This window comes from Miscanthus floridulus, chromosome 4, assembly GCF_019320115.1.
Source record: "Miscanthus floridulus cultivar M001 chromosome 4, ASM1932011v1, whole genome shotgun sequence".
Classification (NCBI taxonomy): Eukaryota; Viridiplantae; Streptophyta; class Magnoliopsida; order Poales; family Poaceae; genus Miscanthus; species Miscanthus floridulus.
In genome coordinates, this window is record NC_089583.1 from 6,295,190 (window position 1) to 6,366,043 (window position 70,854).

The 70,854-nt window shown below is 46.3% G+C and overlaps 6 protein-coding genes and 1 non-coding gene across 7 annotated transcripts; 5 read left to right on the forward strand and 2 right to left on the reverse strand.

The window, feature by feature from the left end:
• Window positions 1-15,035: 15,035 nt before the first annotated feature.
• On the forward strand, window positions 15,036-16,571 carry LOC136547969 (BTB/POZ and MATH domain-containing protein 2-like). The gene is made up of 3 exons (XM_066539641.1): window positions 15,036-15,150; window positions 15,853-15,920; window positions 16,140-16,571. Exons 1-3 carry the CDS (start codon window positions 15,036-15,038, stop codon window positions 16,569-16,571), a joined length of 615 nt encoding a protein of 204 aa, XP_066395738.1.
• A 5,345-nt stretch (window positions 16,572-21,916) lies between these two features.
• Window positions 21,917-22,330, reverse strand: LOC136547970 (BTB/POZ and MATH domain-containing protein 1-like). The gene has a single exon (XM_066539642.1). The coding sequence runs from the start codon at window positions 22,328-22,330 to the stop codon at window positions 21,917-21,919; it is 414 nt and encodes a 137-aa protein (XP_066395739.1).
• A 1,738-nt stretch (window positions 22,331-24,068) lies between these two features.
• On the reverse strand, window positions 24,069-26,488 carry LOC136547971 (BTB/POZ and MATH domain-containing protein 1-like). The gene is made up of 3 exons (XM_066539643.1): window positions 25,973-26,488; window positions 25,517-25,871; window positions 24,069-24,208 (listed from the first exon to the last, which is right to left on the reverse strand). Exons 1-3 carry the CDS (start codon window positions 26,486-26,488, stop codon window positions 24,069-24,071), a joined length of 1,011 nt encoding a protein of 336 aa, XP_066395740.1.
• A 7,962-nt stretch (window positions 26,489-34,450) lies between these two features.
• LOC136553161 (small nucleolar RNA R71) lies at window positions 34,451-34,559 on the forward strand. The gene has a single exon (XR_010783067.1). It is a non-coding gene; the product is annotated as a small nucleolar RNA R71 (small nucleolar RNA).
• Window positions 34,560-38,649: 4,090 nt separating this feature from the next.
• LOC136547972 (BTB/POZ and MATH domain-containing protein 6-like) lies at window positions 38,650-39,360 on the forward strand. Its single transcript, XM_066539644.1, has one exon. The coding sequence runs from the start codon at window positions 38,650-38,652 to the stop codon at window positions 39,358-39,360; it is 711 nt and encodes a 236-aa protein (XP_066395741.1).
• A 2,600-nt stretch (window positions 39,361-41,960) lies between these two features.
• Window positions 41,961-42,665, forward strand: LOC136547973 (BTB/POZ and MATH domain-containing protein 3-like). The gene is made up of 2 exons (XM_066539645.1): window positions 41,961-42,287; window positions 42,384-42,665. Exons 1-2 carry the CDS (start codon window positions 41,961-41,963, stop codon window positions 42,663-42,665), a joined length of 609 nt encoding a protein of 202 aa, XP_066395742.1.
• Window positions 42,666-52,728: 10,063 nt separating this feature from the next.
• LOC136547974 (BTB/POZ and MATH domain-containing protein 3-like) lies at window positions 52,729-53,425 on the forward strand. Its single transcript, XM_066539646.1, has 2 exons — window positions 52,729-52,914; window positions 52,961-53,425. Exons 1-2 carry the CDS (start codon window positions 52,729-52,731, stop codon window positions 53,423-53,425), a joined length of 651 nt encoding a protein of 216 aa, XP_066395743.1.
• The last annotated feature ends 17,429 nt before the right edge of the window (window positions 53,426-70,854 follow it).

The following is a 70,854-nucleotide window of genomic DNA, read 5'->3' on the forward strand; positions in this document are numbered from 1 at the left end:
ACCCTATAGCAGTTTTCCTTCTCCCTTTTGTAGATCCAATCATCCCTCATGGCCGGCGAAGACAACCGAGGCAAGCGCGTGGTGGAGGAAATCCCAGAGGAGAACATGCCGATGAACCAACGTCTCCGACGCATGAGGTGAGATTGACATTTCTTGTTTATGATGATGAACATTTCTGACTCGCCTATAGGTTTGTTGTGAATGATAGTCTCCATCCTCTTCCTAGGGTCGGCGAGCCTTTTGACACCGCATCTTCTATGCCGGCCTCGTCTTCGGATTCTTCCGACTCCTACAATGGCGACAACGCTCGGCGCTACCTTCATGAGTGGAGGATGGCTCAGAATTGTTATTCCGAGGTGACTTGGGAGAATGACCAACTAGAGATTCACCTCAGGGTCTCTCAGGCCACCCTTCATGTGACTGAGGAGGAGGCTAGCGCCGTTCGAGCGTGGCTGGCCGAGTCTAACGCCATGGTGGTGGGTAAGATAAATTCCAAGAACGCCTCATTCTAATTTCCATTATCTTTATCTTGATAATCTTTTGTTCCTGTGACTGTCAGCCCTGACGGTGCAGTTGGAGTCTCTGCAACTGGCGATGAACGTGGCCGCGGACGCCATTAATGTGTGGGGTTCCCACATCACCGCTCGTCTCCAAGACATCCCGGGCCGCGTTCAGGAGATTGCCCTCCACGACGTTCGTCATGGTGCGGCGATGGCGCTGACCGCAGCACAAGTCCAAACTGGGTATGAGCTCCACGCCATGGAGACTGGTTTTCCAATGGGCGACGACCCTGAGGAACATGAGGACTTGCTCAAAGAATTTGTTATGGCAGCGGAGGCCATAGTAGACATCACATCTATCCAGGATGTGGTGAACAAGGTTCTTGATTAGATTGTATCTAGGGTAATCCAATGGACAAAGACCCCTGTTTTTTCGTGAATGCGCCTCAGTGTAATGCCCTTGTGTATGACTATTTTTTGCTTTTTGTTTTTGCTCTATAGGCGATACATATCGTATTGTCTTTTATTGTCTTTGAAGATTTTTTTTATTTTTTGAACTAGAGGCGATACCCTCCTAGTACCAGCTATTAGAGCCAAGAACAAATCGGCTATCAAGTGTTGATCAAAGGTTAGGATAACATCCCACAGAACTTTTCATATCAAAGGTCAGACGAGTAATCTACCCAGGTCACGCATCCTATTAAGCGAAACAGAACTTCTTTAAGAAATCCACTAACTCTTAATCACGCTTACACTTTGATTCAACATTCACATACGTTGGCCTAAACCTATCTCTAAGACTCAACGCTTATTTTTCCTTTAATCCAATGGCCGATGTGAAGGTGTGATTTTTCTACCAAAAAAAACTCTTAGAGCCGATCGCTTGCATCGGCTGTTGGCTTTCATTGCTGATTTTAATGAAGCCTCCTTCCCATGACTTGCTAGAAAAACATTCGAAGTCTCCTAGTTCTCAAAATACTAGATTGGCTATTACGATGCTTACGGACTCATCGACATGAACCAGTTCGATATCATCTCCATGCCATTGAATCAAACATTAATGCATGGTCGATGGTACACAGCAGTTCGCATGAATCCAATCACGACCAAGGAGCAAACTGTATGACCCTTTTCCATCGATGATGAAGAACGTGGTGAGCAGAGTCTTGCTTCTGATTGTTAGTTTGATGTTTATTGTCCCCCTAGGTTTTAGATGTATTACCTCTGAAGTCCTTAAGCATCATGTCAGTCTCCATCAGATCTTCTGGTCCTTTGCCAAGTTTACAAAAAGTAGTGTAAGGCATAAGATTGACAGAAGCACCTCCATCCACTAAGATCTTATTCATCGGCTTCCCATCAACAAGACCTTTCATATATAAAGCTTTTAAGTGCCAATGTTTGACTGGTTTGTCAAATATTGCTTGCTGTATAACTGTTAACTTGGTAACTATCTCCTCATACTCTGATTCATCGAAATCTGAATAAACTTCTTGATCTGCTGGAGTACTGAATTCTGATGGTAATAGAAAAGCTATTTGGATATTAGCCAATGGTTGCTTTCTATCGGCTGTCTACTTGGTACGCCATACTTGAGGTTTACCGGATGCCTGAGCCTGTTCCATCTCTTTATTCCTTAGGTGTTGCACCCTTCTCTTCTGGCTTCTTGTAAACCTCCTGGGCACCACTGGCCTTCCTGTCAAACATATTTTCTTTCGTTGCCTTCCTCTTCATGATCAGCCCAGTCCTAGTCAATAACTCTTTTTCCAAGCCGATCATGAACACTTTTATTTTTTAAGCACCGATCCATGTTATTATGATGATATGCATCTTGAGCATGGATAGACCGATGGCTGGTTTGAGACTGCCTATATTCCCGATATTGATTGCTACATTCTAGACAGTCATGTCTGGTAGGCAACTTCAAATCTTTATTCCAGCAATGTCTGAGGAAAGAACAATTCTAATGTAATTCGGCTTGATTCCTTTCATACCTCTCTTCTTTCAGTTGATGCTGGTATGCTTGATCCTTTAACCAACGCTGATAATCCTTTTCCTTCAACCGCTGCCACTTATTCAACAGAATCTGAGATGTAACCCGCGGCTTTGTCGTCCCTGTTTTCGATGTCTGCCCCTGCTCGTATCGGCACTTTTGCTTGGCGTGACGTTTTCTAATCTCTCTGTACTCGTCAGCTGATATTTGCATCTTAGAATCGACTATTCCAGCTTCTTTTGATTTGGTTGACATTAGGACCTTAGTCTTTCCTTTGAGTAGCCCAACATCAACCATGTTTTGTTCTCCTAGGAAAGGATTATCATCAACTTTCATTTTCCGAGGTGTATCAAATTTGAGCCTCCCCTGCTGAATAGCTCTCTGTATATGCTGCCTGAAGATTCTGCATTCATTAGTGGAATGAGAAGTAGCATTATGGAACTTGCAGAACTTCTTATTCTTCAACTGATTAGGGGGCAACATGACATGACCATCGGACAACTTGATCTACCCTTTCTCAAGCAAGAAATCGAAGAGCTTATTTGATTTGGTGACATCAAAGTCATAGCTTTCCTTGATTCCTCTTCTCTAAGGATTTGGCACTATCACTATCTTCTTGCCCTAATTCCATTCAGCCACAGCAATCTCTTCTTCATCTTCATAGCCATCATCGACTAAGTATGGATCATAAGCTTTGGCTACTATGGTACTCTTTTAGAAACGGGTATCTCTACGCATACTCTAGAATTAGCTATTGAGCGCTGCTACTCGTTGAGCCAATATCCCAAGTTGTCAAATTCTTGTCCCAATAGCTTTTCTTTCCACATCGGCAGCATTCCTTGAATAGCTAAAGCAGCTAGTTGATCATCGGCTAAGTTTAAGGAGAAGCACAAGTTCCTGGTCTCTCGGAACCTCTGAAGAAATTCAGTGCCTAATTCATTAGTCCTCTGTCTTATAGTTGTCGGATCGGTAATCTTCTTTCCTCCAGTCCTAGTGTAAAAATATGTATAAAACTTCTTTTCCAGGTCAACCCAATTGGCAATGGAATTGACTAGCAATGATGAAAACCAAGTGAAGGCTGGCCCTGATAAGGACAAGGAGAAGAAACAAACTCGATGGGCATCCTCAACTGATGCTTCGCCCAATTATGTAAGATACCGACTGGCATGTTCTATCGTGCTTGTACTGTCTTGGCCAGTGAACTTAGCAAACTATGGGAGCCTGTAATTTATGGGAAGGGCGACAAAATCATACCATTCTGGATATGGGTGTTTGTATGAAAAGGTCAGCCCTTTTGGCTTCAGACCGAACTGATTCTTCATCATCTCGGTCACCCTCAGCAATAATTCATCAGCTTGTGGATTTAGATTTCTCTGTACCTACTGAGCCATCTGTGGATTGAAATCTCATGTGCCTTGATATCCTGGATTTGGTATCATATGAAGGGCGTTATAATCCATGTCATAGTGATACCCTCATGGAATCTCAATCTACTGGGTCCTTTGTTGGCTTGCTGCTTGAAGTCTCTAATTATAGACATAAGGATCTATATCTCTACGGATCCTTTGAATTGACGGTACTATTTTTTGAGCCGACAATGGTATGTGGCCTGATGTGCCAAAATTGATCACCTGGTTCTGACTTTGCCCCGCCGACTGTTGCACATGCTGTATTGATGATCTAGGATTGTACTATGTCTGATTTGCAGTAGTTCCTTGAGTTTTTTTAGATGAACCCTGAACTGTCTGGACATCACCACTACCAGCTGGTGCTGCTTCTTGATGGCTGGTACCGACTTGATTAGTCCCTTAGGTCGATGGATCTGGAATGTTGTAATAAGCCGGCCCACCTTGACCAACTGGAAACCCATGAATCGCTTCTCTCATGGAGTTGTGGAATATGTCCATGAAAGCTTCGTTATGGCTTGATATGGCATCACGAACAGATTTGTCTACAACTTCCTTAAAGAAACGTCTGTCTTCATCTTCAGTTGTATCTGTCTGCCCGTGTAGTAGAACTCTTGGTAGTGGAAATTTTTGAACAATTGTGTTGTCACGTGTTTTGGTGTAGGACAACAAACATTTGTTCTGAAACTCTTTTGTAGCTTTGCTGATGATACCCTTATCCCCATCAGGTAGATCTTCATAACACAACATAAGGATATCGTTGTTGTTGTGAACCGCCATAACGATTGTGGGGTCCCACCGAGCGTGCTAGAAATGTGTGTCGACATAGAATTTTCATCCCATGCCGAGGACACACGTAGCAAGTCGGAAGGGTCTGCTCGATGGAGCTATAGTTCCGCCTAGCTTCAGCATAGGGGTGGGTGATCCTACACACTCCTCCCGAGACGTACTAGTCAATTTGACCCTGTAATTAACAAGGAGAGAAAGTTTATCAGTAATTAAGGGCGGAACTTGTCGGTGTTGCTAGACAGTCCCGAATGTGTGGCTCTGAGAGCCGATATGAAAGGAGATCGACTAAATAGTCGATTCCAACATATTCATGAGAATAAATTGGATAAAGCTCGTTGGATTGTATAAGAAGAATCGGTTATCATTCAAGATAAATGTCGTTATTTGAGTAAATATTAATCAATGGCAATAAGATGTCAATAATGATTGGTTTATGCTAAGTCAATGATTACAAGTAACCAAACCCCTTTTTATATAAAGAAACAATTTAACACCATTTAACCGTTTGATAAAGATAAATCTAATGGACATATTAGATCTCATCTATCGCTATGACCAGTGGGGCATGAGGCAGAATCATACAGGCCGTAGAAATAACAATAGACTTGATGACCCTAACTTATTACTAATATCAGTGGGGCATGAGGCAGAATCATGCAGGCCGTAATATAATAATAAGATCATAGGTCTAACACATCTTTCAACCTATCTTTACTTCAACGGTCTCATGATGCGAACTGTTCATGAAAGCACTCGATATAGGCTAAAACAGCCGATTCAGGCATAGCGCACAGTTAAAGTCATGCTTTATCAGGAATAGACCTACCAAATAACGATCCCTACTCCACGGTGCTAACAGTGGGGTGTGAGGCAGAATCACACAGACCATGATAACGGGCCATGGAACGGTTTTCGCTAGCCAATAAATCTACTGAAGACGCAACATGCTTTAACTGCATGCTATGCACGATCAAGATTGACATAAAATAGCCGATAGAACGTAACTCATCGTTTAACGTGTAGATTAGATCAGTTTCAGATTAACAAACGATGGGTCAAACAAGATATAAGGCCGATCTAGATCAATCCCAATCGGGCAGAGTGATATTGCTGTAATTTAGATAAATAATGAAAGCAATAAGTAATATCGGTAACTTAATGAATCTACTAAAGACTACCATTCTAAGGTAGTGCTGATAACTTGACCTTGATCTAGTTCATGCAGTGGGGGTCGACTGGATTGATGCAGCCATAATTGAACTAGGCAAGAATCAATAACTAACTTATACCAGAGTCGCAGTGGAGGTCGATCGGATCGATGTAGCCGTACGAACAGAGGTATAAGCCATGACGGTACTTACAACAAGCAGTGGAGCTCGACCGGATTGATGCAACCGTACTTGCTGAAGAACTCACCGAGATCTACTTTGCTCCTACTCCTAAGGGGTGGCCAGAGCCAAAAAAGTAAATAACTTTTATATTGGATTGATTGTGTCTCTTACAATAGCCAGGGTTCGGTATTTATACCCAGAGTCTAAACATGAATCCTACTTGATCACGATTCGTTACAATCTTTGGTATAAAGAAAAATATTCCTAATTTAAGATACCTTGGACTCTAATCTTTCCCTTTTTGTAGAGTCCAACATGCTTTGTCCCAGCGCCGTTCGTAGCCTTTGTCGTCATCTGCTGGCATTACCTAAAGAAAGTCGATTCCGATGTTGTATTTGAATCAGCTAATTTTGATCTGCACGTAATTGCTTCCTTGATGACATGATCTTGGGAGCTTTTAAGTCCCTGCAAGACTCCTTCCAAATTTTGGTGTAAACAGTTAGTAGATGCTTCAGGAACACCGATGACAAGGACCTCCTCCTCATACTCCTCGTTCACCTCTACGTATTTCGGGTCTACCTCTAGCACGTTCTCGGTGATCGCCGAACCTATATGTATGCAAAATATTTAAGGATGATTTAACACACCTATAGACAAAGCATAACCTAACAAGATTCATAACATCTATGAATAGATCACATTTTTACGAAGCTAACAAAATTGGTTTGATATTTTTTATTTTTCTAATTTTTGGCAAATTTTACAAGATCTCTGCTTTTATAGAAAGACAAAAGCGAAAGAAAAGGGAAAATGCTTGAATGGGCTTCGTCCAGCCCACAATGAAGCTGGCCCAACTGCAAAAGATTTAGCCCAGGTCAAAAAAAGCCCACCAAGAGAGGCATACTCAGATCTAGACATTTTGCACCAAGAACCCTGATTTATTTAAAAAACTATTATGGCCCTTCCACCTTTTCTTTCTCTATAGAATTTTTACATTTGGAACCTGTATTTCTTCCTATTCTCTTCCCCACTCATCCGGTGATTACTATTCTCTTCCCACTCATTCGATGATTAAGTGAGACCGAACCACTTTAGGATTAGGTTGGACAAAAAATATTAGTGACAGAAATTTTGCCCCTTTAGTATTAGGTATAAATTATAAAAATATTTTCATAGTATATAATCTGTAGGTTGTAATTCTATAAGGATTTGTTTTGAAATAGATAGTCAAAGATAGTAATATTTGACTCCAGACAAACCTAATGTAGCATGAGAAAAAAGAAAGGAGAGAGTATACGTGTTTTAGAAGGGAAGGAGTGAGCGCGCGACCTGTCTTCAACCTCCCGACATGCTCTTCCTCCCCTACCCCTTCCTCTTCACCCACTGCTCTGGCCAACAGCAGTCGCGCCGCCGCCCACGCCGCCCACCCCTCACCCCCACCGTTCTACCCCGCCCTCCGCTAACCCTAGGGCGCTGGCAAGCTCTGTCGTCCTCGTCTCGCCCCCTCCTCTGCCCTGACCACAGCGACCGGTGGCGAGCGACCTCGCCACGCCACCATCAACCCACCCCGCCTCTCGACCCCACCCACCGTAATCCCAGGGCAGGGCGTCGATGAGCTCTACCACGCCGCCCCTGCTATCGCCCTGCCCAACTTGTTGTCCTCCACCACCTGCTCGGCGGCACCCCTACCGCCTTGCTCGCCGCCCTTCAACCCGCTAGCACCGCTTTGTCATGACTACCTCTCCCTGAACCCTCTTCTAACATCGGAGATGGGAACCCTCTTCTAATGTCGGAGATGGAAACCCTAACCGCCGCCGGCTTCTTCCTCTCTAGCATAGACGTGGGGCATGGGCATGGGCGTGGGTGTGGTCTTGGGCACGTCGGAGAAGGAGAGGGAGAGGGGGAGGGAGATACGGGGTCGTGCCATCGCGTAGAAACTTTTGCATATTAGAAGGTGTTCACCATGCATTGATGCATATATTTCTTAGAACTTACATTTTCTCAGATCATACGGTTTATAGATTAGCTAAGAATAACTGATGCTCCACGCACGTCGTGGTACGACCGTACGAGGGTGTAGTGAAATTTTTGTATTTTGGTCCCTTTTGAAAACAATTTTTACAAAAAGACCTACGTCAAAACGTTTACTGAAAATAGACCATTTTTAGGCGTCTTAGAACATGACGCCGAGGTATGGGGTCGGCGTCGACTAACACTACGCCAAGGTATTGCCACGTCACGGATGACCAGGGTCGTCGGCGACACAGTGGTGCATGGGGTCCGAGACGTCGGCATCGTGTCAGCCAACGCCAAGGGCCCAACCTCGGCGTGGCTGGACTGCGCTCCGAGCTATTGGCACCATCCGGCGCGCGGCCCAGGCGGCCCAACAACGCACGGTGGCCCAGTAGCTCGGCGCGGGGTCACTTAATGCCAAGCCACAGACCTCGGCGCGGCCCGACTCAACGCCGAGGTCTGGTCCCTTAAGGCCGCGCCGAGGCCCCCTTCTTCTTCCTCCCTCCATTCTGAAGACGGCTGGCCTCCCCTCTTTCTCTTCTCCCCCACGCTGCCACCAAACCCTAGCCTCCAAAATCGACCCTAGGTGCCACGATCTCGGCTCCTGAAGCTTCCTCGGGGTAATGGTCCCTCCCCTCCTCTATTCTATCCGCGTAGATGTGCTTACATTGTCCCTAATCATGTGGAATCATGGGTGTATGGTGTTTTGGTATATTTGTGTTTGCATTTGCAAAATATATGGCTTAGGATGATTGAGTGTATTATTGTTTAACTGTTTTATGTGCTAAACATGTTAGGTTAGTTTGGTTTCTAGTTATTTTGGTCATTAGGGTTCTTTGTTTATTGTAGGTGTCATTAGGGTTAGTTATTTGTTGGTCATTAGGGTTAGTATGTATTTTATTTATTTGTTGGTCATTACATTTCAATTTTTTATGACTAGAAATGATTATGTTGTTGGGGTTGAAAAAGATGAAAGGATATATTTTAGTTTCTACTTATTGGATTGAAACTCGCATGATATATTGATATGTGACACAACTTGTTGTGTGATGGCTGTAGATGGATAAATTAGTGAGGTTGCATCATGGAGGCCGTATTGTTAGGACAAGAGATGATAGTTTGGAATTTCTGGACATGTGTGAGGAGTTGTTGATTTTTTCTGAAACACCATCTTTGACCCAGTTAGTGGAGCGAGTGAAGGTTAAGTTAGGCTAGAATGAAGGAGACGTGCATGTTCAGTTTGAAGGTGTCATAGATGTTGGGTCATCGAAGGGTCCTCGGATCAAGCGGTTGCTCAAAATTACAAGCGAGACTGAATGGAATGATTACAAGGCAGTTGTATTGGCCTCAGAAGTGCGATCTTTGGATTTAGTAGTAAGTAAGGAGCCCGGCTTAGGAAATGATAACTTCAAAGCATGGCCATCTTCCCCCGCTCACATAGGTTATGGTCCTTTGTCTGAAGAAGAAATACTTGTCACACAACTAGGCTACAGTGGAGATGAGGAAGAGAATCCGGTTGCCGATGGTGAGGGCAATCATGATAGTGATGAAGAGGATGATGATTATGTAATTGGTGATGCAGAAGAAGGTTTGGACGACGCTAGCGAAGACTTTTCTATTGAGGATGAGCTTAGCGACGAAGATGATCTTAGTGGTGAAGAAGACTTTGGTGGTCAAGGACATGGTCATTATGATGATGAAGATGATGAAGGACAGGGAGAGTACTATGATCATGAGTATGATGAGATTGGCATGTCCCAGCTTAGAGATGCACCCCAAGGAACTCAAGGCCCCTCCGGTTCTGGACATCCACAGAGGACGCTCAGACCAGTGGACAGGTACACTCTAGGTACCTATCCGTTTGGGAGGGGAAAGCATTACGCTCGCCGTCCATGTTAAGGTACAAGGAGCGATAAAAGATCCAAAGACTTCATATGCTATATTTTGTGCATGGACTATGTATGCATTGGACCTTATGTAATGCACTATGTATGGACCTTGTACTATGTTTGGACTATGTTGGTTGATTGATGAAGCATATGTATGGACTATGTTGGATGTTGAATGTGTTGGACTATGTTGGATGTTGAATGTGTTGGACCTTATGTATGTATGGATGTTGAATGAATGTGTATGTCGGTGTGGTCATTTGTTATGTGAAATTCTGTGTATTATGTTTTTTGGTGAACCCCAAGCTCGGCGTATCCACCACGATATTTAATTTAAGATAAGCTATACTTTATTTCTGAAATGAAAATGTGATTGTCCTCATAATGATATTCCCCAAATGTGGAACGTCGCCATGTTTCATGTTTCCAGCTATCAAGAGAGGGCCTCCGTCGCAACTCACAAGAAAGAAGGGGTGTCATCATCCCCATCCTCCATGTTACGATCAACCTCTATTGGATCCATGGTGACATGGCAAGAACGCAAAGGGGACGAAGCGGCTTAGGAGAGTCGGGGAGCTAGCGAGCTCAGGTCCGTTGTTGGCACAAGGTCATCGTCGGCAGATTAGAGTAGTGGGCAATAGTGAAGCAAATCAAAGAAGAGATGATATATTTTGGTGAACCTAGGAGCTCGGCGTCAATTGAACACACGCCGAGTGTGGGCACCTCGGCATTTAGTCATTTGACGCCGACCACTGGTGCATACTGGAATCCTTTGCCTCGAAGCGCCGAGGTGCCCAACCTCGGCGTGCCGTAAATTGACGCTGAGCCATTAACCTCGGCGTGGGCGGACTAAGCGTCGAGGTTCAGCCCAAACCTGGTGCCGGCCGTTGTGATCCCTAGGGTTGGCGTGGGCCGACTCGACGCCGAGCCTCAGCCCAACTCGCAAACGGCCGAGCCAAATCCTAGGGTTGGCGTGGGCCGACTCAACGCCGAGCCTCAGCCCAACACGTAAACGGCCGGGCCAAACCCTAGGGTCGGCGTGGTACGAATCAATGCCTTGGTCATCTATCTCGGCATCGTCCGACTTGACGCCGAGCCTATGAATCATAAAATAGAAAGAATAAAGTATTAAAGACAGAGGTCTTGTAAACCTTTGGTATAGGATGCAATCCTATTTGCATGATTCAAATGAAAAATCTTTCTCAACGATTCCTCTTCTACTAACACGAGTTATACTAATAAGAGTAGACATGCTATATTTATGTTTGTTCCTGTAGGAAAAACCAAATGTTGGTTCGATTTCAATCCCCTATTTTTAGAGAGTCAAATCTTTTTTTTCAGTTTGGGAATCAACCATAGTACATGAAACTTAGAGGTAGGTAAACTGCAATTTATGAAATAGCGAATGCACAATGATTACACTCACATCAAAACTAACAATGGCATGTCGCAAACTAAACCTAGCATGCCTTAGGGGATTGAAAGAAACAAGTGATACAGACATTGCAAAGGGTACACACTCACATGAAAACTAACAATGGCATGTTGCAAACTAAACCTAGCATGCCTTAGAAGATTGAAAAGAACAACTCATACAAGCATTCCACATTCGGATTGACTAACAAAGGTTGGTCCTAATAATGCTCCCACATATTGAACTGAGTTGCGCCTTCCCCATAGTATCCTCCATTTGACGGAGGCGGTGGCGGTGGCGGTGGAGAAGGAGGCCCATCCTTCTTATGGTACGGGCACTCGCAGTACGGATTATTGCATAGTGCCTCCTCTACATCATTGCTATTGTCATCGTCCGACTTGTCCCTGTTACCACTTCCAGGGCCATACTCTAGGTCAAAGATGCGTCCCTGTAGATATGTGATGTACTGTTGATGGGGATAGATAGGAGGAGGGTCGACCCATCTAGTGAAGCCACAGTTATCTGGACAGCTTGAATCCTGAAAACCCATCTACCAATAAGTACTACTAGAAACCAAATGCAAATCTAAAAAAGGAGAGAGTTCAAAGGAAATACAAATCCTCATGGGCATCTGAAGAAACGACGGCCTCCACCGTCACAGTCATTGTACATCTGCACAACACAATCCAAACCGTGATGGCATTTTGACCAATCTTCAATGCGCTTGTCGTATGATCTAAGAGGTCTCTCACGGGTGAAGTCACTCTTCCTCTCCAAAGGAAATTCCTCTATTGGTTCTTCAAAAGAATCAGGACCCAGAGAACCCTCCCACACAATCGGAGGTCCCTTCCTCACCCCCTTTCCTCTCCCTCCGCCGAAACCCTTTCCACTCGAGGAACCTCCGCTCGACATTTCCTAAAACTAAACCAGAAAACAAGTTGTGTGGATGTGGAGCAAGACATGGACCACTATATATAGAGATGAAGGCAGGTTCACCATGAATGCTACTTGTCAAAAAACTTGTGTGCGTACTCATTTATTGAATCTGCAAAGGCTAGATGCTTTATCTGAAAAGCCTACAACCATGACCGGTCATTTCATCTAAAAAGGCTACACCTATGTTTTGTCACTTCATCTAAATGCAGTACATCACTCTGATATTAATTCACTGCGTATACGGATACAACAGTAAACGAATCTAGGCTTTTCAGTGAGTTTTCAAATAGACTTTTCATTGACAGCAACAGTACTTGTAGCCCTTTTAGTGACTGCAACAGCACAAGTAGCCTTTTCAGTGATACAAACAGTAGCACTACAGTCTTAGGATAGTTAACGAAGTACAGGGCATAAGACCATCTGAAATAAAAGCATAGTGCATTACAACATAATAAAAAAAGTCCAGGGAATAAGTTCATCTAAAATAAAAGCAGAGTGCATTACAACATAGTAAAAAAAGTCTAGGGCTACACGATATCGCTCGTGAATAAACCAAATACCTACTGAGTGCAACGAGGCCACTTTCCCTTCCTCTAGGCATCAGGATTCTCCTCCATCGCTGCCTTCGCTCGACGCACATGCTCAAGCTTCTTCTCCCTCTCCGCCCTGTACACAGCAACATGCCTCCTTTCCTCCTCTTCCTTATGCTCCTTTTCTATAGCCTCCTGTCTACGTCTCTGCTCAAACCTCTCCTTAACCTCCGCATCCCACTCCTTCAGGCCTTCTAGATGCTGCTTGTCCGACTCCTTGATCTCAGTGTCAATCCACTGCTCAAAGTCACACAGTGGTGGAATGGTCTGCAAGAAAAACAAATTGTTACAAAACAAATAAATAAGCAATACTTAATATCACAAGAAAATTAATTAACACACAATAAAAATTCCTCACAAACGATGCACGGTGCTGTTGCTTTGTAGGTTCCCATGCATAATTGGGACACATCCAGTACCTCTGTCTATATGTTTTCTCATCTTCAGAGATGTCTACCTTGCAAGGATCACCACAAAAGCACATTGGTCGAGGAACACCTTCAGGGACAGGCTTTAGGTCGTAGGGATTTGCCCTCTGGCGACCATAGCTACAATTGAAAGAATTTAGTCATATTAACGGAGAACCAAACCTAAACCTAGGGTTTTCTATTTGTTGCACAAATAATGAATAAATATTGGGATTACCTTGGAATACGAGCTTTACCACGCCTTGGCATCCTAACATTACGTAGAAAAAAATCAATCCAAAGTACCTTGCAACGAATGTAAAGCTACCAACACTAAATCACCATACCTCCCAAATAAGCTTTTCATTACAAACCCTAAGCAAATTTGAATCCCAACAAACACAAAATTTAACTCAATGATTATAAACCAGAACATATACAACAACAACAACAACAACAACTATACATTTAGGTCATTCAATCATTTGAACCACCATACATTGCACGAATGACATGAACATGAACCAAACCTATAATGCCAAGTTCAAAAACAACCGAATCTAAATGGATGAAATGAAAGAGGGGAAAGAGGAGTACCTTGGCAAAACGCCTTAGTCATAAAAAATTGAAATGTAATGACCAACAAATAAATAAAATACATACTAACCCTAATGACCAACAAATAACTAACCCTAATGACACCTACAATAAACAAAGAACCCTAATGACCAAAATAACTAGAAACCAAACTAACCTAACATGTTCAGCACATAAAACAGTTAAACAACAATGCACTCAATCATCCTAAGCCATACATTTTGCAAATGCAAACACAAATATACCAAAACACCATACACCCATGATTCCACATGATTAGAGACAATGCAAGCACATCTACATGGATAGATTGGAGGAGGGGAGGGACCATTACCTCGAGAAAGCTTCGGGAGACAAGATCCGGGCACCTAGAGTCGCATTTGGGGGTTAGAGTTTCGTGGGGGCCGTGGGGGATTTGGGAGCCGGCGGTCTTCAGAATGGAGGGAGGAAGAAGAAGGGGGCCTCGGCGCGGCCTCAAGGGACCAGACCTCGGCGTTGAGTCAGGCCGCACCGAGGTCTGTGGCTCGGCGTTAAGTGACCCTGCGCCGAGCTACTGGGCCACCGTGCGTTGTTGGGCCGCCTGGGCCGCGCGCCGGATGGTGCCAATATCTCGGCGCGCAGTCCAGCCGCGTCGAGGTTGGGCCCTTGGCGTTGGCTGACACGACGCCGATGTCTTGGACCCCACGTGCCACCGTGTCGCCGACGACCCCGGTCGTCCGTGACGTGGCAATACCTCGGCGTCGTGTCAGTCGACGCCGACCACCATACCTCGGCGTCATGTTCTAAGACGCCTAAAAATGGTCTATTTTCAGAAAAAGTTTTGACGTAGGTCTTTTTATAAAAATTGTTTTCAAAAGGGACCAAAATACAAAAATTTCACCGAGGGTGTACCATATCATTGCCTTTGGGGGGGGGGGCAGATTTGTAAAATTTTAACGGGACTTGAAACAGATTTATTTTATTTATAGTACCATATTTCTAGGGAAATTGTTTTATGATATTTCCTCCGGTTATTTATGTTCCTCGATTTCCTTGAACCTCTGTGAATCTGGAGGCGCCTGGATAGGCACCGGCAAAAGACTTGCGTGGCACCCCCTCCACTTCTATCGCTTCGGTCGCCTGCTCTGCCCCAAAATTCTTCCCTCTGCCTCTCCTGCGATAGATCGAACGGCCATGTCACCGCCGCCGCCACCGCCGCCGCCGGAGCCATCTACCGTGAGGGCAACATCGCCGCCTGTGGCAACACCGCTGCCGTCTGCCTCGCCGGCGCCATCTGTCGCAATGTCAAGTGCGCCGCCACCGTGTGTCCGACCAGAACCACCCGCCGAAGGGGCGAGTGGACAGCCGGCGTCTGTCCCGGCAGGACAGCGCGTCGTGACGGCCAGGGCGCCGCCGCCGCCATTGGCGTAGCCAGGATTTGTAGCTATGGTGGTCCATTATCGAAAATTTTGTTGACTAAATTTAACATGTCGGTACATAAGTATATGAATTATACAAAACACAATTAAAGAAAAAAGGCATACAGAGTTTTTCAACTTATTCTTGATAAAGGTCATTGCAGAATATATTCTTTGATGCATATTTTTGAAAAAGAGACGCAGTATCACCACTCCTTTTCATATTTCTATAAGTCTGCAAGAGAATAAAAAATATTGTTTTAATTTACCATTCCAATAATCAATTTTACACAAAAAAATCTTATCCTACAATTAAAATTAAATAGTCCAATGCGACCGTGCAATAATATAATCTAATGACACAAAATAAAATAAAGTTTTGTGTATCTTGTGGCTTGCAACTTCTGAACGTCTGATGCCTGATGGTGGATGGATCGGTGTCGCTAGCCACCGGCCATTGCTGATGCGTTCTGCTCGAGTTAGGGCTAATTTACTTATTCTCTAGCTCTAAGGAGAGATTGGAAGAGAAAAAAAGGAAACATGACTAAACGAGCAGGCTAATTGGATGAAGATGTTGAGACGTATACCTGCAGATGACTCACGTGTGTGGCTGCTCGTCGTCCGGCGCCTGCCGCCGACCCGCCGCCGCCGCTATCGTTTGGTATATCGAATTCTATGAAGCACAACTCATCAAGGGGATACGAAGGGGCGCATAGCGGCCGCACGGAGAAATACGAAGGAGCGCCGAACGGCCGCAGGGCATATTCGCGGAGGCCGCGGACGCTCGGACGTACGTATCCGATCTGACTGAATTTTCCTATATCTATGGGCCTGGTACGCACCGGCCGGTGGTCCGCGGACCACCTGGACCACCATGTAGCTCCGCCCCTGGCCGCCGCTCTCTGGGCTGAACGCCGACCTTGGCCGCCTCCTGGTAACAAAGGAAGGGGCAGACGTGGAGTTCGAGGTGCTCGGCAGGGTGTTCGCCGCGCACAAGTGCGTGCTCGCCGCCCGGTCGCCGGTTTTCAAGGACAAATTCTTCGGGTTGGCGAAGGAGGAGGAAACCATCTTTGTGCTCATCCCCGACATGCGCCCGGAGGCGTTCGAGGCTCTGCTGCAATACGTGTACACCGACATGTTGCCGTCGGAGATGTCCATGAACTCGTCGGAAGCAGGCGCTGTGCTAGCCGAGGATTTGCTTGCCGCTGCGGATCGATATGAGCTCAAACATCTGAAGCTGCTGACTGAGAAGAAGATGTGCATGCAATCATGTCGGCGTGAGCACAGTCTTGCCGATGTTGGCGCTAGCTGAGCGCTACCAGTGCTGCAAGCTTAAGAAGACGTGCCTAGGGTTCGTTGGTTCTTGTGGGAACACAAGGGCGGTCATGGCGACCAATGACCTCGAGACTCTAGCGAGAAGCAGCCCATGTGTTGTCAAGGATGTAATCGACGAGATTCTGGATGCAATGAGAAGGCGTCTCATTACAGTTTGATAGACTAGACTAGTGAAACTATGGGAGGCTTATGGCTGGCCTAGACATTTGGTGTTAATAAGAATAGTGCTACCTTGTAATTTTGTGATTGCTTGGCTGGTCATTTTTCAACAAAGGTAAGTGTTTATATTTCCTATGCGGCTATGCGTGCCTTGGTGCACCATTCCAACATCGTCGCCCATTCACTCTTTGGTAAATTCTGCACGCATTGTCTCAATCAGCCTGTTTCTTCAATGTTATAATGTGATACTCTTGGTCATTTTCAATAAAGTTTACATAGTCCATATTGTAAACGGCCAATTCCCTCGGATACTCTAGCATAGATAAGGATCAGCTGTTTAGTTGTTGTATACGAACTGGTCAGTGCATGCCTATTCTTCAGCTGATCCTAGTCTTCAGGGTAGTGGTTAGGAGTATACGGCCACTGTTGTTCTGGCCTTTGTATTTATACCGGCACACTGTTATGAACACGCGAGCTGAGTATTCTCTCCCATCTCTGTCTCTTACATGGTATCAGCTTACTCTTGATCCAACATCCTTCCGCTGCTCTCCTCTCCATTTTTCAGCCATGGCCAGTCCTGTTTCCGCTGCGTCCGGTGCCTCCAACCCATTCGCTGGCCCTAATGACCCTGCTCCGCCCCCAGCCGCCACTCTTGTGCTGCTGAACATCCGCAACCACGTTCCTGTCATCCTCTCCACGGACGATGGGAACTTCCGCCAGTCCAACTCCGGTATTCTACACTCTTCCCCTTCCCCTCCTGTCCATCGTCACATTGTTGTCGGCAATGGACAACTCCTTCCTGCTCAGCATACTGGCCATGCCTCAATTCCCACTTCCTCAACCCCCCTTCATCTTCGCAATGTTTTAATAGCTCCACAACTCATCAAGAATCTCATCTCTGTACGTGCTTTAACCCGTGATAATTCAGTTTCTGTTGAATTTGACCCCTGGGGTTTTTCCATTAAGGATCTTCGTACCAAGATGGCGCTCCTCCGATGTGACTCTTCCGGTGACCTCTACCCTCTACCTGGCTCGCCGGCACCCACCTCAGCTTCCTCGGCTCGCCCTGCAGCGGCCCTTCTCGCCTCCAACGACAGCACGCTGTGGCATGCTCGCCTCGGTCATCCAGGCCAGGGCACGCTCCAGCGGATGTCACGCTCCATTGGCTTTTCCTGCACCAAATCCAGTCGCCATACTTGCCACGCCTGCCGCCTCGGCAAGCATGTTCGACTGCCATTTAGTGTTTCCAATAATGTTTCTAGCTTTCCCTTTCAATTGTTGCATTGTGATGTTTGGACATCTCCCATTTTCAGCAACTCCGGTTATAAATACTACCTTGTCATGTTGGATGATTACTCTCACTATGCTTGGACATTCCCACTGCGCCACAAATCAGATGTCCTCCCAACCATTATTTCCTTCCATGCTTTTGTGCGCACACAGTTTCAAGTTCCTATTATGTGCCTCCAAACTGACAATGGTAGAGAGTTTGATAACTCAGCCACTCGCGCATTCTTTGCACAGAATGGGATTGTTCTTCGCCTGACATGCCCCTATACTTCACAGCAAAATGGCCGCGCCGAACGTGCTCTGCGTACCATCAATGATGGACTTCGTGCTCTCCTCTTCCAGGCCTCAGCTCCCCTCACTTTCTGGCCAGATGCCCTTGCAGCCTCCACATACCTACTCAACCGCCGCCCGTGCCGTCCAAGGGCGCACGCCACGCCGTATGAACTGCTGTTCGGCACAGCGCCAGAATACCAACACCTCCGCGTCTTTGGTTGCTTGTGCTACCCCAACACAGCAGCTACCGCACCCCATAAGCTCGCGCCACGCTCTGCACGCTGCATCTTTCTTGGCTACCCGCACGATCAGCGTGGCTACAAATGCTATAACCCAGTCACCAAACGCGTGCTAATCTCTCGTCACGTGTATTTCGACGAGACATGCTTTCCTTTTGCGCAGGAACAGACGACACCACTGCTCGAACACCCTCCATGCCAACCATGTTCGGATGATGTGGTACATGCTCATGCGGCGCCCCGACAACCACGACAGCGTGCGCGGTCACCACCTCGCGACGCTTCAGTCCGCGGTCACCAGGCGCATGGGTCCCCGGCGCGTGACGCATCACCTGCTGCGGCATCAGCACCTCCGCAGCACCAGTCGCCATCGACGGTCGAGCCTCCTCCACCGCAGCCGGGCCCGTCTTCGTCAACACCGGAACCAGCGCCGCGGCACCCGATGGTCACACGCGCGCGGGATGGCATTCACCTGCCTAACCCGAAGTACGCGCACGTGGCCACCACCGCCGACATCACCCCGGCGCCGTCCTCCGTCCGCGCTGCCCTTCGCGATCCCGAGTGGCTAGCAGCGATGCAGGCGGAGTATGATGCTCTGCAGGCCAACGGCACTTGGACGCTGGTGCCTCGGCCAGCACATGCCAATGTCATCACCGGGAAGTGGTTGTTCAAGAACAAGCTCAACGCCGACGGAACGCTCGAGCGGCGCAAAGCCAGATGGGTTGTCCGAGGGTTCTCTCAACGACCTGGAGTAGATTTCCATCAGACTTTCTCTCCGGTGGTGAAACCAGCAACCATACGTACAGTACTTCACCTTGCAGCGACCCGTCAGTGGCCGGTTCACCAACTCGATGTCAAGAATGCGTTCCTGCACGGTGATCTTGCCGAGCGAGTCTATTGCCATCAACCTGCTGGGTTCAAAGATGCTTCCCGACCAGACCATGTGTGCCTCCTGATCAAGTCCTTATACGGCCTCAAGCAAGCACCCAGAGCGTGGTTTCAGCGCCTCGACAGCCACCTGCGCAGCATGGGCTTCACAGCGGCTGGTTCCGACTGCTCCTTGTTTATCTTCAGTCACGGTGGGCAGGCGGCATACCTCCTCGTCTATGTGGATGACATAATCCTCACTGCCTCGACAACATCCTTGCTGCGCGAGGTCGTCCACAAGCTCAGTCAGGCCTTCGCAATCAAAGACCTCGGTGCCCTCCACTTCTTTCTGGGCGTCCAGGTTCGCCGCGACAGCAATGGCTTCACACTCAGTCAAGCTCAGTACACGGAGGACATACTTGAGCGAGCCGGAATGGCAAACTGCAAGCCTGCTTCCACACCAATTGAGGCTACACCAAAATTGTCAGCCGCTGATGGTCATCCTGTCGATGATGGATCCTTCTACCGCAGCATCACCGGCGCCCTCCAATACCTGACGCTGACGAGGCCGGACATTGCGTATGCAGTCAATCAAGCCTGCCTGCATATGCACGCTCCACATGATGTGCACTGGACCATTGTCAAGAGGATCCTACGCTACTTGAGGGGCACAATCCAGCACGGGCTGAAGATCTCTGCGTCACCATCGACCGACCTGAAGGTGTACTCGGATGCCGATTGGGCAGGCTGTCCCGATACACGGCGGTCAACTTCGGGATACTGTGTGTTCCTCGGGGACTCTCTCGTCTCATGGTCGTCCAAGCGACAGACGACGGTATCCAGGTCTAGCGCTGAAGCTGAATATCGCGCCGTGGCGAACGCCGCCGCGGAATGCTGTTGGCTCCGGAATTTGCTTCGCGAACTGCATGTGCGCATCGACAAGGCCACGGTAATCTATTGTGACAATGTCTCTGCAGTTTACTTGGCTGAAAATCCAGTGCATCATCGCCGAACGAAGCATGTGGAGCTTGACATTCATTTTGTAAGAGAGAAGGTCGCCCTTGGTCAGTTCCAAGTTCTGCAAATCCCTACTCGCCACCAATTTGCAGATATCATGACGAAGGGTTTGCCAACTTCATTGTTCAATGATTTCAGAGACAGTTTGTGCATACGGATAACCGAAGCTCCAACTGCGGGGGGGTGTAAACGGCCAATTCCCTCGGATACTCTAGCATAGATAAGGATCAGCTGTTTAGTTGTTGTATACGAACTGGTCAGTGCATGCCTATTCTTCAGCTGATCCTAGTCTTCAGGGTAGTGGTTAGGAGTATACGGCCACTGTTGTTCTGGCCTTTGTATTTATACCGGCACACTGTTATGAACACGCGAGCTGAGTATTCTCTCCCATCTCTGTCTCTTACACATATATCTTAGTTCCCGGCAGTGGCCCAAATTAAAAGTTTCAAAGTTGCTTGGTCACAATGCAGATGTGTCAATTCCTATGCAAGGAAGGACATACTCAAGAGGTCAAAGTCCAAAATGTGGAGATATGTCGATAATATTTGAGCGTTCATCAATGGATTGGTCTTCGAGCCAGTTTAATGTTTATGGAAATCCTGTCCTGGACACCACCAAAGTGCAAGCTATTCCTGTTAGCAATCCGAAACAGGTGCTGGACGATAGATAGATTAGTTAAGAGAGGTTTGCCTCACCCAAGCCATTGTCCCTTGTGTAATTAGGAAGATGAGACGGTCCAACACTAGCTTACTACGTGTGTTCTTGCTCGAGAATTCTGGTCATGGATCCTCACGCCTTTGGAATTGTGACTGAACTCCCACAAGACAAGAGAAGTCACTGACAATTTGGTGGCGGAAAGCAATCAAGAGAATTCTGAAAGAGAAGAAAGGCCTGAACACAATTATCATTCTAGGCACCTAGACCCTTTGGAGGCACCGAAATGCCTACATTTTTGAGGGGTCTCGCTCCTGCATCACCAGGCTGCTCGAGGAGTTCAGAGAAGAGCATCATTTTTGGAGCCTGGCGGGAGCGCCTAGCTTGCGCACGCTGGGGCTTGGTCACAGTGGTGGGCTTGGTTAGCTTATCTTGGTTTGGTCGGTTGGAGGTTTGTGGTCAGGTCTCACCCCTCTCAGTTGTCCAGAGTTTTAGTTTTTCTGATGTAAATAAAACCCCTAACAGCTCGGCCAGGATCGAGGTGGTGTTTGTAAGGGGGCGATCCTTTTTCTCTCATTAATAAAATGATATGCAGATCTCCTACGTATTCGAGAAAAAATTGTATTGTGGTGGCCTAATGTTTTACTCCCAATGCAATGCAATAGCATGAACCTAGTACTCTAAAAAAGGTATGGTTTATCTTTCAGAGCCACGAAGGACACCAAAATACAGAATTATCTTCTTAACCTTGATTTGTTGATGAAAAATGACCAACCAAGCATCACAAAATTAAGCGTAGTATGCTTTAACACAAATGTTCAGGTCAGTCGTAATAAGCCTCGATAGTTTTTTCAAGAAAAAATGGCAAGATGAAACAGAAAGCAAAAATACAAAAATTGATGAGACGCCTCCTCCTTGCCTCGGTTCCATCCAAAATCTTGGTGATTACATCCTTGATGACAGATGGGTTGCTTCTCGCTAGAGTCTCGAGGCCATTTGTCGCCATGACTGCGCTTGTGTTCCCGCAAGAACCGATGAACTCTAGGCACATCTTCTTAAGCTTGCAGCACTGGTAGCGCTCCGCTAGCCCCAACATTGGCAAGACCGTGCTCACGCCGACATGATAGCACAGCCTGTTCTCGGTCAGCAGCTTCAGATCTTTCAGGTCATATCGATCCGCAGCGGCAAGCAAATCCTCAGCTAGCACCACGCCTTCTTCCAGCGAGTTAATGGCCATCTCCGGCGGCAACGTGTCGGTGCAGCGGTGGATCTAGGATTTTAATTAGGGTATGCCATAAAAATACCTTATATACAAATCGGTAAAATCATTTGACAACAATTATAAAATTTGCAATGTAATTCAGCATATATACAGTAAATAACACGATAAGTTTTAAATTTTGAAGATTAAGTTGAAAAACATCCACATATGGTCAAGCATCTCACTGATAGTTCCAAATATATGCATAAAAGAGAGTAAAAGACTTACAATACTATTTATCTAACTTTTTTAACTGATGCTTATGTATTGATTATATCACGTTCATCCAACCAATTGTTAAAAGCAATGCAATATCTCCATCTCTTTTTTTTTAGAATTACACCGTACGACGTAGACGTACGCAATAATTATTAACAACACAATACCAAACAATTAAAAAAATTGTAAGTGCACGGATTGAATCCTCAATCCTCATATGCCATGACACAAACACTCACATGATACTAAATTGTTGATCAATCTTGCTAATCTGTGGACGATGAACACCAGGTAAGGATTTTTGAGAAAGAATCAAAGATTATTGATGCAGGTGCAATATGCAAACGACAAATCTATTCATAGTATAATCTGACCTGGACCCCATGGCCACATGCATCCCCCTCCAGGCTCAGCGGTGCGCCACAGCTGCAACCGCTAATCGACCTGCTACGCTTGGCCTTGGGGGCCGAGGCTGAGCACTACAGGAAACTGGCTCTTTGCCGACTGCAATTTTCTTTGCCAACTGTTTTTTTTCGACACTCGGCAAAGAGGTCCCTTTGCCAACTGGAATTTCCTGCAGTCGGCAAAGCAGGATTTGCCGACTGCCTGGCTTTGCCGACTGCCAGGCAGTTGGCAAAGAATTGCAGTCGGCAAAGGCAGGCCATGGTTGACGCCATCCACACCGTCACCTTTGCCGACTGCCACTCCGTCAGCAGTCGGCAAAGGCGCAGGCTTTGCCAACTGCCATCCTCCCTGGCAGTCGGCAAAGAATTTTTATTTTTTTTGATTTTCGATCCCAGTTTTTTGTGTTGCCTTGATACAGTAAGTACATGATATATTCCAAGTTTGGGATCATTTTGATTTATTTTGCTATATTCCGTAGATTTTTTCTGTTTCTTTGATTTTTTCCGGCAGCTCCAGATTTGAACTGCAGGTACATGAAATAATGGAATCCGGCCATTCAGAAAATGATATTCATGATGTTTGGAGCATGTTGAGGCCGTGTGCGGGGCCTCGCGTGAAATTTCGACCGTGTTGGTGTCGGAACACGCCGAGCCACGCGCGTGAAAAGTGTTTTTAAATTTTATAAAATCGAAACGGAGTCCGAAAATGACGAAACTTGACGACGTGTCTTGTCATCGCATGCGGAGGCTGTGGTAAAAATTTGAGAAAGTTTCGAGCAAGTGGCGACGTCGGGTGGCTAAAACCTGGACATCTCCAGCGACATCCCCGTAGCGCCCCGGCGGCAGTCAGCGTCACAGGTAAGTGCCGTTTCGTTCGTCGTTTACTCGTTTCGCACCTGTACATACAATCAACACTGCGGATGTAATATTGCAGGCCCAGATGGAGGCCAAGATGGAGGAGAGGATCGCCACGTTGCACGCGCAGATGATGGCGCAACAGATGGCTTACCAGCAAAGCCTGCAGCAGCACTACAACACTCAGATGCAGAACATGGCCAGCTTCTTCCAGTCCATGCAGACGCCCGGGGCGTCTACACCGCCTCCTCTTCCAATGTTCGCTCCACCACCTCCTCCTCCAGAGTTTTTTCCTGTGCCTGCTCCTGTCGCTCCTGGAGGGACCCCGATGAGTATATTAACTCTTGCTTTAACTTGCGCGTCCATGCTGCAGATACTAATGACATCACTTGGCGTTTAACTTGTGCAGGTACAGTCGGCGGGTTCGAACCCGTCTCCTGGAGGTCCCGGCCATCAGATGATGTCGTATCCACCACCTGCACCCTATCCACCGTATCCACCTCCGCGTGGCCCTCCTCCGACGTACTCGTGGCCGCCGGTGCGCGGAGGGTGGCAGTACGCGCAGGCGCCTCAGTTTGGTCCAAGGGGGTTTCCGTGGGCAAACCCTGGGGGCTCTGGGGGCGGAGCGGACGACGAGACCGGGGACGGCGCGACGAGCTAGGTACTTGTCGATTCTGTTATCATGTATCCACCGTATCGTCGAAGTTGTTGTCATGTATTTCTTTTCTTCGTTATGGACCTAGACTTGTTATGTTGAACTTCGTGTGATGGACGTCGACTTGTGGTGTTCGACGTGTTGGACTTCATGTGATGGTTGTAATGCACTTGTGTGGTTGTTATTGTGACATATATGTGAGATATATGTGATGTTGTGCGTTATTGTGATATATGTGGTGATGTTGGCGATAAATGTGATGAAATTGTGATATAAATGGTGCTACCGGTGCTTCTAGTGAAATTGGATTATAATTTGTGATTTTGCAGGGTTTTGATGCGAGAAAACAGAAAACAAAAGCAAAAAAAAAAAAAATTCCAGCTTTGCCGACTGTTTAAAAAAACCCAGGACAGAGTCTTTGCCGACTGCAATGGGAGGCAGTCGGCAAAGAGGTCAAATCTTTGCCGACTGCAACTCCGAAAGCAGTCGGCAAAGAACATTTCAAAAAAAAAATATTTTCTTTCTTTGCCGACTGCCGAGCTGGCGGCCAGTCGGCAAACAATTTTTGAAAAAAAAATTCTTTGCCGACTGCCGAGGAACCAGCAGTCGGCAAAGCCTGCCGTCAGGGCTGACGGCGCCACGTGGCTATGCCGACTGCTGACGTGGCAGTTGGCAAAGGATTTGCCGACTGTGTGCCACGTGGCAGTCGACAAATCCGCCTTTGCCGACCCAGGCTTTGCCGACTGCTCTTTGCCGACTGCCATGTGGCTTTGCGGTCGGCAAAGCCTTTGCCGACTGGGTTTATGCCTTTGCCGACCGGGGCAAGCAGTCGGCAAAGAGGCGTTTTCCTGTAGTGGAGGCTTGGCGTATGGGTTTTGCCCCTTGCGTCGTTCCATCTATCTATCGAGGCGTGGGTGACCGTGTGCGAGGCAGGCAGGTGAATTTCACTCGTGCGGGCGGCAGCGCCGTAGCAGTTCCATGCCTGCGTACACTTCCTATTACGACGCACGACAGGATCGCAGGGCATACCCTGTGGATCCGCCACTATGTACAGGTAGTGCGACAGAACCTCGAACGCCTCCGGACGCATGTTGAGGATGATGCTCACGTAGCTGGTGTCCTCCTCCTTCGCTGGCCCGAAGAGTTGCTCCATGAAAACCGGTGACCGGGCAGCGAGCACGGACTTGTGGGCGGCAAACACCTTGCCGCGCACCTCCAAGTCCACGTCTGCACCTTCCTTTGTCGCCAGGAGGCACCCAAGGTCGGCGGGCAGCCCAGAGAGCGGCGCCGTGTCCCTCTGTCCTGCCGCCGAGACAGATGGCTTCGGCGGCGGCGCTGCTGTCACCACCGATGGTTCCGGTGAGGCGGCCGGCGGCACCCTCGCCTTCACGACAGATAGCATCGGCGTCGGCGGTGGCGGAGGTGGGGCAGACGGTGGCACTTGCACCACGGATGGTTTCGGCAAGGCAGGTGGCGCGGCGTTGCCTGGACGACGGTCGGATCCGGCCGGCTTGAGCGCGACATCTGCACGGTGGTCCGTTTACTGCCCGCCGGGAAGACGGTGAGGCGGCACTCGATCGCGAAGCGATCGCTCTTGAAAAGCGCCGTCTTCTCGAAGTCCTCGCGGGAGACGAAGCGCTCGAAGCCGTGCGCGTTGCTCCGCCTGCTGAAGGCCGCGGCGACCGTGCTAGACAAGAAAACTGGCGACCTATCGTGGTACACCTCGTGCATCATGAACCTGAACTTCACATGGACGACGTATTCGTCGGCGGCTGCGGCGGTAGTTCTGCCGCCTTCGGAGTTGTCGTCGTCCAGCAGGAGGAAGAGGGACATGGATGCGGTGGTGCCGACGAGCCTGCCGTTCGGGTAGAAGGCGATGCGCCAGGAGTGGCCTCCGGCGTTGATCCGGTCGGACTTGACGTACCTGCCGTTGCCCAGCTTGTTGGCCTCCGAGGAGCCGACGGTCATCGTCGTGTAATTGTCAAACCACGGCGACGACATGGCCGTTCGATTCGCAGGAGAGGCGGACGAAGATTTTCTAGGGCTGGCGACCGAACGATAAGAAATATATATGCAACCAACCGAGGCAGATTTTTTCGTGCGTGATCAGAATCAGATTCCTAAAAAAATATGGTTATTTTGTTTTTTTCAGGAAAGGTACCAAATTTTCCTGGGATGCCGCGTAAGTCTTGGGCAGGCGGCTGGATACACACATATATGCATGCCTTTTGTCTGGACGTAGTCAGATTCGCATTCATCCACGTGAGCAATTCTAATAGCTCGGCGGATATTTTTGTTTTGGAGGCTATTTTAGAATTTGTATTGCAAAAAGTAGATTTCAACAGATGTGTTATCTGGCTTTGTAAAATAGTAAGCTGGCTATCCCATATAAAGCCAACTAGTCTGAAGATAATAGCAAGGCTGTCATATACCTCTTATTTTTTAAGAAGTTTTCTATTTTATAAAACTATGGAATTTGGCTGTTGGAGTTGTGGAAGAACTAAATTTTACCTCAATTCACCCCAACACATGTGGATTGATGTGAAAGTCCTTTGAAAAAAAAGAAAATCCCGCTTCCTATGTGTCGGCCATGCAGCCGCACTTGATCTCTCTCTCTCTCTCTTCTTGAACTCTCTCTTTACTCCTTTATCTCTACAATTCTACAGTACTAGCCCCTCCCTCCAATGGCGGATCTAGAATTTTAATGTTAGGTAGCCAATGGTCATCATCGTGGAATTCTCGAACTCGTAGCGTGGCAACGGCATTTTACTTAGACAGTCATTTTATTTATGGATGTGTTTACAGTTGTCTAACAAAATTGATTTACGGAGATATTCATTTTATTTATGGTGGCATTTGCAATTATCTATTGTTGATATTTCTTAGCATCCCTACTATCGACAGAGTTTTAACTCTACTTCAAACAACGCCGCCAGAAATGCGTGTAGGTATTTTATTGTGACTCAGAATTAATGCAATTATATAAATGAAGAGTTCTGCAAGCACACAGATAATATACCATTGTAACACTTCAACCGATAGTATTCCAGATATCATTATTTATATATTTACCACAGGAAAGGACGGACAAAAGGGAATATATTGATAAATTATACTTATGATGGAGAAATAAATCATAACCAATCTTCTACTCACAACAGGGGTAATGAATATATTGATAAATGCAATATGAATGATAAATGATAATTGATAATTGAACACTCCAAGTACTCCTTTAGATGGCACTAGCATGGCTAAGTAGATACAATAGAGAAACTAATTCCTAAGTCATTCTTAATTATGAGTCAAAGCATACTATGATTGGTGCATACTTAATAATCATGGTTAAGATCAAGTTCATATCTACACTTAAGGGATATTACTAAGGAAGATCAGGAACCGAGCCTGACTTCCTTCGTAACTAGATCCTACTTGTCCTACATTCAGAGAGTGGACTACAAAGGACTCAACGAGAGTGTCACACTCGCGATCTACCACATGGTCCGGAATATAGGGTGCATCCGTAGGTAAACAACGTATAAGCACCATGCTTACACAATGTCGACCACTCACCCCTTGTACTTTAGAGCGAACACTATACGAATTTATGCTCGAACATAAAGATAATCTTGCTATACTACACATATAATCAAAGTAGACGATGCTAGTGTATTGAGTTGGGCCAAACAAGTTCATGTGCAATAACTTAAATGCTTTACGAGTGCTCATCATGCTTTTCTTAGGATGGGTGTTTCCAATTTGTTTGCCAGCTTGACAAGAGCTACAAAGCTTATCCTTCTCAAACACAATATCTTTCAAGCCTCTAACCAAGTCATGCTTAACCAATCTATTCAATTGTTTCATTCCAACATGACCAAGTCTTCTATGCCATAACCAACCCATGCTAGACTTAGTGAATAAGCATGTTGACAATTGAGCTTCACTATCATTGAAATCAACCAAGTATAGATTCTCATATCTAAAACCTTTGAAGATCATGTTAGAGCCATCTACACTTATGTTTTCTACATCATCTACCCCAAATATGCATTTGAATCCAGGATCACACAATTGAGTCACGGATAGCAAATTGTAGTTCAAGCTCTCAACAAGCAACATATTGGAAATGCTAATATCATTGGATATTGTAATCTTACCAAGCCCCTTGACCTTGCCTTTGCCATTGTCACCAAATGTAATACATCAAATGTAATACTATCATAACCATCATTGCCATTGGTGTTGATTGAGTTGAACATTCTTGCATCACCGGTCATGTGTTGAGTGCACCCACTATCAAGAACCCAATGCCTTTCTCCGGCTTTGTAATTGACCTACAAAAGAAGTCTAATTCTTTTTAGGTACCCAAACTTGCTTGGGTCCTTGAAGGTTAGTGACCAAGCTCTTTGGCACCCAAATGGCTTTCTTCTTTGAGCCCATCCATGGTTTACCAATAAACTTAGCTTTCACACAATTTGTACCCTTAGTAAGCACATATAAAGAATTAATCTTAATTGAGGATACATTAGCTTGTGACTTCTTGTTCATTCACTTTTGCTCTATATGACCAACTTGCTTATAACTAGTGCAAAACCGATCATTGTTCTTCACAAAGCTAGTCTCGTGAGGAGCAAAGGCCGCCTTACCTTTTTGGGGTATAGCCCAATCCCTCTTTGTAGAGAGAAGCTCTTTGGCTACCCATGCACATAAGTAAGCGGTCCTCACCACCATAGGCTTTGCCTAAGGCGCAAGTGAGCTCATTGACCTCTTTCTTGAGGGTCTCATTCTCAACCATTAGTGAGGCATCACAAGTGAAACCATCACTACTAGATGAGGTAGAAGTATATGTACTACAAGAAGGGTTAGTGGGAGAAACAATGATAGGCTTATAGAATGATTCATCAATTATATCACAAGTTAAGCATTTGTCACATGTTACAACATGCTCCTTCTCATTTTACTCATTAAGTAAAGAGGAATGTGCTTTTTCAAGCTTCTTGTGAGCCTTGCCAAGTTTCTCATGGGCTTCCTTTAGTCTCTCATGAGATGCATTGAGCTCACCAAAGGCTTGCTTAAGGGCTTTTAGTTCCTTACGTAAGCTTTTGTATTCCCTTCTCTTAATGTCAAAGTGTTCTTTAACATCATCTAGCATGTCAAGTAGTTCATTCTTAGTTGGTTCATCATCATCACTATCACTTTCATTTTTATTTTCATTATCATGTTTCTCATTACTTTCATCATCATAAGTTTGTACCTTAGTGGCCTTAGCCATGAAGCATGATGGAGTGTCGAAGAGAGAAGGCTTCTCATTGATAGCAATGCTTGTAAGAGCCTTCTTCTTGGTGGTCTTGTCATTATCACTATCATCATCATCACTTGAGGAAGCATCACTATCCCAAGTGACCACATATGAACCACCCTCCTTCTTCTTCTTCTTGGTGGTCATTTTGTCCTTCTTCTCTTTCTTTTTATTCTTGTCCTTCTTGCTCTTCTTGTTGTCATCATCATTGACGCTATTATATGGGCATTGACAACAAGATGATCCTTGCTTCCACAATTGAAACACCTTCTTGACTCTTCCTTGTTCTTGGATGAAGACTTCTTTCTTCTAGCACGGTAGCCCTTCTTCATTATGAACATGCCAAATCTCTTGACAAAGAGAGCCATCTTCTCATCATCCATCTCATCAAAGCTCAAGTCTTCATCTTCACTTGATGATTCTTGCTTTGCCTTGCCCCTGGATGATGTGGCCTTGAACGCCACACTCTTCTTCTTGTCATCCTTATTGTAATCTTTCTTCTCCCTCTTTTCTTTCTTTTCATCATCATCTCTATAAGCATCATCGGTCATGATATCTCTCAAGGTTTGGTTTGGTGTCATTGTGTCCAAACCGGTCCTCACTAGCAAGGTGTCCAACATGACAAATCTTATGGGTAAGCATCTCAAGAACTTATGAGAGAAGTCCTTATCCTCCACCTTCTCATGAAGTGCTTTGAGATCATTGACAAGCACTTCTATCCAATGGAACATGTCCAGTACACTCTCATCTCCCTTTATCTTGAAGCTAGCAAATTTCTCCTTGAGAATGTATGCCTTTGCACCCTTTATTGCCTTGGTGCCCTCGAGTGATTCTTCCAACTTCTTCCAAGCCTCATGAGCCATCTTAATGTTCTTAATTTGCTCAAATGTTCTCTCATCAATTGCATCATTAATGGTACTTAGAGCAATGTTATTATTTTGGAGAAGCACTTCTACGGCCGCAGTGGGATTCTCCAGATCAACAATCTCAATTTTGGTTCTACCACCTTCCACACCCTTCTATTGATTGACTCGATATGTGTGGTCATCTTTGACTTCCAATATGGATAATTTGTGCCATCAAATTAGGGTGGCTTTTTATTGTTGTTGATTTGAGCTATTTTAACACCAAAGGTTGTTAAGCCTCAAATCATGGTGACCTCAGCTCCAATACCACTTGAAAGGTCCTAATGGCTAGAGGAGGGTGAATAGCATATTAAAAATTTCTAAAACAACACTTAGCAAACCGGCTAGACAAATATGAGGTGAAGCGAATGTTGCGCTAGCCTACTAAAAATGCAAGCCACCTACCACAATTCTAGTTTCTATAGTCTCTATCCACACAATGGCTATGTCACTACACTAAGTTAGTGTGCTCTCAAAGGCTAACTAAAGAGCCACACTAACCAAACTAACAAGCTCTCACGACTAGCTACACTAAAGAGCTTGACAACTAGTTTACGGTAATGTAAAGAGAGAGAGCAAGATGGTTATACTGCCGAGTTGAGGAAAGAACCAATCAATCACAAGAATGAATACCAATGAAGACCAATCACCTTGGAATCAAATGATGACACAATGATTTTTTACCAAGGTTCACTTGTTTGCCGGCAAGCTAGTCCTCATTGTGGCGATTCACTCACTTGGAGGTTCATGCGCTAATTGGCATCACACGCCAAACCCTCAATAGGGTGTCACATGACCAGCACAAGATGAGGATCACATAAGCCACGAGCAATCCACTAGAGTACCTTTTGGCTCTCCACCGGGGAAAGGTCAAGAACCCGTCACAATCACCACGATCGGAGCTGGAGACAATCACCAACCTCCGCTCGATGATCCTCGCTGCTCCAAGCCGTCTAGGTGGTGGCAACCACCAAGAGTAACAAGTGAATCCCGCAGTGAAACACGAACACCAAGTGCCTCTAGATGCAAACACTCAAGCAATGCACTTGGATTCACTTCCAATCTCACAAAGATGATGAATCAATAATGGAGATGAGTGGGAGGGCTTTGGCTAAGCTCACAAGGTTGCTATGTTAATGCAAATGGCCAAGAGAGTGAGCTTGAGCCAGCCATGGGGCTTAAATAGAGAGCCCCCATGAATAGAGCCATTGGCTCCTTTGTCCAGTGAAACATGGGCTGACCGGACACGTCGATCAGGTTGATCGGACGTAGGACCCCAACGTCCGATCACTCGATGCTCGCCACATGTCATCAGCCTCAAATGCTGAGCGCCCGATCTTAACAGCTAGTCTGCTTCGCACCAAGTGTTAAGTTGCCACAGGATGCACTGTTCAAAGTGACCGAACGCTCCATCACTGGAGTCCAGTTGTTTCCAGTAAGGCACTAGAGCTGGTTTTTTTGACCAGACACGTCCGGTCCACCATGACCGGACGCGTTAGGGCGTCCGCTCCTCCTCTTCTCTGCATGTCGCCACATCAGTAGGACTGGACGCTAAACAATGTTCAGCCAGAGTCCGATCTCCTATGTCCGGTCTCAGGCCGAGAGTAGCCCGAGCACACCACTAATTTTATAAATGACCAGACGCTGCTCCCCCGAGTCCGGTCACCACGTGACCAGCGTCCGGTCACTATTTTTAGTGACTATCACCTCCTTCACTTCACCAACTTCTCCACCCTTGCTCAAATATGCCAACCACCAAGTGTATCACCTTCTGCACATGTGTTAGCATATTTTCACAAATGTTTTCAAGGGTGTTAGCGCTCCACTAGATCCTAAATGCATATGCAATGAGTTAGAGCATCTAGTGGCACTTTGATAACCGCATTTCGATATGAGTTTCACCCCTCTTAATAGTACGCCTATTGATCCTAAATGTGATCACACTCGCTAAGTGTCTCGATCACTAAACCGAAAAGCTCCTATCAATTTTACCTTTGCCTTGAGCTTTTTGTTTTTCTCTTTCTTTTTTTCTAAGTCCAAGCACTTGATTATCACCATGGCATCACCATCATCATGATCTTCACCGTTGCTTCACCACTTGGAATAATGCTACATATCTCATGATCACTTAGATGAACTAAGTTAGCACTTAGGGTTTCATCAATTCACCAAAACCAAACTAGAGCTTTCACATCTGCAATTGCATATATGTAGGAAACAAAGGCTCACCAAACAAATAGTCAAATGTTATGTTGGACATTATGTTGACACCTGATCCAACATTGCAGAAGGTGTTGTGGAAGATTCTTTGTCCAATCGTACACTCGATCGTTGGTACGCCAGGATCTTCCTTCTTAGTAAGGAATGGTGAAGCGAGGAGGTTGTCATACTCTGATCGGAGTGTGTTGATCATCTTAACTAATTCTTCTTGTGGCTGCTTGGTCCTGTTGTTCCTTGCTCTTCTATTGTTTTTCTTCTTGCTTTCTGTTGTGTCCTCGGGCATATATGCCATTTGTGGATGACTAGGTGATTACAGTATACGATTCTTGAAAGTGAATTTCTCTTTTCTATCCTTGATTGTGAAGCAGATTTTGGCACTATCCACGTAGATGATGGCTTTTGCGGTGCTTAGAAAAGGTTGGCCCAAGATAATGGGTGCCCTTACATCTTCACCTGTTTCCAAAACCATAAAGTCTACGGGTATGTACGAGCTTCCAACTCATACAATGATGTCATTAAGAATTTTCTTGGGGTAGCAGAGTGATTGATCTGTAAGCTGCAAACGAATATTTGTGTACAACAAAGTATTTCCATTATTTTTCTCATAGATTACCTTTGGTATGATGTTAACACTTGCTCCAAAATCACAGACAGCTACTTGGAACGTGTGAGGTCTAATGGCTATGGGGATGACAGGTCTTTCTGGATCACCTTTCTTGATAGGCAACAAGTCATCTCGCCATCCTCCAGTCGATGGTTTTTTGTAGTAGTATCCTGCATTGTGAATATCGACCAGATTCGCTATTTTTGGATCTTCTAGTTGTCCCGGAATCTTATCTTTGTCAGTCGAAGGAACAATAGTCGCCAACTGAGCTATTTGTAATTCTTCCATTTTATTAAAGCTATGCTGGTTTTTAATGGCTGAGGAGAAGCTATCTATTCTATTATTTATATTTTCTAGAATTTTGTCATTGGAAGCTAATTTTCTAGATAAACCCTTCATAATTTTAGCTTGACCAAAGACTAACTCTCTCAAAGATGGCTAGTTATTAAAATTATTGAAATTATTACCTTGATAGTTACCTTGGTAATTACCTTGGTAGTTTGGCATCTGTTGCTGATTCCATCCTTGATTCTGTTGAGGACGATTGTTATTGTTGTTGATGAAGTTCGCATCCTCATTGGTTTCAGGATAGTTGTTCCATGAATGCCCAGTGTTTTGACACTTCTCATGTTATGCGGGAATCATGAATATGCATGCCTTCTTGCTTCTCACTGGCTCATTTTTCAAGCCTCTTCATCAGCAGGTCCATCTTGGCAGACAACATATCTACCTCCTTGAGTTGCATACCTCCACCTCTCTTGCGGGTTTGAAGACGTTCTTCATTCCAGCCTTGGTTAGAGGCCATCTTCTCTACGAGAGCTGTTGCTCGTGGAATTGTTAGTGATAAAAATACACCTCCAGCAGTGGCATCCATATTCTCACGGGCACTATTAGTGAGCCCGTGATAGAATGTCTGCATGAGTAGCCAATTCTTTATCCCATGATGAGGACATTCTGATTTGTAATCTTGAAAGCGTTCCCATGCCTCAGGAACAGATTCGTCATGTTGCTGCTAAAAACTTGAAATTCTTCCACGCAGAGCATTGGTTTTGCCCATGGGAAAAACTTTGCTAGGAAGGTAGTTGACCAGTTTTCACATGTAGTATTTCAATCTTTGTTGGTGGAGGAATATGGCGTCTCTAGTAACTCCTTTGATGGTGAAAGTGATGCAAATCTCCAAGAAGCCTTGGAGATGAGCACTCACATCTTCATGTGTCTTTCCACAAAACTGGCTGGCCTGCACCATGTTGATAAGAGCTGGCATGAGCTCAAAAGCATTGTCTCCAATTTCAATCGCCGGTCCAGTACGGGTGTTGGTCGTAGTTGGAGTAGAGAATTCACGGAGAGTCTTGTCAGCTATGGCTTCAAAAATTGGTGTTAAGCTACATCTTGTCTGGTTGTCTTCCAATTTTAAATCTAAAACTTTCTTAAGTTTAGCTCTGGTCCTCCTAAATAGTGCTTCTGGATCTTCAACGTAGTTTGTCAGAAGGTCAAAAACAGTCATACATTACCTTGCATAAGATATAAAAATAGACATAACAAGGGTATGCCTGTTTGAGCAGAGGTAAATAGTTTTTGCGATCACATCAATAAGTAAAAGTTTATCAATATTCCTTTTAATTGCCTAGCTACATTCCCCGGCAACGGCGCCAGAAATGCTTGTTGATATTTCTTAGCGTCGCTATTAAGAACAGAGTTTTAAATCTACTCCTAGCATTGCCGCCAGAAATGCGTGTAGGTATTTTATTATGACTCAGAATTAATGCAATTGTAGCACTTCACCCGATAGTATTTTAGGTATCGTTATTTATATTTTTACCACAGGGAAGGATAGGCAAAATGGAATATATTAATAACTTATACTTATGATAGAGAAATAAAACATAACCAATCTTCTACTCACTAAAGGGGTAAGTCAAGAAATAAATATAATATGAATGATAAATGATAATTGATAATTGAACACTCAGAGTACTCCTTTAGATGGCACTAGCATGGCTAGTAGATACAATAGACAAACTAATTCCTCAGATATTCTTGATCAAAAGTTAAAGCATACTATGATTAGTGCAATTATACTTAATAATCATTGCTAAGATCAACTTCATATCTACACATAAGGGATATTACTAAGGAGGATTAGGAACAGAGCCTGACTTCCTTCGTAACTAGATCCTACTTGTCCTACATTTAGGGAGTGGACTACAAAGGACCCGATGAGAATGTCACACTCGCGATCTATCACATGTCTTAGAATATAGGGCGCATCCATAGGTAAACAATGTATAAGCACCATGCTTACACAATATCGACCACTCACCTCGTGTACTTTAGAGCGAGCGCTATACGAACTTATGCTTCAACATAAAGATAATCTAGCTATACTAAGCATATAAACAAAGTAGACGATGAACATGATAACTAAGAACATGAATAATATTAAGAATAATGTCATATCAATTGTAGCAAACATATGAAATATGAAAGATACAAAAGAGGATACAAGGCTATACCAAGTTACGCTTTTGACAAGATCAGGAATCCAAGCAGATGGCTTGCCTCTCTCTAGATCTAACTTAGCTAGCTATGCCCTAAATATCTGTGGAGCTCAGAGGTTCTTCTTCTGATGATCAGGGTTTGATAATGATTGATTGATTGTCTGATGCCTTAGGGGGGTAGGGGCTGATATATATAGGGAGTAACGTCAATTTAGGACCCTCAATCAAATCGACTTAAAGCAACGATGTAGATCTAATCTATAAGGTGGTAGGGAACCAACATAGCAAAGGGGGACTGACTGGTGGGTCAAGGGGGTCGGCCGGTCTGCAGGTAGGGCTGGCCGGCCACACCTGGCAGCCACCTGCCCTCTACTTCCGTGGTTTGCCTTCTGGTGTCTTCTAGAACCTTCTGGAGTTGGTTTCGTCGCGGATAAGCTTGATTAATTCTAACGTTTGGGTCCACCTAGACGGTTTTCTGAATAAACCCTGCTAAAAACACAGATTCATCAAAATTCATGGAATTTGTTAGTTTAAACCTCTAAACCTATGTTGGTGATCATTTTTATACATTATGCAAGTTATATTGATGGTTTATGATGAGTATTAACTACCGTCAACATCCATCTCGCAAAATCAATTTACGGAGACGTTTAATGTGGCCGAGCCCATTAGAAGCCCATCTCGGCCTAAGAACAGCTTCACGGTATATATACGGGAACTAAAACCGTAGCCCTTTTCTCAGTCATTTCTCTCCCTTTCTCCTCTCACCCGCGCGGCGCATCTCTCCCTTTCTCCCTCTCTTTTCTGCTCTCTCTGCCCCTCCTAGCGCACATCTGAGATCTCTCTTCCCTTCTCTCTCGCTCTTTCCTCTCTTCGGCGGATGCTAGTACGGATGTGTGGGCTCGGCATGTATGTCCGCAGCCAGCAATGACAAAGACACATAGGCCTGGCGCATTCCCTAGCGAGCGATGGTGCACACACCGAGGACACTAATGGCCGCACACATCTTTATCACCTCCGGTGACAGCTCACGCTTCTCTCACTACTACAGAGAATGTACTGGAGGCGGGCGTTTTTTAGTTACCGAGGCGGGCATCACAACCGCCTCTGTTATAACGCCTCTGTAAATCGCTTTTTTACCGAGGCAGTTGTAGTGCCCACCTCGATAAGTTGTTTTAAAAAAAAGAAAAAAAAACAAAGCCCACCAGTGAGCCCATTTTGGAGCATAGGCGCCACCAATGCAACCTCCTCGCGTGCCGCCGACACCGGGATCCGGCCAACCTGCACGTCGCCGCTGGATCCGGCGTCCCCGTGTCATGCCGCCGCCGGAGCGAGGAGAGTGGGGGTTCCCCGTGCGTCGATGCCGCACGCCTTGAAGCCCCGTCGGTGCGCGCGGTCCCCTGCCACCAGGGCCACACCACTACCGAGCCTTGCCGGTGTGCAACACCTCCGAGCCTCGATGGTGCATGCGGGCCGCTGCATCAGAACACCGTCGTGTGTGCGTGGCCCCGCCGCCAGGGGCGCGCCACATCCAAGCCTCACTGGTGCGCGCCGCCCATGAGCCCTGCCTGAGCGCGCGGGCCCCCAACGCCAAGCCCTCGCCATGCTGTGTGATGAGAGAGGTGAGGGAGATAAAAGAGAGGTCGGTGGGGGAGAGAACAGAGTCGTTCGGCGCTGAGTGCTTGAGCGGCGAAGAGTAGAGAGGTTAGGGAAGGAAGAGTGAGCGGATTTGGGGGCTAGGATTTCGTTTGGGTTATATACTATGACCTAAGTTTTGGGTCAAGATGGGCTTCTAATGGGCTCGGCCACGTTAACCGCCTGTGTAAATTGATTTTGCAAGGTGGACAATTGTAAACGCCCTCGTAAATAAAATGTCCGCCTCGGTAAATCGATTTTGCAAGGTGGTTAAATATAAACGCCTCCGTAAATAAAATGACCGCCTCGGTAAATCGATTTTGTGAGACGGTCATTTTTTGGTGCCTCGGTAAATAAATGACCACATCCGTTAATCGTCGAGCATTTTACACGATGGTTGGATCTTATGACCGCCTCAGTTAATTTTTGGACAGTACCTCGTAAAATCATTTTTATAGTAGTCCCCTTAGGCCAGATCCAGTGGTGGGCGAAGGTGGAGGGCGGCGCCACCTCCTTCGAAGGCGGCTAGATCCGGTTGAGGGCGGCGGCGCGGATGCGTCTCAGAGGGCGGACGTGGCGGCGGGCTCGAAGCACCGTGGCCCGGCGCAGACGCAGCGGCAACAGGCTTGGAGCGGGGCTGTGCGGACGGGACGGTGGCAGGCTTGATTGGGCTCGACGTCAGGCTCAATTGGGCTCGCTCCCCTAGGCTTTTTAAAAAAAAAAATCGATTAAAGTAGGCCTGCATTAGGACGCCGGACTCGTAGTCGCTCCTTGATTGAGCAGTTAGTTGTATACGTGACCGACAAGGATTGTAAATTCTTTTATTATTAACATGTTGTAATCGAGTCAAATATTGGAATCCGATCCTGTTTCAGAAACAAGAGAGCTGCTATATATATCTGCATAAATAAATCTTAGAAACCTTGTTATCTGCATCGATCCTAGAGTACGTAGGTCGTCGCCGCCGTGTGTTTAGTAACAAATAACAAAAAGCCGGTGATATGTCGCCGTTAGCGTTCAGCTACGTGCCCTTAGATGCGACGTCGTCTCCGGAGGCAGAGGAGGTCTCGGTGTCCACCGTCGCCGCCACGGCGGTCGCCACCGGTCACCTCATGCTCAAGCTGGAGGGCTACTCGCGGCTCAAGGCGAGGCACGGCGGGAACGGCAGCTACATAGAGTCCTCTGCGTCCAAGGTCGGAGGTCACACCTGGACGATCCGTTGCTACCTCAACGGCAGAAAAAAGGAGGACGCCGGCTTCGTCTCGCTGTTCCTGCACCTCTGTAGTGACCCCGACGCCGCCGTCGTCCTCGCCGAGTGCGAGTTCGCTCTGGTGCGTCACCAGGGCACGCCGCCGGCGTTCGCTCACCAGGGCAAGCCGAGCACAGCGTCGCACGGCTTACGCTCGGACACCGTCGTCTATGGAGGCCAATGCGGTACCGGTGGCTGGGGTTTGTTGCGGTTCATCAGCGTGGAGGAGCTGGAGCGGTCCATGTTCCTCAGGGACGACTGCTTCGCCGTCCGGTGCACGGTCACCGTCGTCCGGGAGCAGACCGTGAAGGAGAAGGCCGTGCAGCCGCACGACCTGGCGAGGCTGGGGATGCTCTGCAAGTGCGACGACGACCTGTGCAAGCGCCATCACGACAGGTCTACCGAGACTTTCTTGGAGAGATTTGCCAAGTTGTGCCACTACATCTGTCGTGGTACTGTTTAATTGTTTATCGCGCACGCTGTGATCCTGTAAAATTTATTTGTCACCCAAAATCCCAATTTTACTAGCTAGTCCACCTATGTCTAAGTGTGATATATTCTCTTGTATTAATATTACTTTAGAATAATCGTGTGAATTTTTTTGTCAACCGAGAATCCAATTTTACTTGTCCGCCTATATGAAAGTGTGCGATATCTCTTGTATTAATATTATCGTATTGATGTTATTATATATATTATATTTATTGATGTTAATACAGCTTATGTAATTTTGTAGCTTGAGCAATTGTTTTTTATTTTGACCGTGAAATTTTCCCATAAATCTGGTAGTCTGGTTTACCGGTGACTCCCGTATTTGTTTGGCTATCGGTTATTTTTTACATGTCACATTACCTTTGTCTTAAGTCAGACATTACTATCTTTGACTATCCATCACAAAAAGTCTTTATAGTTTCACAAAATACAAATTATATTTTATGAAAGTATTTCTTGTTGTGAATCTAAAAACAAAAATCTTATGTCATGAATCTCTCTCTCTCTCTCTCTCTCTCTCTCTCTATATATATATATATATATATATATATATATATATATATATATATATATATATATATTTCAAATCGATGGACAAACATACAAAAGTTGAAAGTTTAACTTAAGATAAAGCTAATATGACACGTAAATAAAACACAGAGAGAATATTAATAAAGGCCTTGTTTGGAAATCCTGGCTCTGCCTTTGGGCCATGCCCAACGAATGCAGTTGGGCATGTTTGTTTTCGTGAAGATCACCAGAGCCTGGCCAGCGCGGATATTAGAGCACACATGGGCCAGCCAGGGGTGGATCCACAGTGTTAGCAGCAGTGCTGTCACCTAACATTAATAACCTATGTAAACTCAATAGAAAATTACTCTACAAACTATAGAAACTAACACCCATGTCTATCATAAGTATGCTAATGAAATCAATGATCTTAATTCTAGATCCGCCCCTGGGCCTGCTCCGACGGAAACGAAAATGAATCTCGTTTCTTGCGGGCTCAGCTGGCGCTGCGCTCTCCTAGGCCATTTTTCTCTCCCGCTCTGAGACTACTGCTCCCTGGCCCACATCTGGCTCAAGCAAACAAACACCACCCCTGAAGGGCCAGGCCCAGCCGAGCTAGGAAATATGAATATTTTCCGGCTATATTCGAGACTGAATCCATTTAGAGATGGTTTAAATCTGTTCGTATCTAAGTCCGGATATTTAACATCTGATACCATATCCATATCCGAATACTCAAATTGCATATTTATGATGTCGATATCCAATCGTATCCTATACAGCATGTTTGACACTATCCGTATTTGAATCTGAACTCAGACATAAATATGAAAACAAATGTAATATAAGTGATATCCGTCCGTATCCGATCCATTTTTATCCCTACGGGAGGATAAGCGTGTATGTTTTTCATGCTTCCTATATATAGCGAGAAAAAGTTTTCGTGGTTAATAATCTTCTTTTTTCATCTATATAAAAATCGATGTTGTTGATATTGTGTTTTGTTTATAAATAGTTTAGACATGCCGTATTTAACATAACGTCGTTATATATATCAGTGCTTCGTTGTTGCAAAGAACTTGAAGTTTTATACACGCTGTGTATTCTGAAATCAGCAGCGATGCACTTCTTCGATGGCCTTTGATTCGCAAGATATATCCGCGCGTCTTCCACACGCATATCGATCAATATATTAAAGTGGTTAGGATAATTTAGAGATAGTATATGATTCTTAATATAAAGTTATCTTTTATATTTTAGGAGTGAATTATTGAAAATCGTTGGAGATGGTCTTATTTATTTCTCCAAATATTTTTTGGCAAATTGAAAAACTCTACAGTTTTCGAAATAAATTCTTAGGAACTTTTGGAGATGCTCTTATATGGTGTAGCGGCCTCCCTACTTGTCATGAGTCTAGAGCGAAAATAATGAGATTCTGAATTCAAAAAAAGTTTTTAGTCGAAAGCTTTGAACCCTGACTCGTATTAGATTATTAGAAGCAACATGTTGTAATCGAGTCAAATATTAGGCCCCGTTTGGCATAGCTCAGCTTCATCATATAAGCTGTTTTTTTTTATAAAATAGCTTCATGAGCAAATTTTTTTGTTGAAGTTGAGTTATTTTGGAATAAGTGTTTGGCAAAATAGCTTCGTATGATGGGACAATGAATATAATGACTATAATATAGGAGATGTAGCTGGGATAAGTTACCTTTTTCAGCTTCATCCCAAATCATATCTCTATGAGAAGAGGAGAAAAATAGCTTCACCTATGAAACTGTTTTGAAAATGAGTGTTTGACAAAAAAAAAACATCTCACAACAGCTTCACTTCATTCCAACTCAATCTATGTGAGAGGAGGAGAAAAATAGCTTCACCATGAAGCTGTTTTGCAAATGTGTGTTTGATAAAAAAAAACAGCCCACAACAGCTCTGTGCTAAACAGACCCTTAGAATCTGCATAAATAAATCTTCCAAACCCTTATCATGTGCATCGACCGTAGCGTACGTAGGTCGCCGCCGCCGCCGTGTGTTCAGTAACAAATAACAAAAATCCGGCGATATGTCGCCGTTATCGCCGGTCAACTACGTGCCCTTAGATGCGGGCACCGCCACGGAGGCGGAGGAGGTCTCGGTGTCCACCGTCGCCGCCACGGCGGTAGCCACCGGTCACCTCATGCTCAAGCTCGAGGGCTACTCGTGGCTCAAGGCGATGCACGGTGAGAACGGCAGCTACATAGAGTCATCTGTGTTCGAGGTCGGAGGTCACACCTGGACGATCCGATGCTACCTCAACGGCAACAGCAAGAAGGACGCCGGCTTCGTCTCGCTGTTCCGCCTGCACCTCTGTAGTGACTCCGTCGTCCTCGCCGAGTACGAGTTGGCTCTGGTGCGTCACCAAGGCACGCCGCCGGCGTACGGTCACCAAGGCACGCTGAGCAAGACGTCGCAGGGCCTGTGCACCTTTGGGGGCAAGGATAACTAGTGCGGCTGGGGTTGCTCGCGGTTCATCAGCGTGAAGAAGCTGGAGCGGTCCAGGTTCCTCGAGGACGACTGCTTCGCCGTCCGGTGCACGGTCACCGTCGTCCAGGAGCGGACCGTGAAGGAGAAGGTCGTCTTGCAGGCGCACGACATGGCGAGGCTGGGCCTGGGGATGCTCTGCAAGTGCGCCGACGACCTGTGCAAGCGCCATCACGCCAGGCCTGCCGAGACTTTCTTGGAGAGATTAGCCAACTTCTGCTATTCCATCTGCCGTGGCCCCGTTTGAATAATCCAGTGAAATTAATTTATTTATCACCTGAAATTCCAATTTTACTAGTCCACCAATGTGAAAGTGTGTGATATTATCATCTTGTGTTAATATTATATTATTATGTACTAGTTCTCGATGTTAAATGCTTTAGAGACCGCGCGCTTTGCCACTGTTTTGTTTTTATTTTGACCATGAAATTTTTTCGATAAATCCGATAGTCCCATTTATCGGTGACCTCCAGGAGGTTGTTTTTATTTTTGCCACCGATAAAGTGAACCGTGATGTTTTTTTATATCAATATATTATGTGGGTAAAATCTAATATTGTGTCCAACGCAATTGCTCGATGGTTCTTCTGTCTCGTGACTATGATAGTGAATGAATAAGCGCGGTTCATGTACTTAAGACTTTGTGGTCTTTGTGGTGGAAGTGTCCACCCATGATCAACGTCTTTTTATGGATTTAATTTCAGAAGCAAACAACACTATTCACCTTATTGGTTAGCAACATGTCTATTGACCATGGGGCACGTACTTGTCATGACTTTGTAATAATCTTAGGATCTATCCACTTCGAGTATGATTGATTGAGATGCAGCTCAACCTGGCTTGCGTGATGTAGCTAGGCTTTCGATGTTTGATTGGCCGTTGGCTCGATTCTGGGGAAACGAGATTGAAATCTGTTTCTCCATGGTGTGGTGCAGAGCGAGTGCTCTAGCTCGGGTTGTGCGAAGCAAGAGACGCTACAGGAGGCGGTCTCTTTGCCGAGGGCCCAGGGCACTCGACAAAGGCCTAAAAGCCCTCGGCAAAGGCTTTGCCGAGCGCCATCCTCGGCAAAGAGCCTTTGAAAAAAAATTTAACAGCAAAGAGGCTCTTTGCCGAGGGCCATTTGTCGGGCACTCGGCAAAGCCTTTTCCGAGGGCCAACGGAGACACTCGACAAAGAAAAGTAGCCGTCAACGGCGCTGCTCCGTTGATGGCGCCTTTGCCGAGTGCCGACAGTTAGGGCACTCGACAAAGACATTTTTTTATTTTTTTTTCAAAAACTCTTTGCCGAGTGCCGCGGCGGCAAGGCACTCGGCAAAGACTTTTTTTATTTTTTTTAAAAAGCTCTTTGCCGAGTGCCTCCCCAACTTGGCACTCGGCAAAGATTTTTTTGCTTTTTTTTAAAAAAAAATCTTTGCCGAGTGCAATGTCCTGGCACTCGGCAAAGTTTCCCAACTTTGCCGAGTGCCATGACCATTGCACTCGGGCAAATCAACCGAAATTGTAATTTTTTTTGTTTTTTGCATTCCATTGACATAAATAGTTCAAATATATATCACATGTCACATATATATCATAAACATCACAATAATCACATATATATCACAACGAAACCATTTTCACACATTATATCACAACCACAATTCAAATAACAACATATCGCAACCACAAGTCAAATATCACAACTACAAGTCACAAATTCACAACCACAGTCCATCAACTCCAAGCACAAGTCACAACCACAAGTGAAGCTCAAGTCCAAGCACATGACGAAGCACAACTCCTCAAAAAAGCGGCCTATGACACGATGGTGAAGCAAAGGCTCCATCATTCGGTGACGCATGAGCGGGGTTATTCGAACCCACTGACGGAAGCTGCAAAAAGGATAAGAGGTTGCATGTGTGAGATTCATCTAGTAAGTTTCTATGTGAAGCATTGGTGTATGTCATAGCTAGTGCATGCATCTAGTAAGTTTCTATGTCAAGCATCTAGTAAATTGAGAATGTCAAAGCATGGTTGTATGTCATAGCTAGTGTAAGCATGTAGTAAGTTTCTATGTCAAGCATCTAGTAAGTTTCTATGTCAAGCATCTAGTAAGTTTGTATGTCAGCCATGGTTGTATGTCAAGGAAGCATCTAGTAAGAGTGAACTTTCATACTTACAGGAGTGGCTGTAGGAGTAGGCGGTGGAGGAGCTGCCAACGGCAAAGGTACACCCCCTTGCTGGACACTCCGCATGAAGGCCTCCATTTCTTGCATCCTCCTCTCCTGGGCCACGAACGCTTCCCTCTGGGCCTGCAGCTGCGCGCTCTGAGCCTCGACCACAAGCTTCTAGGCCTGCAGCTCGGCCTGCAATACAAACTTCAATGTTTCAGTAATGCATATGTAACTTAGGTGTGCAAAGATGAACGTACGACGAGTAAAACAGGACGTACCTCGAGAGCATCGACCCACTGCAGTGACGGAGTAGGCCGTGGGCGTATGGGCTGGCTGGAGCTCGTGCTCCGTGCTCGGAGCACGTCGAGAGAGGGAACAGTGGAGTCGATGGTGCCGTCTGCAATCCACAGCCGCCCATGCTTCTTGCCTCCTCCTAGCCTCATGATGGTCTCTGCATCAATGGGCTCAGTGCGCACATCGTAATCTTCCCCATGGACCTCCCTCACCTTTGAGGTGTACTCTTGGACCTTAGTGTGCACGGTCGGGTCAGAGTACACCTCGCGCGGGGCAGACGGGTCGAAGGAGATAGAGGAAGACGCCCTGCCCATGTGGGACATAGCCCACGCAGAGAACTCCAAGACCTCCATGCCCGGGTGTGCAGCCTCCTGCGAGTAAGACGGCAAGATGGTGAGAAATAAGGCAGAACTCAGCGTCAAATAAGATAAAAGAAATCACTTACATATGCTTGTTTGTAGGCGGGGAGGCTGTGGCTACCTTGATGGTGAGTAGCACCTCGCCTCAGCAGACGCTGGTCCCACTGCCTCGCATGGTTCTCAGCGAAGTCCTTGGACAACCACCTGTCCACGATCATCTCCCAGCACACGGAGTGGGATCGGCACCACCAGGAAATCACCTACAAGTCATCGATTATTTGACATAGAAAAAGATAAAATTAAACTGACTTAATCTCAAAACGAATCATTATTAATGTTTGTCGTCTACCTCAAGGTACTGGGCCCAGGACAGCTCCACCTGTCTTGCATCAGGCTGCTGATGGACTGCTTCAACACCACGGCGTAGTAGTCTCTGTGGGCCTGCAAGCGCGCCTCGTGGTGCATGTCGGTGACGTACTTCCTACAGGCAGCGACAGCCGCCTGATCCGCCCGGGCCTCAAGTCTTTCTTCCGGCTTGAAATACCTCTGCATACAAAACCGATGTATCCATTTATTATTTCAATAAAAGACTTGCCCAATGAAAATGTTGTGCGAGAGAGACTTACCCAAAACTCCGCCAGTACCTGCTCCTGCTTGTTGCGGTACCTGTCGTCAGGGGCCAACTGGTACCTGTCCCACGTGTAGGCCGGCTCCCGCACGTCCTCGGACACGTTCACAAGGCCGGGGTACCATTTCCTGCACAAAACACCAAGGATGCTCGCGGGGGAGCGTGCAGGAGTACCCGACAAAACCAACCAGGCCCTACACAAGTGATTAAGAAAATTTATCAGTTCCTCTTTTGATTTCCAACATTATCATATGAAGTAGTTGTGATAACATCTATAGTTACTTACCTCTTTGCCATAGGGCGAATCAGTGCTCGGTTGTGAGGAAGCGGAGGCTGAGGGAGGCTCGCGGGACCTCGCTGGTAGACAGTCGGGGTAGCAGAACTGTCGCCCTCGGCAGCCTCGTCCTCAGCGGCCTCGTCCTCGGTGGCCTCATCCTCGACCGCCTCGTCCTTGGCCGCCTCGTCCTCGGTCTGTCGGACGTCCTCGTCCTCGACCTCATCCTCGGGCGTGGCCATCACGTGCTCCTCCTCCATCACCTCGTCTGAAGGTGGCAGGGAAGGAGTCTGCTACCTCCTACTGACCCTGGTCCTCCTCCTCTGACCTCCTGTGGACGCTACCCCTAACCCCGACCCCTCATCTGAAACGGGAGGGCGTGGTCTCCCATAAAGGGAGCCCATCTCACGTCATGGACGGCTGCTCGCCATCACCTGCAATCACAAAGAATGAACAAGACTTATTAGTATATATATTAGAAATAGATTCAAAATAAATAAAGAAAACATAAACTAAAACAAACATAGTATTACATGTATTAGGAATAATCTTCATGATTAGGATCATAGGTGTCGTCATCACTGTCAAAATTGTCCAAATGGGCAACACTATCTGAAGGTTCTATGTTCTCTTCGTCGTCATTGCCAAGCCTTAATCGGTCAAGCATTTCTATGTCCTTGGCATTTTGCACCACATCTCCATCAACCTCGTCATCCTCCGTTTCATTGTCTACTTCCATTTCGACCGCTTCGGGTAAGACTATCTCAAACGTGCCTGGTAGCCCATCTTCTTGATAGAACTATCCATCATATGTGTTTGCGTTGAAGTTGTAATCGTCATCGTTTGGGGCAGGTAGTTTACCATGTGGAGACACCTGGTGCACAATAGCCCAACCCTTAAGATCCGCTTTGTCTTGGTTGGCATATCGCGTATAGTACACCTGCACGGCCTGTTGAGCCACAATGTAGACATCTTTTCCTGGATAGACGGAATCTTCTCGAATCTCGACTAGCCCAAGATGAGGGGTCCGTCTCGTTTCTCGAGGATTAAACCAGTGGCATTTGAACACGATAGGTTTATGTTTGTGACCATGAAATGAGAGTTCATAGATTTCCTCAACTCTACCATGATAGTCGAGGCCATCAGTGCTGGGCGTGCAAACTCCGCTATTTGTGGTTTTCCGTTTGGGCCGAGTCTGCTCATATCTTGTTGTGTGGAAGCGATATCCGTTCACGTCATAACCGGTAAATGACTGCACCCTAACGTCATAGCCGCCTGCAACCTGTCTCAAATCCTCACTCATGGACGAGTCAGTCTGGGCCTGCAAGCTTAAGCATGATAGGTCGTTATATTAATCGAACGAATGAGGAACTTGGAATATGGAACGTGGGAGCTAAATTGGACATTACCTTTTGTTTGAACCAAGAAATGAAATTAGGCCTCCCCGCACCTGCACCCCGAGAAAGAAGGGTGTCATGTTCTTGCGAGGTAGGATCCCGTGATTGATGCCAGGACTCACGAACAAATTCCTTGTCCGAACGAGAATCAGTGGGGTTGCATGAAGAATATTTAGGGCGTATTAAAACAAGTTCATTGAGAACTTACTCGACGAATGACTGCACCTCGGGAAGGTTGATAAACACATATAGGCATATAGCATGACACTTCGCCACTCTTCATTTCCCAATATCTTATTGGTCGATCCACTTGCGCTGCCGAGTTGGCCTTGGAACAGGCTGTGGGTCCATTCATTTTCGCCAACATTGTAACGAGAGAGTGGATTATGATTGCTAGGAAGTTTCAACTTGTAGTATAGTGTTGTGAAGTTTGCCACCTCCTCCCTTAGACTTGCCTCTGCAATGGAAGCCTCAATTCTGGCTTTATTTGTACATTTCTTGCGAAGAGTCTTTAGACATCTCTCGATTGGATAGCACCACCGGGCTTGCACGAGCCCCCCCCCCCAAATGTGCCTCGGATGGGAGGTGCACAATCAGATGCTTCATGGGCAAGAAGAAGCCGGGTGGAAAGATCTTCTCCAGCTTACAGAGCAACACAGGTGCCGCTTTTTCCAAGTCCTAAGCGACGGTCCGAGATATCTCCTTGGCACAAAGCTGACGGAAGAAAAAGCTCAACTCTGCTAGCACTTGCCAGACATGGTCAGGGACATAGCCTCAGACCATCGCTAGAAGAAGCTGCTCAATTCATATGTGGTAGTTATGACTCTTCATCCCATTGACTCGTAAAGTGCCTAAGTTCACTCCCTGCTCAGATTCGCTGCATATCCATCTAGGAACATTAACGTCTTGATCCATTTTAGTACTTCCCTCCTTTGATCGGGTTCCAAGACAAAATCAACCTTAGGTCTTTTCCATTGTTTGTTTCGGCCACTAGGAGGCCGCATCTCTTGCTTCGGTCTATCACACAACGTCGTTAGGTCCACTCTAGCCTTAACGTTGTCCTTAGACTTGTCAGTGTTCTTGAGAGTTCCCCAAAGTGCCTCGGCGATATTCTTTTCAGTGTGCATTACATCAATGTTATGTGGCAGAAGAAGGTCATCAAAATAGGAGAGCCTCGTCAAGCCAGACTTATGAGTCCACATATGTTCCTCACCATATCCCACAAAACCACCTCCTTCATTGGGCACGAGAGCATCTATCTGAGCACACACCTCAGCACCACTCTTCATGCGCAGTTTAGGGTCTATCACTGCAACACCTTTCATAAAGTTCTTGATGTCTTGTCTGAATGGATGGTTAGAAGGGAGGAATTGACGATGCCTGTCGAACGACGAATACTTGCCACCCTTCTTCAACCAAATGAACCTCACAGCTTCCTTGCATATTGGGCATGGGAACTTCCCGTGGACACACTAGGCGGCAAATAACCCATACGCCAGGAAGTCATGCAGGGAGTAGTGGTACCAAACATGCATATTGAAGGATGATTTTGTAGCTCGGTCGTATATCCATACCCCCTTCTCTCAAGCGTCGATCAATTCATCAATCATAGGCTCCATGTACACACCCATATTACTCCCCGGGTGTCTAGGAATTATCAACGACAAGAAGATGTTATGCCGTTGAAAGGAGATGCCGAGGGGGAGATTCAGGGGGATAACAAACACTGGCCAACATGTGTATGGGGTAGACAACTGTCCATAAGGATTGAACCCGTCTGTTGCCAGCACGACACATACATTACGAGCCTCAACTGCTTTGTCAGGATGTTTGTCATTAAAGTACGTCCATGCTTCGGCATCGGACGGATGCACCATCATCCATGGCTTGTACCGTACACCTTCTTTATGCCATGTCATCTGTTTCGCGGATTCCTCGGTCATGAAAAGCCATTGGATCCTCGGCACAAACGGAAGGTGCCGTAGGACTTTCGCGGGGATCGTAAGCTACCTCTTCTGGCCATCTCTAGAGTCTACCTCTAGGTACCTTGAGGATTTACACTTTGGATAGTACTTTGCATCCTTGTGATCTTTCCTAAATAAGACGCACCCCTTTGGACAAACATGTATCTTGTCATATGGCATCTTAAGCATACGAAGTAGTTTCTGTGACTCGTGCAAGTTCTTCGGCAGAATGTGCTTCTCCGGTAGCATGCTGCCAAACACGGCCAACATCTTATCAAAGCCTTCGCGACTCAGATTTAACTCAGCCTTCAACCCCAAAACACGTCCAATGGCATCCAGCTGAGAAACCATTGTACTCTCATGAAGGGGTTTCTGTGTCGAGTCCAACATTTTGTAGAAGGCCTTAGCGGCTTCCTCCATCTCCTCCTTCTCATGTCCTTCTACGAAGTGAGCTTGGTGAGTGTCATCTAGCATGTCTGCTACTCCAGCATCATCATCAAAAGCCTCGAGGCATGGTCTCACCACCTCCGCTCTTATACGATCTGCTTCACCATGGTGGATCCACCGGTGGTAGCCAGCCGTATAACCATTGTACACAAGATGTTTACCCATGGTCACCTTGTCTACCCTTCTGTTGTTGTCACATTTGCTATAGGGACACCAAAGTTTAGAATGTCCTTTAGCTACACCCGAGCTCCATGCATGTTCCAAGAAAGCATCTATCCCATTCACCCACTCAATGTCAAAGTCACTCCTTCTTCTCCGGCCCGTGTACATCCACTGACGGTCTTCCATCCTTCCACATATACAGCACATAGTAATGTAACCATCAATTGCATCTACACGGTGTTCCTACTCTCTAATAGATGAGGATAGGTCCTAATCCCACCCGTGGATGCGTAGATGAGGTTAGTTTCCATGCTCCGCTCCCTATCCGAGACAGAATTTCGGCAGTACCTCCCCGCTATTCTCCCGATGCACGTCCTGCAAGGCAGAGTGTGTATCCAGAGAACAACAGGGGGTGATGCCGAAACACCATCTTGGACCAGAGCAGACCATGGAAACTAACCCATCTACGCATCCGCGGGCTGTCCAAAAAATGTGGACAATCCAAAACAGATACGGTCGCAGATATACAAAGATCTGTATACCTCCAACCGTATCTCTTTTGGACGGGAGACACCTAACTAGGTTACGCGACGAAAGACCACATACGGATAGAGGGGTTATACCTAGGGTGCCGGTGAGGTCAGGGTAGCGGGGCGGCAGAGAGTCGGTGCAGTGGCGAGTCGACGCGGTGCAGGAAGACCTGCAGCGCCAATGAAGACGATCGGGGTCACCGAGTCCCTCCCACAGGTCCTACAAAAAAGGGCAAAAATGGTTAGTGTCGACTCAAAATTTCGGCAGCACCTCCCCTGCACGGGGAGGTTCCCAAAACCTGCAAAAAACATGGCACAAAGGCCAACAACCACATATATACCAAACATGGGCACGAAGGCCAACAACCACCAATATATCAAGAGGAGCCATGTACTTTAGTTCTCTTTCCATGTAGATGAAAGTATTGAAGTAGTACAATAACAATTACCACTAACCCTACAACTACTACTAACACTACTACTAACAACTACTTAACTACTAACAGTACTAATACTAAGAACTACTTAACTATTAACAACTACTACTACTAACCACTACTACTTACTAACTACTACTATTTACTAACTACTACTAAGCCTACAACTAACACTACTAACTACTACTAACAACCACTACTACTTACTAACTACTACTACTACTAACCCTACAACTAACACTACTAACTACTACAACTAACACTACAATTAACTACTACTAACACTACTAACTACTACTACTACTAACACTACAAGGGTAGGGCTTACCTTGGCGGCAAGAACGGCAAGAGCGAGGGCCGGCGACGACGGTGGGGATGACCGCAGCAGCGTGAGGATCAACGGGCGGTCGGAACGGCACGAGGATCGACGGGCGGTCGGGTCGGCACCTTCCTCTTCTTCCTCCTCCCCCTTCTCTTTCTTCCTCTTCCTCCTCCCCCTTCTCTTTCTTCCTCTTGCTCCTCTCCTTCTCCCTCTGCTAGCCGCTCGCAGGGCACGGCGGGGCCGGTGGAGCTCGGGGCCGGCCGGGTCGCTGTTCCCAGGGAGCTCGGAGCCCGGTGCGCCGGCGAGCTCGGGGCGGCGGCCGGGGACCCAGGGCGCGGGGCCGCCGGGGCGGGGCGCGGGTCGGCCGGGGCGCGGGACGAGGGCGCGAGGACGGCGGCGGCGCGGCGACGCGGGGGCGGGTGGGAGACGAATGAGGAGGGGGTGGGGTTGGGCCGGCCTTTAGGTTAAAAGATTTGTCGAGTGCGTGGGCCTAACACTCGGCAAAGGTTTTTTTTTAAAAAAAATTCTTTGCCGAGCGCCCTGCGACCTGGCGCTCGGCAAAGACAGTCTTTGCCGAGTGCCAAGCTGGCACTCTGCAAATTTTCAATTTTTTGCCCCATTTTTTTCTGGGGCCTTGCTACAGTAATTAAAACTCCATTTCAAAATTTGGGACAATTTTTAGTTTTTTTACTTTATTTCCTTAATTAGTTTTGTTTCGTTGAATTTTTACGACTGTTTCAAATTTGAACTGCATGTACATGAAATAATGGAATTTGGTCATTCAAAAAATGGTATTCATGGTATTTGTTGTATGTTGAGTCTCTATCCACGAACTCGCATCAAATTTCGCGCATCTTCTTCACGTAACATGACGAGTCACTTGTCGGAAAAGTGTTTTAAAATTATATAAAGTCCATACGAAGTCCGAAAATCACGAAACTTGTCGAGGTGTCATGTTATCGCATGTGTAGGCTGTGGTAAAAAAATGAGAATGTTTCGAGTAAGTTACCTGGAAAATATATTTCAATCAATCTAAAGCAAAAACGGTGGAATTCTGAATTCCAGCTGAAAAATATTCCAAATTTTAAACCCTGATGATGATGACTCCTCGTCGCACCTTGAGCAGTTGTGCGTACCCGACAAAGAGCACTGGAATAGAACCCGAACTATGAATAGGAAAAAATATATACAAGCATAGCGGAGTGGAAAAAGAGACAGAAAAAAAATTAAGGCAGAAAAAAAAGTTATGACGAAAATTTTGTCATAATATAAATCTTCCAAACCCTAAGTCATCTGGCATCTATCGTCGAGTACGCCGCCGGTTGTTTATAGAACTCATAAAGTAATGAAGGCATACTACGTGCCCTTAGATGGGGGCGCCGCCACGTGGTCTCCGGAGGAGGTCTCGGCGTCCACCGTCGCCGCCACGGCGGTCGGCACGGGGCACCACATGCTCAAGGTCGAGGGCTACTCGCTGCTCAAGGTGACGCACGCCAAGAGCGGCAGCTACATAGAGTCCTCTGCGTTCAAGGTCGGAGGTCACACCCCGTTGCTACCTCAACGGCAACAGCAAGAAGGACGCCGGCTTCGTCTCGCTGTTCCTGTACCTCTGTAGCGACGCCGCCGGACCCGACGTCCACGCCGAGTACGAGTTTGCTTTGGCGCGTCACCAGGGCACGCCGCCGACGTACGATCACCAGGGCAAGCCGAGCAAGACGTCGCACGGCGTACGCTCGGTCGTCAGCGCCTTTGGCGGCAAGGACAACAGCTGCGGTTGGGGTTTCTCGCGGTTCATCAGAGTGGAAGACCTGGAGCGATCCTCGTTCCTCAAGGACGACTGCTTCGCCGTCCGGTGCACGGTCACCGTCGTCCAGGAGCAGACCGTGAAGGAGAAGGCCGTGCAGCCGCACGACCTGGCGAGGCTGGGGATGCTCTGCAAGTGCGACGACGACCTGTGCAAGCGCCATCACGACAGGCCTGCCGATTCTTGGAGAGATTTGCCAAGTTCTGCTATGCCATCTGCCGTGGCCCCGTTAGAGTAATCCAGTGAAATTTATTTATCACCTGAAATTCCACTTATTTATCACCTGAAATTCCACTTTTATTTACTAGTCCATCTATATGAAAGAGTGTGATACACTGGTAGAGAAATGACCTTTCATCCGCTTCGATTTTAGGCTTTAGTCTCGATATTTTTTACGTCCGGGAGTAAAGGAAGAATTAGTCCCGGTTGGAGCTACCAACAGGGACTAAAGACCCCTGTCCTGGCACGCTTTCGCAGCAGGCCACCTTTAGTCCCGGTTGGTGTTACCAGCCCGGACTAAAGGTCCTTCAACCTTTAGTCCCGGCTGGTAACACCAACCGGGACTAAAGGGTGACCTTTTAGTCCCGGTTGGTGTCACCAACCTGGATTAAAGGTCTCCCACCCGGGACCAAAGGTACCCCATAGGTCAATTCAAAATGAGAGTGTCCAGGACCCTGTTACATGTGGTGTACAGCTGAATTGGTAAGGAGTTTACGTGCGAGGAAAGAGGTCTTGGGTTCAAATCTCACACATCGTAAGAGAGGTCTCCCTACAATTTCGTTTATTTTTCTCTTTATGTGACCCGGGACCCTGTCACCCTGTCAGCTTCACTTCCCCTGGACTGCTGCTGGTCACTTGATGAAGCATTGCTGGCATTCCCCCGATCTTGAGAGGCGGCTTGATCCCAAGCCGGCGCCCTTGGAAACTACTGCTTGAGATACTCCAGCGGTTCCCAGGTTGCGAGCGAGGCAGGCATATGAGACCACTCCACCAAAGCTTGTTCCACCGGATGCGAACCATAAGACCAGCGCTGCTGCAAGCTACGGACTGGGACCTGAAACTCGACAAGGTCAGAAGGAAGAGTTGTGCTCACAGTCTAGTCACCGGCGGAGAGCTTCAGCTGAGAAACATGGAAAACCGGATGTATCATCGCAGACGAGGGAAGCTCCAGGTGATAAGCCACTTTGCCCACGCGTTCCGGAACACGGAATGGCCCGAAGAACTTGAAAGCCAACTTGTGATTGGAGTGACGAGCCAGCGAAGACTGAATATAAGGTTGGAGCTTTAGGAATACCAAATCACCAACTGAAAACTGACGTTCAGTGCGGAATTTGTCAGCCTGCTTCTTCATACAGTCCTGGGCACGCAGCAGATGTTGCTGAACCAAGCGATGCAACAAGGACAAGCCTCGGCGAGTGACAGCCAGCTACTCCATCGTCGAGGACAAGCCTGAGTGAAACAGTGGAGGTAAGTCTCGAGAGCATAATTCACCCGCTCCGTTTGCCTGTCTGTCTGCGGATGATATGATGTGCTCATGCGGAGTTCAGTACCAGCCAACTGAAACAACAGCTGCCAGAGCCGACTAGTGAACACACGGTCTCGGTCAGAGATGATGGCCACGGGCATACCATGGAGCATGAAGATGTGGTCCATAAATAAACGAGCAACTGATGCCGCAGAAAATGGGTGCTTCAACGGAATGAAATGGGCGAACTTGGAAAATTTGTCGACCACCACAAGAATGGCATTGGCAGAACCAGAAAGCGGCAAACCTTCCACGAAATCCAGAGAAATGACTTCCCATGAAGCACGAGGCACAGGCAAGGGTTGCAATAACCCAGGATAAGCAGAGCGGTCCGGCTTAGCTTGGGCACAAATGGAGCAAGCCTTAACATGTTGAAGAACAGCAGCGCGCATGCCTGGCCAATAGAAGAGCTGTTGAGGCTTCTGATAGGTCGCTGGGGCTCCAGAATGACCACCCACCGGGCTGTTATGTAATGCTGAAAGGACCCGAGACTGAACCGTGGTATTAGAACCCAACCAAACACGATCTTGATAATATATGATCCCCTGTTTCAACTGAAATGGAGGCCTGGAAGTATTATCCACTGTCAACTGGGAAAGCAATGCTTTGGCTTCGGGATCAGATGGATACCATGACACCAAGTCCTCCAACCAAGAGTGTACTGGAGAAGACACTGCCATTAGTTCACAAGAATGATCACGGCGAGAAAGTTCATCAGCCGCGCCATTATGCACACCCTTGCAATAAGCATCTCTGTAGCGGAGGCCCAGCAATTTGATGAAAACTCGCTGCTGCCAGGGGTGTGAAGCCTTTGCTCGTTGAGATGAATCAGACTACGCTGATAAGTATGTATCACGAACTCTGACTGCAGAAGATAATGGCGCCACTGTTCTACTGCCATGAGGATTGCCAAATACTCCTTCTCATAAGCAGACAAACCCAGAGTCCGTGGCCCCAAAGCTTTACTGATGAACGCCAAGGGGTGACCTTCCTGAAGCAAGACGGCACCAACACCAGTTCCAGAAGCGTCAGTCTCGATATGAAGGTCTTAGAAAAATCTGGCAAACCGAGCACTGGAGCAGAACAGAGTGCAGCCATTAGTGCTTGGAACGCTGACTCTTGCAGAGATGTCCATATGAACAGAGTATCTTTACGTAACAAATCAGTCAGAGGTTTAGCAATTAGACTGAAATGATGAATAAACTTCAACCCAAGAAATCCTCTCAGTGCTTTGACATTGGAAGGCACAGGCCAAGAAGAAATAGCCTGAATTTTAGCCGGGTCAGTGGACAACCCACGCTCAGACAACACATGGCCCAAATAAGATACCTCCCGCTGAGCAAACTTACATTTGGACAGCTTTACCCGCCATTGGTCTTTAGCTAACCACTGAAACACTAGATCAAGGTGATGGAGATGTTCTTCATAAGAGTGACTATACACCAGTATATCATCGAAAAAGACCAGAACAAAGCGGTGGAGTCCAGGAGCCAAGGTGGAGTTCATGGCTCCCTGGAATGTTTCAGGTGCTCCAGTTAACCCAAATGCCATAACATTAAACTCATACTGTCCACAATGCGTCTGGAACGCTGTTTTTGGTTCTTCGCCAGGCTGCAAAAGAATTTGGTGGAAACCAGCACGCAAATCCAATGTGGAGAACCAGCTGGCTGACCCCAACTCATCCATGAGCTCATCAAAAACTGGCACAGGGAATTTAGATTTTGCAGTAATGGCATTGAGCTGACGAAAATCCACACACAGAACCGATACGAACCATCTTTCTTCTTAACCAATAGAACCGGAGAAGAAAACGGACTGGTACTCGGCTTAATGAGACCCTGGGACAGCATGTCATTGACCTGTTTCTCAATTTCGTCTTTCAGACCTGGAGGATACCTGTAGGGCCGAATAAACACCGGCTAGGCCCCTGGTATCAGCGGGATGGTGTGATTACATGACCTGGATGGGGGCAGTTCTGTTGGTGGCGCCAGCACAGCAGGATAACGATCCAACAAGGCCTGAATCTCAGGAGGAAAATCAGAAGCGCCAGAATGCTACTGCTCAGCAGAAACCTAAGTGGAGCTGTCAACCACAGGTTCAGACACCTGGCAGACCTGAAGAAGTAACTTATCAGGCAGAACAGAATTAATGCCTTGAGTAAAGCCCACTGACCCTGGTAAGGAATCATCATCCACTTCTGAAGCCAATGAATCTGCATAGGGCTGAATAGTTCAAGCCAGTCCATCCCGACAATAATGTCATACGAAGTAAGAGCCAGCTCTCTAAAGTCAGTAACAAATGTGAAGTGATCAATAGTCCATGGCACTTGAACCAGGAGCTGGAAACTTTGCAATACGCCACCACCAGCAACCCGGACCGAGCTGTTAAAACTATAGGATCGATCTAGGGTAGAACCGAGGACCTTCTAGGTAACCAGTTGATCCAAACAAGCCATAGTACATCTAGACAGACAGAGAGATAGAGAGATAGGGGTTCGAACCTGAGACCGTAGGGGTGGAAGATCCAGTGGCCTCCATCAGGTTCGTCGATGCAATCTGCGCACGGGCAGCGATGGTCGGGGAAGATGTCGGTGTAGTTGCCGTCGGCGGATCGGAGCGGCGCGGCTGGTGGCTTCCCGTCACTGGTTGCGCCCCTCTTGATCGGATTAGGGTTTTAGTGTCGGTGGGGAGGTCGGCTCAGGTCAACCTCGTGATTAGAGCTGCCGGCCCCCACCTCTTTATAAAGCGCAGGGTGACAAGGGCCCTCTAGCCATGGTGGGCTGGGCGCCCCCGATCAGGGCACAAATCAAAGGCCCAACTGGCCCGTTGGGTCCAGTTAGGTTAGAGATCAATCTAACAATCCCCTCCTTGATCTCTTTCCATCTTTCACTTTCATATTCTTTACTTTTGTTCATCCCATTACAGATTAGCGCATAGAGCATGTCTCATCGTCACGGTCCATTGCTGATAGATTTAACAGCTACAACACACTACTATGTTCGGTCCATTACTGATAGATTTAACAACTACAACACACTACTCTGTTCTAAAATAGATACTTATCTTTGGGCCTTCTTTTGTCCAGGAATTATAGGCTTTCCCTTAAACCCATGCCGGCTACATGTTCTCTGAACACGTTGGGTGGTAAGCCTTTTGTAAGCGGATCTGCGAGCATCTTTACTTTACTTATATGCTCAAGACTTATGACTTGATCCCGGACTTTATCTTTCACAACATAATACTTTATGTCATTGTGTTTGGCAGCACCACTTGACTTATTGTTGTGAGCATACTGTACTGCTAGAATATTATCACAGTATAACTTTAGTGGTCTATAGATGTCGTCAACCACTTTCAAACCGGGTATGAACTTCTTTAGCCAGTTCACCTGCCCCGTTGCCTCATAAGACGCTACAAACTCGGCATACATTGTGGACGATGTAGTGACGGTTTGCTTTGAGCTTTTCCATAAAATAGCTCCCCCTGTGAGAGTGAATACATATCCAGATGTAGATTTTCTATTATCTCCAGCATAATCAGAATCTGAATATCCCACTATATGGAGTGAATCAAATCTTCTATACGTCATCATGAGGCCTTTCGTTCCTTGCAAATAACGCAAGACTTTCTTTACCAATTTACAGTGTTCTATTCTAGGATTGCTCTGGAATCTGCCAAGTAACCCGGTAACAAATGCCAAGTCAGAGGGCGTACATACTTGAGCGTATTACAAGCTTCCGATAGCTGAAGCATATGGAACCACTTTCATTTGATCGATCTCATATTGGTTCCTCGGGCATTGAAAATCCCCATATCTGTCGCCCTTGACTATAGGAGTAGGTGAGGGACTACATTTGTACATACTGAATTTCTTTAAGATCTTTTCAATGTATGCCTTTTGTGACAGTCCTAATACCCCTTTACTTCTATCTCGGTGAATCTCGATCCCTAGAACTAACGAAGCTTCACCAAGATCTTTCATATCAAACTTTGAGGACAAAAACTTCTTTGTCTCCAGTAGTAGACTGACATCACTACTAGCAAGTAAGATATCATCCACATACAGGACAAGGAAGATAAACTTCTCATTCTTAAACTTTGTATAGACAAAATTGTCCTCAAAATTCTCTTTAAACTCAAAATTCTTTATTGTCTGATCAAACTTCAAGTACCACTGTCTTGAAGCTTGTTTCAATCCATAAATGGATTTCTTTAGGCGGCATCCCATTCGTTCTTTTCCTTCCATAACAAAACCTTTCGGTTGTGCCATGTAAACATTTTCATCCAAGTCTCCGTAGAGAAATGTCGTCTTTACATCCATCTGATATAATTCTAGATCGTAATGTGCCACTAATGCCATTATGATTCTGAAGAAATCCTTACATGAGACTGAAGAAAATGTCTCATTGTAATCAATCCCTTCTCTTTGCGTAAAGCCTTTTGCCATAAGTCGGGCTTTTTATCTCTCTATATTCCCTTGAGAGTCAAGCTTTGTCTTGTAGACCCATTTACAGCCTACTGTTTTGGCTCCTTTAGGAATTATCTCTAAATCCCAAACTTTATTGGCATTCATTGATTTCATTTCATCTTCCATGGCCTCAAGCCACTTTGATGAATGATCACTTCTCATGGCTTCTTCAAATGAGGTGGGATCATCCTCCATTTGAAATTCCTCAGTGTTGTACACTTCATAATCAGCAGGAATAGCTGATTTTCTAACTCTTTGAGACTTTCTAGGGGCCTCCACATTTGGCACATTTTTTGTTTGAGGCTGTTGTTGCTCCCCCTCATTTGTGACAATAGGTTCTATAGTATTCTGAGGAACAGGTTCCTCATCATTATTCATTGTTGCCACAGGCGGGATAACAACAGGTGCTGGCACCACAGTGTCTTGCACTATCAGTGTAGCGACAGCAGGTAGTGAGAAAAATGGCTCATGAATCATCGGAGTGGGTGCATACACCCGCTTCTCTTCAAAGTCAATTTCTCGAGCTACCATGCACCCCCTCATCATTTCATCCTCCAGGAAGATAACGTGTCTCGTTTCCACAAACTTTGTATGTCTATCTGGACAGTAGAAACAAAAACCTTTTGACTTTTCTAGGTAGCCAATGAAATGGTAACTCACTCTTTTGGGATCTAGCTTCCCAATGTTTAGGTTAAATACTTTAGCCTCAGTAGGGCTCCCCCACACACGCAAGTGGTTAAGTGAGGGTACTCTTCCTGTCCACAACTCGTACGGTGTTTTGGGCACCGACTTACTTGGTACTCTATTGAGAATATGAATAGCGGTTTTTAACGCCTCCATCCACAGACTCAAAGGTAAAGTGGAGTAGCTTATCATACTACGCACCATATCCATCAGGGTACGGTTGCGTCTTTCAGCTACTCCATTCTATTGAGATTCGCCCAATGTTGAATACAGGGCAACTATGCCATTCTCCTGTAAAAACCTTGCAAAAGGTCCTGGAACTTGGCCATATGGGGTATGCCGACCGTAGTACTCCCCTCCACGATCGGACGTGACAATCTTAATCTTTAAGTTGTGTTGGTTTTCAACTTCTGCCTTAAATATCTTAAATTTATCCAATGCTTCTGTTCTTTCTTTGATTGGATAAATATAGCCATAATAGGAGTAATCATCTGTGAATGTTATGAACGAATCATAACCATCTACACTCTTTATAGGAAATGGACCACAGATGTCTGTGTGAATAATCTGTAGAATTCCTGTGCTTCGTTTGGCATCTTTCTTAATTTTCTTTACATACTTTCCTTTTATGCAATCTCTGCATTGTTCTAAATCTGAGAGCTCTAATGGAGGAAAAATATCATTCTTAACTAGTCTTTCTATTATCCCCCTCGAAATATGGCCTAACTGACAGTGCCATAATTTCGACAACGCATCGTGAGCTCTCTTTCGTTTTCTATTTACATCCGCAGACGAGGATACATTCACATTGTCGCACGCAACATTCCCATTATCGCATACAACATTCACACCATCATGTAGTGATAACAAATAAAGCTCATTTTGTAAGATAGCATGACCAACACATGCATCATTATATGTTATCTTACATTTGCCATTTCCAAAATGGCAATCATAACCATCGTTGTCCAAACATGAAACACTAATCAAATTCCTCTGTAGGGAGGGAACATAAAGAACATCTCTAAGTATGAGTTTGAAACCATCAGCTAGCTCTATAGAAAGATCGCCAATGGCTTCAACTTCTGCTTGGACTCCATTTGCGACTTTAACGTGTCTTTCGCTTCTTTGCGTAGTCCTCGTCGAATGGAATCCCTGTAAAGAATTAGCAACATGAACAGTTGCAACTGAGTCAATCCACCAAGTAGATTTAGAATACTGTGTATACAGGGATTCATTTATGAACGTAATAATGTTCTCACCTTTCTTTGTCATAATCATCTTTAGGTAATCAGGACAATCTTTCTTATAATGCCCCGTCTTCTTACAGTGGAGACATTGATCTTTATCCACTATGAACTTATTTTGCTGAGGCTGATGCAGCATGTGACCCTTTCCCTTTGACTTTGAGGAGAAGTTTGCATTAGTATTCTTTTTCTTATTATCTTTTAGATAATTGATTGTGCTGCCATTGGCAGCCTTCATTCTCTCCTCCTCTTGCACACACATAGCCATGAGCCTCTCCATGTCCCATTTCTCGAGTTGTATGTTATAGTTGACAACAAAAGTGTCACTCTTTTGGCAAGGAAGCAAAAACCAGATGGATAAGGAACTCATCCTCGAGAGCCAGATCCATTGGTTTTACCTTGAATACCAAATGGCTCATCCTCAGTATGTGCTCTCTTATACCACCATTACCTAAGTATCTCTCTGTCACCAGCTGCTTTATCAGCTAGGTAGCATATGTCTTTGAAGAGACAGTGAACTGACTTTTTATTCTTTCGAGATACTCAGTGACGGTGTCACACTCTGAGATTGAGCCCACAATAGCAGGCTCAATCATGTTCTTTATCACTGCCAAACACTTTTTGTTGGCAGTGACCCACTTCCTATGCTCAAGGTCATAGGACATTCTTTAGGATGCAAAATCCCTCTCTCTGGTTGCCCAAGCGGCATCAGCCTCGTTTGTCTCCCACACCGGTGCCACAGGCTCTATGGGACACAGTGTGGTGACTACCCAGTCCACCTCAGCGAGGATGAAAGCCAGGTTGATCTTTTTCTTCCACTCAATGTAGTTATCACCTTTTAGAGTGGGGATTTCTTTGATACAACTCATCAAGTTGTATTCGCCTGAAAACATAATTCAAATAGTGTGAGAACATAAATAATAAAAATAACAATTGCATGCCTTAGTTCAATGTTGGTCAAAATTAAAACATACAATTGTTCTCTACATTAATTCTATATCACCGTTGGGCAGAAAATAGAATTGATGCAAGACAAAACATCATAATATTGCCATTAATCAACGTTGGTTAGAATAATAACAATATTATAATCAATTAAAATATATCAATTTTTCAAAATTAAATTCTCCCATTGGTTTGAATTTAATAATGAAAATAACATCTTTACATACGCAGCGGAAAATTATTCAATTTGATGAATTTTACCCACAGGGAAAAAATACTTTTTCTATTTTCTTTTGAGTTAATTTCCATTTTTCAATTTTCTGGAAAAAGAAAAAAAATGCGAAAACGGGCTCCTTTACTATTTTGGCCCAAGACTGGCAAAACCGGCTCGGCCCACACAGCTGAGCGGCGCCCAGCCGCACCCAGGCCGCAACCTAGACCTAGGCCGGCAAAGTGATTCTGTCATGCGCGCCCGCCTAGGTCCGCGAATGGCCCATTCGATCTCGGCCATCCGTCCTGATCCGACGGCCGAGCGCGCATCTCGCTCGGATAAAACGCAGATGCGGCGCGCCCCCGAGCAAACCCTAGCGCCATTCGGCCTGGCCCTCTCTCTCTCTTCGCCTCACTCTGCTCTCTCTTCTCACTTTCCTCAGCGCAGCAACGCACCGAGCGAGCGAGCGGGCGAATCAGTGGAGCAGCGAGCCCCGGCGCCGTCGCTGGCCCCCTTGCCGGCGTGCGCGTTCCCCAGTGGGTGAGCGCGCCGCCGTCGAGCGGCCTAGCCGCGGCGCCCCTGTGGCCGGATCCCGACGAGCAGTGCCCCCGGCCGGCCCTTTCTTTTCCCCGTGCGCCGGCGTGACAGCAACGCTGCACAGCAGCGAGGTAAGTCACCCCCTTCCCCATCTTCCCCTTTCGTTTCTTTGGTTCTTGTGCTCGGATTTCATCCGATTTGGGGATTAGGGTTAGGGTTTGGGGATGGGGTTTCATTGTTTTCTTTTTCCCGTGATGTTCTTTTTCCCGTGATGTCTTCACGGGTTTGAGGTTCGGTTTCCAGTTGAAACCATGTTTTCATCTCTATCCCAAAACCCGATCTTGGGTTTGGATGTTCCTTTTCTTCACTTTTCCCGAACCCGATCTAGGGTTAGGGTTAGAGTTTCTTTCATCCGAATCAAAATTCGAATTGTTCTACATCTTTCTCTTTCTACCCCAAGATCTAGATCCACACCTAGGGTAACAACCTTCTCTGGTACCATTGTTGAAACTATAGGATCGATCTATGGTAGAACTGAGGACCTTCTAGGTAACCAGTTGATCCAAACAAGCCCTAGTACATCTAGACAGAGAGATGGAGACAGAGAGATAGAGAGATAGGGGTTCGAACCTGAGACCGTAGGGGTGGAAGATCCAGTGGCCTCCATCAGGTTCGTCGATGCAATCTACGCACGGGCAGCGATGGTCATGGAAGATGTCGGTGTAGTTGCCGTCGGCGGATCGGAGCGACGCGGCTGGTGGCTTCCCATCACTGGCTGCGCCCCTCTTGATCGGATTAGGGTTTTAGTGTCGGTGGGGAGGTCGGCTCAGGTCAACCTCGTGATTAGAGCCGCTAGCCCCCACCTCTTTATATAGCGCAGGGTGACAGGGGCCTCCAGCCATGGTGGGCTGGGCGCCCTCGATCAGGGCGCAAATCAAAGGCCCAACTGGGCCATTGGGTCTAGTTAGGTTAGAGATCAATCTAACATGAGCTAGACACTGGAATAGCTGAAACACCCACAAGCTTGGCTGCCAAAGTATCACTGATAAAAGAAGCAGAACTGCCAGAGTCTATCAAGACTGACACTGTATGAGACTGAACAGACCCACTGAAACAGATAGCCCGTCCAACAACAGCAGACCCAATAGCAGCCTTGGATATAGCCAATAACAATTGTGCATCAGGAGATTCACAGGCTGTAGAAGAAGAGTCCAAACCAGAATCGATCAGAGAATCCCAAATGCCCTCAACGGCGAGCAGCACCTCGGGAGAGCACTTGTGGTCCTTAGACCATTTGGCGCCGCACTTGAAGCATAGTCTCAGTGCACGACAATACGACTTGAGCACGGACAACTGGCCTTCTGCATTAGCAGCAACAGCCGGATCAGGCGATGTGGCGGTCGGCTGAGTCTTGTCTTGGCGCGGTGGAGGCGGCAATGGCAAGGGTTGCCGAGGCTGCACCGGAAAACGAGCCGAAGAAGACCAATCACCAAAACCACCCGCGCGGGAAGAAGAATTCCCAGCAACTTCTTCCTGTAACATAGCAAGGGTAGCGGAAGTATCCAGTGGCAGAGCTAGAACAAAATCAAGGGGGTGCGCTACCTTTGTGGGTGCATAGATTTTTACCGTATGGGTGCATATACGGTGAAAAATTGAACATAATCACTGTTTTTCTGATTTTTTTCGTGGGTGTGCCTCCCCATTGCTGCCAAATTAGCCCTAAATTGTTATTCAAATTATTTTCCAATGGATTTCCCATCCTGAAAAAAGTCAGAGATCCAAGGGGATTTGAGTTTCCAAATTAGCCCTAAGATAGTATGGATAATCCTATCTCATAATTTGTGGATAGCTATCTCTTATCCAATGTTATCCTCAAACCAGATAGGTAGCCTCTTGGATGTGCTAATATGTGCCTGCTTGTCTTTACCTTGTTTCCAGAAAAGACTTTTGCCATGAAATTATTATTATTTTGTTTAACAAGCTTCAGCATTATTTTTCTTTGAAAAAAGATAATGATATCATATATGTTTTACAACAAACACAGATAATTAGGCATCAAAAGTTTCACACATTACAATTTATATATATATACTTGTGATAAGCAATGCTTTTCTTCATGAAAGCTAGGCCAAAGGTTATTGTTTTATGTTTCGAATACGTCGGAGTGCTACGCATGGATATGTTATTTTCTGAGAGAAACAAAGATCCCTAGGTTGATTTACAGAGAGAAACTAAGGTTGTTGTGTTGCATATAAGGAGCAGCTTTTTTTTTTCTTTATTAAAACAGAAGATCATGAGATCATCTATCTATATTTTAGAACAAACATCACCATAGGTGTAAAAAAACACTACTGCTGACTAGCTGATCACCATTAGAACATGTTTTGTTAGAAAAAAAAGAACATGTTTTGCAGGGGTGGATCTGGTGGATGGGCCAAGTTGGCCCATGGAAACAGAACCAGTACGGCGAGCCAATGCCTCCTGTTACAAGTCATCACTTACCAAAAAAAAAAACCCTAGGTTGATCGTTTCTGATTTTCATCACCGACAAATTAATCCTTATACGTACGTCATTTCCGATTCCACCTGGAGTAAGATCGAGTTGGCATATTTGCCTATATATATATAATGTTGGATTTAATTGGGTTTGTCCAATTTTTATTCAGCAATTAAATAAAATGAAATTCCAAGGTCAAAGTTAATGCTAGGTATAATTTGTTGAGTCCTTCATGTGGTGTAACTTACAGTTTGATGAGGGTTGATGAGAGGTTAAGTGCATGATGACCATTATGTGTTGGTGGATCATGATTTAGTGGTTCATGGTGTCATAGTGGTTTCCGTTACTAGTAACGAACAATTCATTTGTCGGTTTCACAAGTTACTTATAATAGACAACTAACTCTTCATGCGCATAAAAGGGGACATTCTTTATCTTGTATGTGAGAGAGAACAGAACACATAGCCAGAACACCATCACGCTGTTGTTGTGCTACTATCTGCCATCCTCATCCCGGTTCCTGTGCGCACAGGAATAGGGAGAGCCGGCCTCTGAAACCGGCGCCATACGTGAGTTCATCTACTCGGGTGAAGACCGGCAATCAGGTTTTTGAGGAGCGACTACGTGACTGCTCGATCGTACAACAACCTCATCTTTTTCCCGGCGTTCGTGGCGGCAGCGGGAGATCGGCACTGCAACCTCTCTGCACTGCATCGAGCGAGACGACTACTCCAACATGCGCTATGTCGACTAGCGCAACCGGCTCTGGTGCCGCGGGGTATGCTGTAGTTTATCCCATATTTTCAGCGATTAAAATCATGATAATTAGTATCGTCTACATGTTCTTAATACTTAAATCACACGTGCACATGTCTGATATCACCAACATTGTGATAATATTTTTCTGGGTTAAACTGGTACTGAAATTACCTAAATTTCTAACAATCCAAAAACCTGATAGGCATTTTTTGGTAGTCGACTTTGCGAGTATGCTGAAACCAAATGTTTTTAGGGCACATATTACAAGAGGTGGCGTCAGAGATGCATTTTATGGTTAACTGCTATGCACTGCTACTTCGCTGCCGAACCTAGATCAGTTGGATAGCATACTCTTGAGGAGAAGCGTGCGTTCCAAGACGTTGATACTACGTTCAAGGGGGCAATAATCAGCGTGCTAGGAGACTCCATAGTAGATGCATACTTGACTCTACAAACTGGTAAAAAGATGTGGGATGCACTTGAGGCCAAATATGGAGTGTCTGATGCTGGTAGTGAGTTGTATGTCATGGAGCAGTTTCATGACTATAGGATGGTTGACGACCATTCTATGGTTGAACAAGCTTATGAGATACAAACACTGGCAAAAGAACTCGAGAATTTTGGTACGGTGCTGCCGGATAAGTTTGTGGTAGGCTGCATTATTGCTAAGCTGCCACATGCTTAGACAGACTTTGCTACTTCTCTAAAACATAATAGACAAGAGTTTAGCATTGCCGACCTCATTGGCACTTTAGATGTTTAAGAGAAAGCGAGAGCTAAGGATGTCCGTGGCAAGAAAATTGTTGAGGGAAGTCCTAGTGCCCATGTGGTGCAGAAAAATCATCAAAATTCCCATAAGAAAAAATTCAAGCAAGAGCTCAAACAAAAGACCTCTACACCTTTTAAGAAGAAGAAGAACAAGGAAAAGAAAAATTGCTTCACTTGTGGCAAGCCCGGGCATTATGCTAGGAACTGCGAGGAGAGCAAGTGGAAGCCAAAAAAAATCTGCAAACATGATTGAGGCTTATTTAGGAACATCGGGGTATTGTAATTTATTACCTACAGTTCTTTCAGTTTATTGTTCACCTGATTGGTGGGTTGACACAGGAGTTAATATCCATGTGTGTGCTGATATTTCTTTATTTTCTTCTTATCAGGTCAGGAGAAGTTCCTCCTTGTTGATGGGGAATAGAGCACGTGTGGCTGTTCGTGGTGTTGGTACGGTCGATTTAAAGCTTACTTCGAGAAAGACTGTACAACTGAAGAATGTGTAGCATGTCCCTTCAATAAGGAAGAATTTAATTAGTGGTTCGTTGCTGTGTCGAGATGGCTATAAATTTGTGTTTGAATCTAATAAGTGCATACTTTCTAAGTATGGAACCTTTGTGGGTAAAGGCTATGAGAGCAGAGGCTTATTCCACTTGTCCTTAACTGATGCATGTGTTAAGTCCATGAATGATGTGAGCTGTGATGTTGAATCTAATATTTGGCATTCATGTCCTTGTCATATAAATTTTGGTTGCATGACTCGCTTAGCTGGTTTGAATTTAATCCTGAAATTTAATTTGGTCAAAGGTTCTAAATGCCATGTATACGTGCAATCGAAGCAACCTCGCAAGCCTCACAAGGATGCTGAGGTGAGAGACTTGGCACCATTAGAACTAATCCATTCCGATTTGTGTGAAATGAATGGCGAGTTGACCAAAGGTGGTTCATGATGTTTATAGATGATTGTAGTAGATTTTGCTATGTGTATCTGTTAAAATCAAAGGATGAAGCATTGAATTATTTTAAGATCTATAAAGCTGAGATAGAAAACTAACTTGAGAAGAAAATTAAACGGTTGCGGTCTAATCGCGGGGGAGAATATTTCTCAAATGAGTTTTCTGAGTTTTACGTGGAGCATGGTATTATTCATGAGAGGACACCTCCGTACTCACCATAATCTAATGGGATTGCCAAGAGAAAGAACCGTACTCTAATTGAGTTGGTTAACGCCATATTAGAGACTATGGAACTATCTAAGGAATGGTGGGGTGAGGCAATTTTGAAAGCATGTCATGTCCTAAATAGGGTGCTGTCGGTCTTTTGTAAACTGGACTAGTAAACTTATACGATTGCCGCACTACTCTAAAAAGACGATGGTAGCATCCAATAGACATGAGGATTTATACTAGTTCATACTAGAGCCCTATGTCCAGCCTTAGATATGATCGAGTGCATGTCCCTCGCTTGAATGCTCTGAAGTTCTTACAATGGGGGTGCAAGAAAGGTGGAAGAGATGGAAGGACCTATGCTGGGCGAAGGGCTTCCCGAAGAGAAGCTCCAGAAGCCCTATTATAATGGTGAATGAATGGAATGGTAGTGGATGTGAACTGTTCCCCGAGATGGGTGCCCTGGCTGCCCTTATATAGAGTTTGGGGCCAGGGCTTATACAAAGAGGAGGTTCTCCCAACTAAAGGTTCGAGAGCCTGAGGGAGGGCCTAGCTAACTTGGCTTGCAAGCTACGCCATCTTCTGGTGCACGTTCGGTCATGGCTATCGTCATGGTCTTCTAGCCATGTTGTGACAGGATGTGACGTGGCGCTACTATAGCCTCGATGGTGGTTCGTCAGTCGTCCTATGCAATGTGGTGTCTGTTGTGGCCTTCGTCATCCTCTCCTGGTTCCTACGACCCTGTTCGTTTGGGTCGGGGCACTCTACCGGTCTAGACGGCCATTACGTTGAGCCCCTTGTCGTGGATCCCCATCCTGTAGTGTGTGGGTTCATACAAGCATCTAGTTGGTTCGTATTTGGACGATGGGTGTTGTACCCGTTGCCACCGTGGTGTGGTGTTGTCTCATCGGTGCGACATGGCACAGGGATGGTGTCTGACCGGGCCGAGTTGACTTTTGTTTCCTCGGTCCTTGCAGGGTCAGTATGGCATGCTTGCTCTTGTTAGAGCAAGTGCGCCTAGCGACGCTCGACCTCCCCCTATCCTTTCTGGGGGTTGTGATGGGGAGAGGTCATGCATCTTGCGAGTGTCGTGTACTAAGGAGGGTAGAATATGTCAGGGATGACCCTGGCCTTGGCGGATGGCCCGCTCCGCTCGGCTTTCGCTGGGCCTTGGTCATTCAGGCCTTCGTTAGCTACTGTATTGTGGGCCGTGTGGCCTACTAACTAATCTGTGCCTTGGGACACCCTGGGGTCATAACCCTGATAGTAGCCCCCTGAGCATTTTTGCGACCACGAAGTGATCGTGAAAGCGTTGATGCGTGTGTGTGCCAGAGCATGGGTTCGTAGTCGCGTCCTTTCTGAGCTTTGTTGCTTGACCTCTTGTGGGCTGACACATTCAATGTGGCTGGTGGACGTTGTGCCCTATCCCACTTTGTCAAGCCATCCTAACAACGGGGTACACTCCCATGACCTAGGCGGGATCGACCGGTCTCATCGACACTATACCGGTGCTGCTTTCGCGAGGGTCTCGATTTTCCTAACCTTATGTGGGTACCTAATATTGGCTAGGACCTTCCATGGCTTGCCACATGGTGAGGGTGTTCTAGGATGCTCAGTCCACCTTCGGACCTATAAGTGAAAGCTTTTTCCGTTGTTTGAGTTGCTCACGGGTGGTGACGATGAGCGGCTCCCTATTCTCCTATTGAGGGAGCAAGAAAATGGTGGAAAGATTAGGGGCGAGCTGCGGGGTTCCCAACCCGCTAGATCCTATTGTGCCCAGAAGCTGGCGGTGTTCCTTCTGTTGTTTGGTGCTTGAAGGGAACTTGCGAGCGGATGGGGACGTGCCCGTGGAGCACACGCTGTATGGGGATCAGGCAATCCAATCTCCAGTGAGACGGGATTGTCCTAATTTGGAAGGTCTCTACCTAAGCCCCACTGGCACTTGTGAATGCCCATGGGTGCTGGCTTAGGCATCCTTGAGCTGGTGCGGCCTCTAGGCTTGCCCCTGTGCTCCCGCGCCCTAGGAGCCATGTTGCTACGGGAAGATTGGTGTGGCGTCTTCTCTTCCATGGTAGTAGCAAGGCTTCCTAGGGCTTACTGGAGATGTCACCAGTGCGGTGATTCCTAGATTTGTATTTCGGTGCATGGCTTGGTCATGCCCCTTTCTGAAGTTTGATAAGAGAGACCCTTTCATTGAGTATACTTGCCACTCCGAGGTCTCTCGGTGGTGGTTGAGTGGTCGCCTGTCCTAATAATGGCACGGGCTGAGATGCCCTCGTTAGCCAAGGATTACCACGTGGGTTTTATAGCATCTCTTGTCGGGCACAATCAGGGAGCGATTCACATAAACATGGGTGCCTTCCTTACGAAAGCGCCTTTGTTAGCCTTTTTTGCTGTTGGTCTGAATGATCTCCGTAATGGGGCTCTAGCCTCCACTAATTCACGAGATTCTAAGACATTGGCGTTTCAGTGACCCAAGAGGCGGGGGGGGAGATGGTAGTAGTTTAGACCACAGTTTTCAATAGGGTCACATGGGCTCTGCTCCTTTTTACTCCGATGTCCTTCTTGACTCTCGAGGGGTCATGGTGCCTGATCGCAAGTGACTTCAGTTTCGCCCCATGCGGGAAGAGGCTTGTCCACTGTAACCACATAGTCGGAGTAGTGCGCCTCATCGAGGTCAGTGGGTAATTCGAGTGGGACCTGATATCCTCCCTAATCATCGTGGAGTTTGGCTGTGGCTCATGCGAGATGCCCCATAAATCATCGGCCATCAATCCCGTCGGTCTCCAACCACCTCTGTAGCAGCTAGAGGGCAAGATGCCTCCCCCTAGGAGGTGTCAACCCGGGAGTCTTTGAAGCGG

What these genes read in the sequence shown, in the direction of transcription:
- LOC136547969 (XM_066539641.1), top strand. Translation starts at nt 15,036, where the DNA reads ATGTCACCGCCGCCGCCACCGCCGCCGCCGGAGCCATCTACCGTGAGG. An exon ending in GCCATCTGTCGCAATGTCAA is followed by an intron (nt 15,151 to 15,852) that starts GTGCGCCGCCAC and finishes GTATACCTGCAG; the next exon opens with ATGACTCACGTGTGTGGCTG. An exon ending in GCCGCCGCCGCTATCGTTTG is followed by an intron (nt 15,921 to 16,139) that starts GTATATCGAATT and finishes ACCACCATGTAG; the next exon opens with CTCCGCCCCTGGCCGCCGCT.
- LOC136547970 (XM_066539642.1), bottom strand. Translation starts at nt 22,330, where the DNA reads ATGGCCATTAACTCGCTGGAAGAAGGCGTGGTGCTAGCTGAGGATTTG.
- LOC136547971 (XM_066539643.1), bottom strand. Translation starts at nt 26,488, where the DNA reads ATGTCGTCGCCGTGGTTTGACAATTACACGACGATGACCGTCGGCTCC. An exon ending in CGGATCCGACCGTCGTCCAG is followed by an intron (nt 25,872 to 25,972) that starts GCAACGCCGCGC and finishes TCTGTCGTGAAG; the next exon opens with GCGAGGGTGCCGCCGGCCGC. An exon ending in CATAGTGGCGGATCCACAGG is followed by an intron (nt 24,209 to 25,516) that starts GTATGCCCTGCG and finishes TGATGTCATTAG; the next exon opens with TATCTGCAGCATGGACGCGC.
- LOC136547972 (XM_066539644.1), top strand. Translation starts at nt 38,650, where the DNA reads ATGTCGCCGTTAGCGTTCAGCTACGTGCCCTTAGATGCGACGTCGTCT.
- LOC136547973 (XM_066539645.1), top strand. Translation starts at nt 41,961, where the DNA reads ATGTCGCCGTTATCGCCGGTCAACTACGTGCCCTTAGATGCGGGCACC. An exon ending in CCGAGTACGAGTTGGCTCTG is followed by an intron (nt 42,288 to 42,383) that starts GTGCGTCACCAA and finishes AAGGATAACTAG; the next exon opens with TGCGGCTGGGGTTGCTCGCG.
- LOC136547974 (XM_066539646.1), top strand. Translation starts at nt 52,729, where the DNA reads ATGAAGGCATACTACGTGCCCTTAGATGGGGGCGCCGCCACGTGGTCT. An exon ending in TAGAGTCCTCTGCGTTCAAG is followed by an intron (nt 52,915 to 52,960) that starts GTCGGAGGTCAC and finishes AACAGCAAGAAG; the next exon opens with GACGCCGGCTTCGTCTCGCT.